The sequence below is a fragment of the Dendrobates tinctorius genome, unplaced genomic scaffold (assembly GCF_039654945.1).
Source record: "Dendrobates tinctorius isolate UK_male_01 unplaced genomic scaffold, ASM3965494v1 ptg000156l, whole genome shotgun sequence".
Lineage (NCBI taxonomy): Eukaryota > Metazoa > Chordata > Amphibia > Anura > Dendrobatidae > Dendrobates > Dendrobates tinctorius.
This window is the reverse complement of record NW_027361823.1, coordinates 5,788,175-5,860,263: the sequence shown is the minus strand read 5'-3', so window position 1 is coordinate 5,860,263 and position 72,089 is coordinate 5,788,175. Positions and strand designations below refer to the sequence as shown.

The 72,089-nt window shown below is 46.5% G+C and overlaps 1 protein-coding gene across 2 annotated transcripts; it reads left to right on the top strand.

The window, feature by feature from the left end:
• The first annotated feature begins 30,639 nt into the window (after positions 1-30,639).
• LOC141051293 (interferon-induced protein with tetratricopeptide repeats 5-like) lies at positions 30,640-64,642 on the top strand. Of its 2 annotated transcripts, XM_073548186.1 has the most exons (3): positions 30,648-30,746; positions 35,161-35,265; positions 62,301-64,642. In XM_073548186.1, exon 3 carries the CDS (start codon positions 62,449-62,451, stop codon positions 63,757-63,759), a length of 1,311 nt encoding a protein of 436 aa, XP_073404287.1. In that variant the 5' UTR covers positions 30,648-30,746; positions 35,161-35,265; positions 62,301-62,448; the 3' UTR covers positions 63,760-64,642. The 2 variants fall into 2 exon arrangements, with proteins under 2 accessions (XP_073404286.1, XP_073404287.1); XM_073548185.1 differs by lacking the exon at positions 35,161-35,265 and having other exon boundaries at positions 30,640-30,746.
• Positions 64,643-72,089: the final 7,447 nt, after the last annotated feature.

Sequence of the window (72,089 nt, the reverse complement as noted above, 5' to 3'; positions counted from 1 at the left end):
GACCAACTCCACCCACCTGTCTGGGTACATCCACCTGTAAAAGCAAGTCCCGCTCCCCAGCAGCGACTCTAGGGACTTCATTGCCAGCCGCTATTTGATTTCCTGGATGAGCCAAACGGGAGGCCCCAGATCCTGAAAATTGCTGCTAAACTGCTTCACACCATGAAGCTCCTCACTCTCCTCAGTGAGGCCCAGCAGCCAATACTCACAGGTCTGAACATGGCCTGAGGCTAACCAGAAAAAAAAATAAGGTTGGTGATTATGTCATGTGCCCTGTTATGAGCTCATTTTCTCGTTCACCTTTGATGTCCGATGAACTCCCTCTGCTGGTGAAAGGATGTGGTGAAACTGATTTGGATGGGAGAAACCTGTCACCTGAACAGGTGGATTGCGATTGGACATCCGGAATCTCTGAGTGGATATAAGGCAGCCGATGCCCTGTAAGGTTGCTGGTGATTTCTCTGCTCTGAGCTCTGGCCTCCAGTTCAGTTCCTGTCTTCTAAAGCTAAGTTTTTGCTCTGTTATTGTTCCATGAGATTTTGTCTGATTTGCTTAGCTTTGTGTTCAGCCAGCCCCGGCTGGGGCTTTGCTGAATTTCCATTTTTGTCCCTGATCGGTTAATTCTCTTTTGCTCTGTCTTGAGAATATATCGGAGTGCTGATATAGGGATTTTGAAGTCTAGTGACTTCAGGACCGTTTTTCAGACGTGTTGGGACATTTTTGGTAGGGTTTTTGCGGATTGCAGCCAGTATCTTTTCTGTCCTTTCCTATCTAGTTAGTTGGGCCCCATCGTTTGCTCTGCCTGTCTTTCTGTCTGTGTTTGTGTTTTCATCTGTTTTCACCGTCAATACATGTTGGGGGCTGTCTATTGCTTTGGGGTCTGCTCTGGGGCGGTTTAGTTTTCCCCTTTCTTTCCTTAGGCTTATTTAGTTCTCCGGCTGTGACGAGGCATCTAGGACCACCGTAGGAACGCTCCACGGCTACTGTTAGTTGTTGTGAATAGGATCAGGGGTCTTCAATCCGCTAGCTACCAACCTCTCCGGTTTTCTGGACTTAGCTTGTATTTTTGTTTTTTCCTCCTCCGGTGACTCATTCATAACATGCCCTGTCCTGACTGACACAGCCAGCAGGCTGGTAACTGATACAACAGGACGCGGCATGTGTAATTGTCCTATGTGACGCGGCCAGCAGGCCAGTAACTAATACAATAAGACAAGGGGAATAGGGAAAACCTGGGTAACAATAACAATGGAGGCCCTGCAATAGGGAAACGGGGAAGTGGAGACCTCCTGCACTCCCCTAACTCAGTGTCTCTACACTCCTAGCGCTCCCTAGGCCGGTTCCGCACCGGGCGACGATCAGGAACCTCAAAACCCTGACTCGCCCTGCACCTAAACCCTCACTAGTGAATTGGTCGGTGCAGAAACTAATCCCACCACTGCACTAAACACACATAAGGAAAAGTGACAAAACAGGGGAACACCACTTAACTTTGCTCTGTTGCTTACACTCCCAGCAACAGAGCCCACCACCTGCATGCATCTTTTCCTCCACCATGTCCAACATCTGGGTGCGCTGTCCAGAAACGGACCTTTTCAGCATCATAGTGCAGCCTTGGAGCAAACAGAGTCCACACCTGCGTGCAGCTGTCCAGAAACAGAGTCCCGCAAATGAGTCCAGCTTTTCTGCCAAAAAGTCCAGCATGCTTAAGTCCAGCTCTCAGCAACCAAGTCCAGCATTTTATGTGCAGCTCTACACCACAGCTGCCACTCCACCAATCCATGCACGAACTCCTTGCTGACACCATAACTGCGACTACACCACGCCATGCCAGCACTCCTTGCAGACACCATGGCTGACACTCCAGGAATCTCACTGAGCTGCCCGTGACTCTCATTTAGGTCCATCCTTCACCCAGGCTTGCTTGCAAATGAATACCTTATCACCAACAGTGATTAACACACCTGATACTCTCTTATAGAGCACTCACACCTGTTACCTAATTACGTGCACAAACTAAGGTAACCAAAGTGCAATGACCCTAATGACCACGGGGGGGGGAAACTACAACTGAAATCACCACAGTGCAATGACCCTAATGGCCACCGGGGGCAAAACCACCTTTGGCACACAGCCAAGGGGAAAAAAAAAGGTTACTTTGTGCATTTGCTCTGTCAGATCCAACCATGACAGTATACTGAGAGTGCAGACATCAGAAGGCACAATACAGTTCTGACAGATGTATAATATGTTGCATACATAATTGAGCTCAGCGGCTCTGCTCAAGTTGATGGCATGAACGGCTTCGGGCTGCTGACCTTAGTGATTGGCTGCAATCCTATTGATGCGACGTCAGCACTGCAGACAATAACAGACACCAGGAGCATTGGGAGAGACTTATCGCTGGACCCCGAGACGGTGAGTAAATAACAGGCAGATTATTAAAACAAACTGCAGCCCAGGGGACATGAGTTTTCTGAAACTGGAAAACCCCCTTAAAAATGGAAGCCTAAAGAACACCAAGAGCTTTACTACACACCCAACTGTCTTCACGCAAGTCCCTCAAGACAGTGGACCCAATGACGGAAACCTCTAAGGATATGGCATCAGGGACAATTCTTTGCAGTAGCAATGTCAGCGAGCTAGCAGGTGGCTACACTGTATAACCTGCCACAGTTTGCATCAAATAATATACGGCAAACAGTAAGGCTATGTGCACACGGTGCGGATTATGATGCGTTTCTGCAGCCGTTTTGGCCCTGCGAAAACGCAGCAGTTCCGCAGACCAAGTACAGTACAATGAAACTCTATGGGTTTTCAAAACCGCTGTGCTGACGGTGCGTTTTTTTCCGCGCGGTTTTGCTGCGGTTTACAAACCTCAGCATGTTAATTGTTTGGGCGGTTTCCACAGCGGTTTCACACCTTTAACATAGTGGAGGTGTGAAACCGCAGGACAAAACCGCAGACCAAACCGCAGGAAAACCGCAGGTCACTTTACCTGCGGTTTTACCTGCGGTTCCGCGCGGAAAAAAACACAGGTGAATCTGCTATCTGCTAAGGCTATGTGCACACGCTGCAGATTCACCTGCGTTTTTTTCCGCGTGGAACCGCAGGTAAAGTGACCTGCGGTTTGGTCTGCGGTTTTGCCCTGCGGTTTCACACCTTTAGGCTAAGTGCACACGTACCGGAACTCTCGCGGAAATTACCGCGAGAATTCCGGAATTCCAGTCCGCGGGAAAATCGCATTTTAAATTCCCGCGATTTTCCCGCGGAAAAACTAGCATTTTGCAAGCGTAATTAGCTTGCAAAATGCTAGCGTTTTCCAAGCGATCTGTAGCATCGCTTGGGGAACTGATTGACAGGTTGGTCACACTCGTCAAACATAGTGTTTGACGAGTGTGACCAACTTTTTACTACTGAGGCCGCCTATGCAGCATCAGTGGTAGAAGATAGAATGTAAAAAAAAATAAAAAATGGTGTTATTCTTACCCTCCGACGTCCCGCGCATCCGTTCCCAGTAATCCTTTGTGAAAATGCCCGCGATGACGTCCGTTCTCGCGGGATCGCGATGTCTCGCGGTCATTCGCGCGACGTCATCGCGAATTACCGCGAGACTTCGCGATCCCGCAAGAACGGACGTCATCGCGGGCATTTTCGCAAAGGACTACTGGGAACGAGAGCGTGAAGAGAAGCGGGAATGCTGCGCGGGACGTCGGAGGGTGAGAATAACAATATTTTTTATTTTTAAATTCTATTTTTTACAGGGATATGGAACCCAAAGCCCGGAGGACAGTCTCCTCTCCTCCGGACCGTGGGTACCATCCGCAATTGTTCTGCTTACTTTCCGCATGGTGTGCACAGCCACGTACGGGAAGTAAGCGGAACAATGCATTCCTATGGGTGCGGGATCGCCGCGATTCCGCAAATTAATGAGCATGCTGCGGTTTTTACCGCAAAGCGATTCCGCGGCGGTAAAAACCGCAGCATTAGCACAGCATTGCGGAATCCCATAGGAATGCATGGGATGCTTATTTTTCGCGTTTTCGCGGCAAAATCGCGCGGTTAAAACCGCCGCGGAAACGCGAAAAAAACGCCACGTGTGAACTCAGCCTTACTATGTTAAAGGTGTGAAACCGCTGTGGAAACCGCCCAAACAATTGACATGCTGCGGTTTGTAAACCGCAGCAAAACCGCGTTTTTGAAAACCCATAGGGTTTCATTGTATTGTACTTGGTCTGCGGAACTGCTGCGTTTCCGCAGGGCCAAAACCGCTGCGGAATCGCAGCAGAATCTGCACCGTGTGCACATAGCATTAAACAACACAATATAACTCCGAGTCAATTACACTTCTGTGAAATCAACCTGTCCAGTTATGAAGCAACACCGATTGTGAATCAATGGAAGAGACAACAGGTAGAAATGATTGGCAATTAAAGGAGTGGTTCTGCAGGTGGGGACCACAGACCATTTCTCTTTTCTCATCCTTTTTGGCTGTTGCTTTGGTCACTTTTGCATTTTGTCATTGCTCTCATCCATAGAAGTACTGTACAGTAGCATGAGGCAGTGTCTACAACCCAAAGAAGTTGCTCAGGTAGAGTAGCTTATCCAGGATGGCACATTAATGCAAGCTGTGGCAAGAAGGGTAGCTGTGTCTGTCAGCGTAGTGTCCATAGGATGGAGGTGCTACCAGGAGACAGGCCAATACACCAGGAGATATGGAGGGGGCCGTAGGAGGGCAACAACCCAGCATCAGTAACGCTACCTCCGTCTTTGTGCAAGGAGGAACAGGGGGAGCACTGCCAGAGACCTGTAAAATGACCTCCAGCAGGCCATAAATGTGAATATGTCTGCACAAACGGTTAGAAACTGACTCCATGAGGATGGCCTGAGCGCCTGACGTCCATAGATGGGGGTTGTGCTCACAGCCCAAAACCGTGCAGGACGCTTGGCATTTGCCAGAGAACACCAGGATTGGCAAATTCACCCGCGCCCTGTGCTCTTCACAGATGAGAGCAGGTTCATACTCAGCATATGTGACAGACGTGACAGAGTCTGGAGACTCTGTGGAGAGCAATCTGCTGCCTGCAACATCCTTCAGCATGACCAGTTTGGCAGTGGGACAGTAATGGTGTGGGGCGGCATTACTTTGGAGGGCAACACAGCCCTCCATGTGCTAGCCAGAGGTAGTCTGACTGCCATTAGGTACCAAGATGAGCTCCTCAGACCCCTTGTGAGACCATATCCTGGTGCGGTTGGCCCTGGGTTCCTCCTAATGCAGGACAATGCCAGACCTCAAGTGTCTGGAGTGTGTCAACAGTTCCTGCAAGATGAAGGCATTGAAGCTATGAACTTGCCTGCCTGTTCCCCAGACCAGAATCCGTTTGAGCACATTTGGCACAGCATGTCCCGCTCCATCCATCAATGTCATGTTGCACCACAGACTGTCCAGGAGTTGATGGATGCTTTAGTCAAGGTCTGGGAGGAGATCCCTCAGGAGAACATCGCCACCTCATTAGGAGCATGCCCAGGCATTGTAGGGAGGTCTCACAGGCACATAAAGGCCACACACAATACTAAGCATCATTTTGACTAGTTTCCACTTTAATTTTGTCTTGTTTTGATTTTCATTTTGACTTGTTTCCACTTTCATTTTGTGGGTCTCTCCAAATCCAGGCCTACATTGGTTCAAAAATGTGATTTCCATTGATGATTTGTGTGTGATTAAGTTAACAGCACATTCAATTTTGTACAGAACAAAGTATTAAATGAGAATATTTCATTCATTTAGATCTAGGATGTGTTATTTGAGTGTTCCCTTTATTTTTTTGAGCAGTGTATATTGAAGAAGTGTAAGGGTACCGTTACACTTAGCGATGCACCAGCGATCCCAACAACGATATGGATCGCTGGTGCATCGCTAAGTGGTCGCTAGTGAGCTGCCAAACAGGCAGATCTCACCAGCGACATAGCAGCGGTCGGGGGTCGCTACTTACCTGTCAGACGCGGCGATCCGGACGTCCTCCCGCCCGCGTCCACGCATCACTCGTCGGCGCCACAGGAAGCCCAGCAGGAAGCACCCGACGAGAAATGGTCCAGGACGTTCTCGCACGATCAGCGATAATCAGCGGGGGAGCCGGTCGGAGGTAAGTATCACGTAGCGATATCGCTAGCAATATCACTGCTACGTCACAAAACCAGTGACGTTACAGCGATATTGCTAGCGATATCGCTATGTGTAACGGGCTCTTTAGAACAAGCCCCAAACTATCCAAGTTTACTCCGTTATGTTGCAAACTTTTACAGAAAGGCTGGGATGGAAGATGAGGCCTTGTGTGTCATTAAAACTGTACTAGATTTCATCTAAACATCTGCATTTCTATGTCGACAAATTAGATTATATTATGGAAAAAATTTAATTTACAAAAAGTAACTTAAAAATGGGAACAAATGCAGCAAACAATTGCACTCAACGGAATTAAATGAGCTCATCCAAAATGTTTCATTTGGAAAAGACAGTGGAGTGCAAGACAACATATGTAAACGTGAAGTGGGGTGAAGAGGGAGATGCGGCTGCAATGTCTACTTCAATGTTTCAGAAAATGGTATAGGGGAAGGGGTACAAAAAAAGGTGATCTGATTATTCATGATATACAGGACAAATATAGAAAATGTGCAGGTTCTGGCTGAACTATATTTCAATTAACTTTAACTACTACATGAGTGATGGATATCTATTTTTATTTTTAGTATTGTAGCTATAAATACTATTTAAAGATAATTTTGTTAGTAATTTTGTTCTACATATGCCAGCGACATCCACCTAATAATAGTTCAAGTGGATCTGTCACCTACTCAAAAAAATTGAGCTAAATATTTGTAAATATTTCTGAGCTCCTCAATTCTTTTTCTCCTTTCTGTTTTTGACCTGCATCACTCCTTTGCCGAGATATTTGCATTTGTTTTTTATGAAGTGCAATATGTGAAATCTCTGCTTGCAGACCGACTGGGAGCTTCTTCACAGTCTTGTCTGGGGGTGTGCACTTTCACCCCTCTTTCCCACACACTGCCAATCACAGCTCGGCAATGTCTGGGACTAGATCAACTGGTGAACGTGTTTGGCAGCTTCTGGGAGGAGGAGAGAAAGCGCATGAACCCAGACAAGACTATGATCAAGCACCCAGTCGGGCTGCACTGCAAAGATTTCACATAGTGATCTCCAGCAGGAACAAATGTGAGCATCTTTGCAATGGAGTGCTGCAAAATGGAAAAGAGCAGGAGAAAATCAGAGAGTTCTGCGATTTTTAAAAGGTATTTAACTTTTTTCAGCAAATGACAGGTCCTCTTTAAACTATAGAAAAACATGTATATGACATTTCACAAGATTTAGCAATTTTCCATAGATCTATTATTTTTATAACGAAATCTAAACATATATAGATAATTATAGAAGATAAAAATTAGATTGGAGGAGGGCTGACAGTCACATAGTGCCCCCTCCAAGCAGCTATAAAACACAGTGAAAGGGGCTGCACTGCACAGCTCCATTCAAGGTGCAGTGGGTGTTACTGAGTGCTGCAAAAAAGCTCCAAATCTTTCAATCATGAGGATAATCCATAATATAACGCTGTAAGCATCACTCTGTCCGAAGCCTTTATAGACTGCGCAAGCGCGAAGCGCCTGCGCAGTCTGGCTCCAGACAGAATAAGGCATCCAGCGGTGAGGAGTGTGTATGGCGTCCGGAGATGGCGGTATGCGTACATACCGTGATGTCGGGTGCCATACTTACCTGACCGGGAGGAGCATTGCCACGGCGCTTCTCTTCGGCCGGAGACCGGGGCAGGAGTGCAGCTGGAATCGCGCATGCGCATAGCGCGATCCGGCTCCATTTTACAAATTTGCAGTGTGTCTTCAGCAATATGGCACCGGACAGCGCTATGGGCATGCACGTACTCCGGTGCCAGACTCCTCCCCCGGCCTCCAGCAGAACGTGACAGCGCTGGAGCACAGGAAAGAAGGGTGAGTGTAAATGTTTTTTTTGTATGTGTGTAGTTTAATAGGGGTGAGGGGGACCATACATATCAGGAAAGGGGGGAGAGGGGACCATGTATACCAGTATTGAGGGGTGAGGGGACCATGCATACCAGAATAGGGGGGTGAGAGGACCATGCTTACCAGTATTGGGGAGTGAGGGGACCATGCATACCACGAAAGGGGGGTGAGGGCTAGTATGCATACCATGAAAGGGGAGTGAGGGGACCATGCATACCATGAAAGGGGGGTGAGGGGACCATGCATACCACAAAAGGGGGTGAGGGGACCATGCATACCACGAAAGGAGGATGAGGGGACCATGCATACCACGAAAGGGGAGTGAGGGGACCATGCATACCAAGAAAGGGGAGTGAGGGGACCATGCATACCATGAAAGGAGGGTGAGGGGACCATGCATACCACGAAAGGGGAGTGAGTGGACCAAGCATACCACAAAAGGGGGGTGAGGGGATCATGCATACCACGAAAGGGGGGTGAGGGGACCATGCATACTACGAAAAGGGGGGTGAGGGGACCATGTATACCAGGATTGGGGGGGGTGAGGGGACCATGCATACCAGGATTGGGAGTGAGAGGACCATGCATACCAGGATAGGAGGGGTGAGAGGACCATGAATACCAGAATGGGGGGTGAGAGCACCATGCATACCAGGATACGGAGGGTGAGAGGACTATGCATACCAGGATAGGGGGTGAGAGGACCATGCATACCAGGATGGGGGGGTGAGAGGACCATGCATACCACGAAAGGGGGGTGGGGGGAAAATGCATACCACGAAAGGGGAGTGAGGGGACCATGCATACGGCGAAAGGGGAGTGAGGGGACCATGCATTCCATGAAAGGAGGGTGAGGGGACCATACACTCCACGAAAGGGGGTGAGGGAACCATGCATACCACGAAAAGGGGCATGAGGGGACCATGTATACCAGGATTGGGGGGTGAGGGGACCATGCATACCAGGATTGGGGGTGAGGGGTAGCATGCATACCAGGATTGGGGGGTGAGGGGACCATGCATACCAGAATTGGGGGGTGAGAGGACCATGCATACCAGGATAGGGGGGAGAGGACCATGCATACCAGGATAGGGAGGGTGAGAGGACCATGCATACCAGGATAGGGGGGGGTGAGAGGACCATGCATACCAGGATAGGGGGGTGAGAGGACCATGCATACCAGGATAGGGGGGTGAGAGGACCATGCATACCAGGATATGGGAGTGAGAGGACCATGCATACCAGGATAGGGGGGGTGAGAGGACCATGCATACCAGGATAGGGGGGTGAGGGGACCATGCATACCAGGATTGGGGGGTTGAGAGGACCATGCATACCAGGATTGGGGGGGTGAGGGGGCCATGCATACCAGGATAGGGGGGTGAAGGGACCATATATACCAGGATAGAGATAAGGGGGTACCATGCATGCCAGGATGAGGAATAGGGTGCCATGCTTACCAGGATTGGGGGGAAGGTTACCATGCATACCAGGATAGGGATGAGGGGTGCCATGCACAACAGGATAGGAGGGGGGCAGCACATACCAGGATGGGAGACCATATACCAATAAAAATGCTCGCCACCCGGGCGTAGAACGGGTTCATAGCTAGTTATAATATATTCTGACTGTTAGGAATCTGGGTCATTCTATGCATATGCAGCAACCCAGATACTCACATTTGTCTCCAGAGGCTGTCCTTTTTTCCTGCTTCTGAGCATGCTCACGGGACTAGCTCTCATTGGAGTTCAGGAGTCAGGTGCTTAGGTCCTGCTCCTGATTTGATTGGTTATGCTCGGGGCTCTGGAGATTTCTGGCAGGTCCCATACGCTATAAAAAGTGCGCATGACCGCTATGCCATGCACTAGTATTTAACATACTTGCTGCTGTGTGTTTGGTGATGGATGCTTGGACTGGTGAATGACTTATTAAGAAACCCCTTCCCTCTGATAATACGAATGTGTGAGTGATTGGGATACAGCCAGTGTGCGCAGTAGTACCAGCGCGCTCAAGCTCTGCCAGTTGCAGCAGCCAGCGTCCTGCTTCACGCCTGCTATATCACGCTTGCAGCCCGCTTTTGGCGTTCGCAGTTGCGACGCCGTGCACACGGCTACTTACGGTAAGTCCATTCGGGTGTAGTGCTGTTCTTAACTACTCCAGCTTTGGCTACCGCACGTGTGCCGCTGAGTGTCTGTGAACTTGATACAGACCCAGCGTTTTTTGGTATTTGTGTTCATGTGTGCAGCTCTGTGAGTCTTTTAACAGAACTTGCTTTCGTGCACCAGGTTCAGTTCTTCATGTGCACATTACCGTCCTGGTGCTCTGTCTTTTCAGCAGTGGTTATTACTCCTGCCGCACGGTGGACCCCGGGCGGCGAACACGTTTATTTATATTTTTTTAAGCGTGTTCCGCCGCCGTAACACTGACTGAACAATCTATTTATGCTAATGATGTAATCCTTGTTTTTTTAGCATTAAAGTCCTTAAAATTATTATAATTTTTTTGTGAAAATAAAGTTGTGATATATTCTAATAATGTAATTCTTGTAATCTTCCTGGGTACTATTTTAAGCTTGTGAGCCACTGGGAGGTGCAAGATGTTGCAGAGTGGCCAGCTGGGAGATGCAGTTCCACTAGCAGCGGATTTTAAGCTTAAGGCTGGAGTCACACTAACCAGCGCAAAATACAGTCCGTAGTTTACATGCGTAATATGGATGAATGACCCCTAAATAGTGCTCCGTAGGTCATCCGTAAGCCAGGTGCGGTCGTGTATTTTGCGCATGTCTGCATCCGCATGTAATCCATATGGCATCCGTATGCAATCCGTATGGCGAGATTTTCTCGCAGCCTTGCAAAATGGACATTTAACGGTTTTGAGGCCTGCTAACTATTTAAATCATTAGCCTGCACCCTATTTATACACTCAAAAACAGGTGGCTGCCTCCATTCTGTCCATTTGTGAGCTTGCTTTCACGAGGTGTGTTGGTGTTCTTTGTGCAACATGGCAGAGGGTCTGAGAGTCAATACAACTGAGCAGGTTCTCTTTAACTGGCTTTTGTCAAGGCGCTTTGGGCAACCATACCCAGTGATAGTGGATCTGCGGAGGAGGAGACGCATGTGGGTCCATCCACTTTTGAGGCAACGACTCACAAGAGGTCATTTTCACCGCCTCTATTCTTCTCTGCGGGAGCATCCTGAGAAATGTTACCAGTACTGTCGCATGAGCAGTTCCACATTTGATCGACTCTTGGAGACAGTGCGCCCTGGGATAACCTTTCAGGACACAAGGATGCGCAAAGCGATATCTGCCGAGGAGCAACTTCTACTCACAATACGGTATGTACTACACAACCACATTCTCTGTGTTCATAATGTGTGTGCTGAAGTATGTTTTTTTGCCTTCTTGGACAAAGTTTAATGCCCTCATCTTACTCCAAATATGTTTCAACTTACACACCAGAATGTTAGCTCTAATATGTCCTGCATATCACTTAGTCATTGTGCAACCAAATATGTGTGTGTTATTCTATCTCAATTCCTACCAAGTTTGGTCGGCATGTAACTGATGTTTTTGGACTTTATGCATTCTAAACTTATCAATTTATGTTGTTCTACAGCTTCCTGTCCACTGGCCTGTCTTATGCCGCCCTCCACCATGAGTTTCTCATAGGAAGATCAACCATTTCAGGCATAGTGAGGTCTACATGTACAGAAATCTGGACAAGACTCCATCAAGTGGTCATGCCCGAGCCCAGGATGGAAGACTGGTTGAGGATATCAAGGGACTTTGACGAGGACTGCCAGTTTCCAAATTGTATTGGGGCCCTGGATGGCAAACATATCCGGGTGCGTAAGCCGCCGAACTCTGGCTCCCAATTCTTCAATTATAAACAATACTTTTCTGTTGTATTGTTGGCTCTGGTAGACCCTCAATACAAGTTTATAATTGTTGACATTGGGGCCTATGGAAGGACGGGAGACTCTAGAGTCTTCAATACTTCCATAATGGCTCGGCGGCTACGCACCAACCAGTTGGATCTACCACCACCACGCCAGCTACCAGGCTCCCCTGAAGAATCAGTCCCTTATGTCCTTGTGGCAGATGAGGCCTTTCAGTTATCGCGCAATGCCATGAGGCCATATCCCCGGCGCAACCTTGACCACAGGCGCAGAATTTTTAACTTGCGCCTATCACGTGCTAGGCGACTGGTGGAGTGTTCCTTTGGGATTCTTTGTGCCAAATGGTGGGTACTCCAGTCTGCCATTCAGTTGAGTGGACAAAATGTGAATTAAGTTGTGAAAGCCTGTGTTGTTCTGCATAACTTTACCAGGATACATGATTGTTCCTCCTATGATGGTGTTGTGCGTAGGCCGGACAATGTGCGCAGGGTGAGACCACCTATGAACACTCAACGTAGACCGCTCTCTGGGCTCAAAGTGCGTGATATTTTCACTAATTACTTTATCTCACCTGAGGGGGCAACTTCTTGGCAACAGCATGCTGTGTCTATGTTATAATTTGTTTCTTTAAGTGTGTCTAAATATATATTACTCAACCCCTTATGATTCTATGAGTGTTTCATTGCATTGGTTAATGTATGTTAGTATGTTGACAGGGTTTTTGAAAAATCACACAGAGACGTTAACTATAGTAGACAAATTTTTAGTTTTGCCTTTTTTTTTTTTGGTTGCTTAAAGGCAAACATAATATTGCCATAAGAACATTTTGGCAATGGGCAAAATGACCCTTTGTGCCTTCTTAAACTTTTTTGAAAAGTAACATTACATAACATAACCCAAAAAAACATTAGGCAATAACAACATTGCTGCATGAGAATATTAAACTAGAAAGGAAAAAAATAGGTGAGCTCCATCACCAAAATTAATGCTAAAAGATAACACTCACATTTCTTCAGAATGTTTTCCAATCATAGAAATATTCCACCATGACAGACAAGGCTACCTCACGGCTTTCAGACAGATATTACCTGTCTGTAGAACAGAGAATATTTAACCATGCTATACTGGAAAGGATGAAAAAACAAAACTCACTTGTTAAGACATAGAGAGAGCGTGATATTCTGAAGGCTGGTCGCCTTGATTCGTTTTACTATAGATTGCTAGCAAAAAAGGTGACTACTTCACTAAGGCCAGCACGCCTTTCCTAGGCATTAGCAATGAGTAGTGTATTTTCATCCTTTGACTTTACAGTATAGCGCGTTGAAATATTCTCTTTTGTACACACATGTAATATCTGTCTGAAAGGAGTGAGGTAGCCTAGCCTGTCATGATGGATTCTTTAATATGATTGGAAAACATTGTGAAAAAATTAGAATGTTAAATTAGCTAACAAAGTTTGGTGATGGAGAACACCTGTTTTTTCCTTTGTATTTGGAGCACCAGTGAAACCGCACTGGACATCTACGGCCATCAGACTTATAAATCCTCATAGGCTGGGGAAGGGGAACGTGGAAGAGCAGCCTGTGGGTGCTGCTGGACACTGTGGCCAACATCGCCCTGTGTGGGGCCATACTGTTGCCTGTTATGATTGAGTCACCGTAGGAGGCAAAAACAGAAATGCTAGCTAAGTCCAGAAAACCAGAGAAGTTGGCAGCTATCGGATAGCAGACCCCTGAACCTATCAACACAACTAGCAGTAGCCGTGGGGGGTTCCTACGATGCCCTCGACCCCTCGATCACAGCCGGAGAATTAAATAGCCTAAAGACAGAAAGGGAAATCTAAACTGCCCCAGAGCAGACCCCAAAGCAAAAGGCAGCCCCCCACATATAATGACGGTGAAGCAAGAAGAAAGAACACAACACAGACAGAAAGATAGACTGAGCAAAGACGGGGCCCAAGCTAACTAGATAGGAAAGGACAGGAAGGCTGCTGTCTGCAATCCGTGAAAAACCCTATGAAAATAAGAGCCAACAGACTGACAGTGAAAAAGGCCCTGAAGACGCTAGGCTTCAAAAAGACTATGTCAGTACTCAGGAATATTCTGAAGACAGAGCAACCGGCAAAAGGAGAATCAGCTCACCCCAGCAGGGAATGGCAGAATCCAGAAAAGGAAGGCAAACAAAAACAAAACACAAATGCTAAAAGGTAAAGCAGAAAACTTAGCTTTAGAGGAGCAGGAATGAGACTGGTCTCCTAGAAGTCCACAGAGAAATCACCCGCAGGGCAGAAGGGCGTCGGCAGCCTTATATCCAGTCCGTGACTCCACTCAGCCAGTCATTATCATTAGGCTCAGGTGCCTGATAATCAGGCTCATTACCTTCCTTTACCAGAATAGGGAGTTCACCAGACCTCAGTGACAAAGGGGAAAGTGAACTCACAACAGTTGCCCATGATGCTGGAATTGTCCTGCCTCCTGGGACTGTTGGGGATACTGGCCAGAGTAATGATGATGGTGAGGGGCATCTTGTTGGCTGTGGTAGGCACGTGGCTCATACCCACCAAGATAGCCAGATCGTCCCAAACCAGGTTGGGAACAGCCTCCAACACTGGGTGGGTACAAGTGGCCATATTGGTGGGGTTGGCTAGAGGCTGACATTTGTGGCTGCTGACTAGAAGGTTGGGTAGTGGGAGGAAGGGGTTGAGGTGTTGGCCCACGTATTAGGGGATGTTCGGACCCTGCTTGAGCAAGCATCTGTGTGGATGGTCTCATGCGCATTAGATTTCGGGGAGAGAGCTGCCACCTCTCCAGATATTCGAATAGCTCATATGGGGTATTGGGGGGGTGCTTGCATCAAGCAGGATCTGAAAACATCCCCTAATACGGAGCCTGACCTCACGGGTAAGGGCACGGAGATAAAGGGTGAGGCTACGTGAGTAGGCCTCCTCCCCATCATCTGTAGTTACTCTTGATAAATAATTGAGCACCCCTGTGTCCACATTGGTCCTGCTCTCTTGAATAGTGACCTGGCGCCTTCTTCGTGTTTGCCGTGATCTAAGAGCAGCCGGTGGGGATGCCCTGATCTGGCCAGTTGGGCTGCTGCTCAAGTTGCCCGGCTCTTCCAGGATGGGTGATGGGGCAGCAGCAGACCGTCCTGGTGGTGTTGTGTGTTGGGCAGCCATTGGGTTGTCCTGTGATGCCTCATCTTCTGCCATATTTCTTGTAGGGGGAGAAGATGGGCCAGCCACCTCATCCCATACAGGATCTATTATGGGCTCTGCCTCTGAGGCCGTTCATCGATCCGTAAGGTTGGATTGAGTTCTGTTATGAAATAGAACAGAGGCAAAAATACATCAATATTTTTGGCCCTGTAAAGTATTTGTGTAATGTGGTGTGAGGTATCTACTTACGGTCTCAGATCCAGAATTGGGGCGAGGAAGGACAGCCGGTCATAATAGATGTACTTCCTTTTAACATATCCAGCATCCCCACTCCTGGACCGCTGCTGGTGTTCCCGGCGGTACTGGTCCGGATGCTTCGCCAGCGTTTCATCACATCTTCCACTGCAATGTGACAGGAAATATTGTCAAATTCACATATTTGAGATGTCACATTTTCTACCAGTAGTCTAAGCATGGGGCCTTCTGGGGTGTGCTTTCTACCCATGGTGGCATATGTAATTGGGCAGATACACAGGGTCTCTTTAGCTACACTTAATAATTGTTTTGTCTAGGAGGATGAGGAGCTTGTGGCCTAACCCCAAATTATGGCTGTGTGAAGCCACGTGTCACATCCAAATCTAACGGCTTCATGAGGCAAAAAGTACATGCACAGGAAGGGGGGGTGCTGATTCTATATTCCTTTTTTGTTGCGCGTTAAGGTTACTCATGTTTTGCGTTGTACTTATGAATTTTATGCTGCTCCTCACGTGTTCGGTCACAAAAGTCATGGTACATCTGGCGACAGATGCGCCTCCATGACGCCTCCTTTCTTGCCCGGTTTGCATAATTTGCATCGCGTTGGTCCCAGATTTCGGGACGCTCCTGCACCAGGACAATGAGCATCTCCACATTTATGTACATGGACGCCATGCTGCTGCTGTACTCCGTGGAGGTGTACTTCCTGGATGTCTGCAGCGCTTTTTGAGCTAATTTGCATGTCTAGGCTTCCTGATGATGGACTGGCCCATTTCCTGTCACCAGCCAAAAGACCTGTGTATTGCTCGCAGGTCACACGTCTGGTCCGTGTGTAATCCGTATTTTTTGCGCGCCCATAGAATTGCATTGGCGTACTACGGGCGTAGTACGCTGACAATCGCAGCATGCTGCGATTGGCACGGAGCATAGGATACGGATGAGAAATATACGCCTGGTGCGAGTTACCCCATAGAGAATCATTTGTCCGTGTCTAATGCGGGCTTTTAGCGCCTCTCAATCGGCCGTATTCCTCGCCAGTGTGACCCCGGCCTAAGTGGGTTTCTGGACCCCTAAACACTTCCCTCGTGTCAACAACAATTGTCAATAGCTGGAGGTGGCACTTATGGAGATGGTAAAAACTTATGGAGGTGGTATCTGGGTGCATGTATTGTAGCGCACGTGATGTTTGTGCTATTATAGGTAGAGACAGACACATGGTGAACCTTGTAAATATAACACTTTACTGAAGCAAAAAACAGGGTACAGTCTCTCTCACTTAAAGTCAAAGTGGTGGTAGTTTGATAGGGAGAGGGTTAAATTAACCCTTCACGGTTGATCCAGTGATTTCCAAATTATTCCACAGAGTGTTGCTAGCAACTCAAATGACCAAACGGAGACAGGGGTCTCTGTAAGGGAGAATCAAGACAGATCACCAGTCCCCTTTATTTTAGTCACTTCTTTTATAATATTTTGCTTAATTATGCAAAGTTCTCAACTACCAATAGCATCTTTTCACTTTATAAGCCAATAATATTGCAAGAAAACCAGAAACTGCATATATGTCCTTATTTACATAGCATAGAAAGTAGTATAATGGCATATTCATCAGAGTAGTACACCCCCGGGTCCCTTATCTTGTACCATATGAGGAACAGTCTGGTTTCATGACAGCCTGAACTTTTCATCCCAATTACAAAAATGTATCTTACAGCAGCAAAAATGGAGAAACGAAACCTTCAGAGAATGGAGAAAGCAAAACTTCAGCTTTGATTTTAGTTTTAACCCTTCACAAGTTCACACTGCATATTGTGCATATGAAAGAAGGTGTCTTCTTATTAAACAACTTTAGGGCCTCTAGGGGCAGCTGCAGCACAATTCTTTTTACTTGCTATTGGTAGCAATATAATGCATAGTCGAAGTAATGCTACACTGATGAAGAGACCTTCATGGGTTAGCTCCCGTGGTGACACACTAATCGTGTGGAAGTACTCCCAGGTTAGGTCTTACTGTTCCCTAATGGACAAGGCTCATGGCATGGCAGACACGTAGATTTGGTTTCCGGCTGGAAGCACATAGGAGAACCAGTATGCAGGAAGGCACTTGTTCAGCCTTATCTCTCCTGGCTGTGACAGAGACTGAAGGTACCTGAAGCACATAGCGTTCTGACAGCATGAGGTCGTACTGAATTTTCAACGGACAATCCTACGGCCCGAACTAGGCACTGAGAAGTGGGCCTTATTACCTTCCATACAACGGAAACTGTGGGGAAGACAGGAGGATCAAGCATAGGGATAGCCCAAATGGAAAGTGCTGGATTGATGGAACTGGAGATTGCTGTGCCCAAAGCTACAGATTAGGGCTGTTGTATCTGAACTGTCCAGTAAAGTTGAACTTATTATAAGAAGCCAGGTGTTCCCTAATATATGTGCAGCTGATCTTGAATCAAAGGATGTGGATGCAGCAGACACATCTTGCCTAAAAATGAGTACACTGCATTGCACACAGCACAACATTGCTGGACTGGGACACTGTTTATTTCTGGGGAGCAGCTCCCCAACAGCTACATCCCTGGGCACCTCACAGCTGTATCAGGCTTCACTTCTTTGTGGAGGCAATTAGGTGGAGATTGATGTCCTCTCAGCATGGACTGTAGCAATGGAGTTTCCTTCCTCTGGGTTGACTAGACAGGAACCGACTTAAAACTGGTTTATACCAGCTCAAAAGGTGTACTGAGCTGAGAGCCTCCTCCCAGCTGTTTCTATTGCAGCTTGTTGTGAGGAAATTACCTAACTTTCAAATGCATACATTGACCAGTAGAGGGCAGCAAGGTTCAATTTATGAATCCGCAGCGCATGCACTTTAGAATACTCAATGTACATTGTTTTTCTTCATTGCCAAATGGTATAAAAAATGTGTGAAACACCTATGTTGCAATATGCTCAGCACAACTCTAAAGAAAAAGAAAAAAATCTGGCACACCAATCTGTATAAAAATGCAAAACTTTGTTTGGCTATTAAGCCATGTTTAAAATGTAAAAAAAACTGACGCATTTCTGGTGCGCTAAAAGCACCCTTAGGCTATGTGCCCACATATGCAGAAAATTTCTGCATGAAAACTGGACTCCTTCCCAGAATACGCGCGGCTTTTTTCCGCGCGTTTTTTGCACAAAAAACGAGCATTTTTTATGCGTTTTTTTCCGCGTGTCCCCAGACACACAGAAAATAGCTAAAAACGCGGACTTTTCTGCAAAATTATTGAGCATGCTGCGTTTTTTACCGCAAAGCGTTTTTTTTTTTTGCGGAAAAAACGCATCAATATGCACAAAAAGCGAAAAACGCATTAAAATGAATGGGATTCTTCTTTTGAGTGATTTTTAAGAGTTTTTGCCGGTAAAAACGCTTAAAAAACATGAAAAAAACGCTTACGTGGGCACACAGCCTTAGTCATAGGTATGTTAAAACCAAATACACAGGAGTAACATAGAACATAACAACCAATCAGAATAAGGCCTGTTTCACATTTCCGTTTTTTGACGTTAGTGTAAATCCGCCAGAATGTGAAAAAACGGATCCGTTTCCGTTGTGGCACAAGCGGAGGCCACCGGATCTGTTTTTTTGACGGATCCGCATTATCAGCTAGTGGTTGAAATTTAAAGGAACACGAGCCTGGCAAAAAAAGGAGAGAGAGAGAGAGGGATAGAGGGAGAGAGAGAGGGAGAGGGAAAGAGAGAGAGAGAGGGAAAGAGAGAGGGAGAGGGAGAGAGAATTTTCGCCGATCTCGGAATGGCATTTCAGGCTTAAAATGTTCCCAGAGCAAAGCTTCCGGGCATGCGCACTTCAAAATAGCAGACCGTCAAGGAAAAAATACGTTGCAGAGTCCGTCTCATCCGCCCGGGAGACGCTAAAATTTTGACGGATCCGTCAAAAAAAGGATGGGACGAACGACTGTCAGTCAAGATCCGCCGTTAATGTAAGTCTATGGGGGAAAAAATGGATCCGCCCCTTTTTTGGCGGATCCGTTTTTTTCAAAAATTGGCGGATTTTGACTAACGTCAAAAAACGGAAGTTTGAAACAGACCTAAGCAAACAATTAATTACAAAAGTGGCAGGTGAAACAGAGTAACTCGCTATAAGGTTTACAAACATGGTAATTCAATAAATATAATATAAATCGTTCCTGGAATTCATCCCTCTAGGAAATTTTGTATCTAATTTCAGCATCCAAAATGCTTCACGCATGGTCAATAATTTACATCTATTTCCACCCCGAATAGGGACGTGAACTTTCTCAATACCATAATACAGATTTAGTCAAGCTTGTGAACAAGATTTCAGATAAATATGCTTATTGTCTACATCTAAAAAGTCATAGATCTTTGAGTTCAGATAAAAAAATAAATTATATATGTGAACAACGGCAAAGCAAAGTCCAGCAATAATGTGAGCAATCCAGGATGCTGTTAAAAAAAATTTTTCTTTCTTTTTATTCATAAATCCATTAAAATACAATGGTCCAAGCAGTTCAGAACAATAACGCAGGAAAGTAGTGCAGATAGGACTACGCGTTTCAGCGGTAAAACCCGCCTTCTTCACGGTCCAGAATCTGCTTGGACCATTGTATTTTAATGGATTTATGAATAAAAAGAAAGAAAAAATTTTTTCAACAGCATCCTGGATTGCTCATGTTATTGCTGGACTTTGCTTTGCCGTTGTTCACATTTGTATGGATGGACTCCTACATCCAGATCCGGGCACAACGGAGTTAACCAGGTCAGCTGAGGTTCCAGGTGGTTCACAGGAGTGAGCTGGTCTACATTGTTGGATATATATATTGTGGTGTGACAGGTGATCGCGTGGTTAATGGGAGATATGTCACATGGAGGGATGCTCCCTGCGATGCAACCCGGAGTATTTTGCCTATAGTGTACATGAGCACTAAAGATGTCATTTAGTGCACTGGGTGCGGAATGTACTCCGTTTTGCCTGAAGATATGTGTATGTTCAGGACCTGTGGTGAAGTCCTGACCATGTGACCAGCTCATGTTATCCATACCTCACCTATGGGTGTGGTTACAGGGCTATGTAATTAAGGTGTTTGGCACATGTGAGGGAGACTGTGAGGAAGTCTGTCAGAGTGTGGACAGACTTCCATGTGTCCAGGTGGGACACTACAGAGAGTGGTCTGTGTTCCAAGGAAGGAGAAGCCTTCCTGTGTCTGCGGCTGCAGATAGAGCGCTGCTCTGGACATTGCCCTGACCTGTGTGCACAGGACCTGAGGGAACACAGCCCAGCTAAGGACTGTTTATGTGCTGTCTCTGGTTTATGGAGTAATAAACCCTGTGAAATTTTAAAGGAACGTGCCTCATGTTTGTCTCCCGCTGCACCTAAGCGAGTCTGAATCCTTACAATATATACACACAGAGAAAGAGAGAGTTGAAAAAACAGCACAGTTAAAAGTAGGGTGCAAACGCCTCACGGGCACATACCAATCCTTATGGATATATTCAGAAAAAGTTGAGGCAGCACACTGTGTTGAAAGTTACAAAGTGCTCTTTAATAGCCCGTGTGGCGACGTTTCGGTCCTGGGTACATACTGCTTGAGAAAGGTCTGTACCAGGACCGAAACGTCGTCACATGGGCTATTAAAGAAGCAATTTGTAACTTTCAACACAGTGTGCTGCCTCAACTTTTTCTGAATATATATATATATATATATATATATATATATATATATAGCAAAACAACACATAGACCAGCTAACCTCCGAACTCTGGATGGTAAATACCTGTTTCCTCTGTGTTGCACGGACCAAGACTGGGAACAAGTCCAACAATGTGGAAATCAAGGCAGAAAAGTCCAGCAAGCGGAAACTTCAGGTGGTATAATAAAATCCAAGAATTTTTATTGCAGATAATTTAAAAAATCCAGAGTTCAGTAACAAGATGCAGACATAATGCTGAACAGACTACGCGTTTCAGCGGTAACCGTGAAGAAGGCGGCAGTTGTTACTGCTGAAACGCGTAGTCTGTTCAGCATTATGTCTGCATCTTGTTACTGAACTCTGGATTTTTTAAATTATCTGCAATAAAAATTCTTGGATTTTATTATACCACCTGAAGTTTCCACTTGCTGGACTTTTCTGCCTTGATTTATATATATATATACAGTACATATATATTTATAACTACTAACACTAACCAACTCCCTCATTTATATTTACTAGACTTGAGCGAAACGGGTCGAAAAATTTTAAAAGTCGCCGACTTTTGGTAAAGTCGGGTTTCATGAAACGAAACCCGACCCTAGGGTGAGGTCGGCCACGAGCTCGGCAACTTTAATGCCAAAGTCGTGTTTCAAAAGTTTGTTTTCCGCCCTTTTTCAGCCAATCAGGATCCACGGACACTGTGGGCAACGTGATGACATAGGCAGGGGTCACCGCCATCTTTGAGAAGGGCATGCAAGTGATTAGCTTGCTTTGGGGGGCATCACAGGGGGTATAAAAGGGCGTGCACGCCGACCGCCATATTACTCATGCTGATCTCAAAATAGGGAGAGCTGCTGCTGCTGCTGCTGATTCTGTAGGGAGAGCGTTAGGCAGGGAAGAAGACACCAAAAACTGCTTCTGCTGCTAGCGATTTTGCCTGTACAACACACCAGTCACTGTGTGCGCAGTGCAAGTGGAGGCTATATTTTGCTGGATCAGCTGTGTTGGTTGTTAGGCTGCCTTATAAGGCTTCCTGATAGCTGCATTGCTGTTTTCCCACTGCTCTGCAAACTGCTTTTTTAAAAGCAATCCAAATTTTTTTTTTGTCCTGGTGGGGTACTAAGCGTGCATTTTTTCACACCATACAGCGGTGTACGCTCCTCACACAGTACCGTGTAATGGCTGTTATCACGGCCACAGTGAAGCTATCTGTGTGTGACTCTGTAAGAATAAGTCAAGGACATGTTCCGTTCTTACAGACCTCCACCTTCTAGTTGTCTGCTTTTCAAACAGTTAAGTATATTTGCTATTTGATCACATTCAAAACTATAGAGAGACAGCGTGTGTCAGTCCGTACACTTAAAAAACACGGAGCTTGACAATTTTACGGACACCGGACAGCGGTGTACGTGCACGCTCCTCTCTCAGTACCGTGTAACGGCTGTTATCATGGCCACAGTGAAGGTATCTGTGTGTCACTCTGTAAGGATAAGTCGAGGACATGTTCCGTTCTTACAGACCTACACTTTAGGGAGATTCCTATTCTGCCCAATTCTATATACACCTTGTAGTTTGTCATACACTAGCCAATTTCTGCTTGTGACATAGCGGTGTGATATTCACTGGGCCTCACACAATCCAACAGTGTCCACAAGTGTGTTCAGAAATTCTATATCTCCCCTGTCCTATAGTGACATTTTTCACACCTGCGACATTGAGCCTGTGACATAGCGGTGTGATATTAACTGGGCCTCACACAACAGTGTCCACAAGTGTGTTCAGAAATTCTACATCTCCCCTGTCCTATAGTGACATTTTTCACACCTGCGACATTGAGCCTGTGACATAGCGGTGTGATATTAACTGGGCCTCACACAATCCAACAGTGTCCACAAGTGTGTTCAGAAATTCTACATCTCCCCTGTCCTATAGTGACATTTTTCACAGCTGCGACATTGAGCCTGTAACATAGCGGTGTGATATTAACTGGGCCTCACACAATCCAACAGTGTCCACAAGTGTGTTCAGAAATTCTACATCTCCCCTGTCCTATAGTGACATTTTTCACACCTGCGACATTGAGCCTGTGACATAGCGGTGTGATATTAACTGGGCCTCACACAACAGTGTCCACAAGTGTGTTCAGAAATTCTACATCTCCCCTGTCCTATCGTGACATTTTTCACAGCTGCGACATTGAGACATAGCTGTGTGATATTAACTGGGCCTCACACAATCCAACAGTGTCCACAAGTGTGTTCAGAAATTCTACATCTCCCCTGTCCTATAGTGACATTTTTCACACCTGCGACATTGAGCCTGTGACATAGCGGTGTGATAATAACTGGGCCTCACACAATCCAACAGTGTCCACAAGTGTGTTCAGAAATTCTACGTCTCCCCTGTTCTATATACACCTTGTACCTTGTTTTACATTACTATATAGTTTGTGGGATTTTGTGTACATTTTTACCAAAAATGAGGAAGGCTGGTGGAAGAGGCCATGGAATAGGGGGGGGGTTGCCAGCTGGTAATGATGGTGTTGGTGGTGGATCTGATGGTAGTGGCAAAAGCAAAATAGGACCGAATGCAGGAGGTGTTGAGCCTGCGTCATCGTCTGACTCCACAAGGCCTCGAAGGCTTAGTTTTCTAGGAGTTGGCAAACCGCTTTTAAAGCCAGAGCTTCAGGAAAAAGTTTTGTCTTACATTGCTGACTCAGCCTCCAGCTCTATCGCCTCCTCTTCTGAAGTTGTAGAAAATAAAAGCACTGAGTCGTCATTGGAGGGTCATGTTCATGAACCACACCTTTCCTTGTGTCCTTCACCCCAACCAAGATTGAAGGATGATGCAGGCCATACAACTGATTACTCCATGGAGCTGATTTCACATACCATGCCTGGGTTATCAAGTGAAATGGTGAATTACCCAGGCCAAGATGAATCTGACATGGAGTGCACTGATGCACAGCCACTGATAGATGATTCTGCTGGTACATTCAGTCAGAGCACTACATTGTCCTCGCAGTGTAATGAGCCAGATTCTGACCCTGATGAGACTCAGGTGCCCCTTCCCGCATACTATACCACCATACACGGTGACACAGAGGAAGGTGCACATGACATTGAAGAGGAGGTGATGGATGACCCAGTTGTTGACCCAGATTGGCATCCATTGGGGGAAGAGGGTGCTGCTTCCAATAGCTCAGATGAGGAGGAGGAGCATCCACAGCAGACATCGACATCGCAACAGCTGTTATCTGGCAGGCCCGGAGCACTCCAAAGACAGGTTCCAAAAATCAAAAGAGTTGCTGGACAGCTTGTCCAGACGGTCAAAATAGCACAGCGTGCTAGGCCGCAAAATGTCTTCCAAAGTAGGAAGAGTGCAGTGTGGCACTTTTTTGAACAAAATCCTCATGATCAGGCCAAGGTTATCTGTAAGAAGTGCGCAAAACCTTTAGCCGAGGGAAAAATCTGAAAAATTTGAATACCAGTTGCATGCTTAGACATTTAACCAGCATGCACTTGCAAGCGTGGACACAACACCAAACCTCAAGTACCACATGTGCAACTGATCACAAAGAAGGTAGTCAGCAACGCTACATTGTTTCCCCCACTGTAAGCCCACCGGTTAGCACAGCAGCAAATGTTGAGGTGTCGTTGCAAGGCCAAAGCAGTCAGGGAATCCCACTGTTATATCAACGAAAGACTGAATCTAGGCCATCTGAAAGAACACCAACTCCATCACCATCATCAACCCTCTCTCAGTCCGCCCTGTCCACCGCTAGTTCCACCATATACAGCTCTCAAGTCCAGCTCACCCTCCCAGAGACTATGAGTAGGTCAAGAAAGTACTCAGTCTCTCATCCGCGTACACTGGGTTTGAACGCCCACATTGCCAAACTAATCTCGTTAGAGATGATGCCCTATCGGTTGGTGGAAAGCGCAGCTTTCCGCGAACTCATGGCCTATGCAGTACCATGCTATGACCTACCCAGTCGCCACTTCTCTCGCAAAGCCATCCCAGCCCTCCACCATCATGTGAAAGACCGCATTGTCCATGCACTCAAGCAGTCAGTGAGTGGAAAGGTGCACCTCACAACAGATGCATGGTCCAGTCGGCATGGCCAGGGCCGTTACGTGTCCATCACTGCGCACTGGGTTAATGTGGTGGATGCAGGGTCCACAGGGGACAGCGGTGGTGGGACAGTGCTGCCTAGCCCACGGTATAGGAAACAGTTGGCTGTAGGCATTCCACCCTCCTCCTCCTCCAGAAGCGAAAGCTCGTCCACAGAGCGCAGTCGTACGAGCACTCCATCTGCAGCTGCCACTGTTGCACACGAGGTGTCCCCCTATCGAGCAGCTAGTGGAAAGCGTCAGCAGGCTGTGTTGCAGATGATGTGTTTGGGCGACAGACACACCGCGGAGGTGCTGGCCGAGTACTTTCAGCGACAAACTGAGTCATGGCTGGGCAGTATACATCTTGAGGCAGGCAAGGTAGTTAGTGATAACGGCCGTAATTTTGTGGCAGCCATAGCCCTTTCAAAACTCAGCCACATACCTTGCTTGGCTCACACCTTGAACCTGGTGGTGCAGTGCTTCCTCAACAATTATCCGGAGTTAACAGCCCTGCTCCAGAAGGTGCGAAGACTGTGCGCGCACATCCGCCGGTCGCCTGTACACTCCATTCGTATGCAGAAGCTGCAGCGATTGCTCCACCTTCCCAACCACTGCCTCATTATCGACATTGCAACAAGGTGGAACTCCACCCTGCACATGGTTGAGCGGCTGTGCGAACAGAGGCAGGCCATAATGCACTTGTGGGAGGATACACGGCCAGGCACTTTGAGAGCAGACATGGAGTTGACAGGTGTGCAGTGGTCGAAGCTGAAAGACCTCTGTAAAGTCCTTCAGTGTTTTGAGGAATGCACACGGCTGGTAAGCGCAGACGACGCCATCCTAAGCATGAGCATCCCACTTATGCGTCTGCTCATGCAAAATTTGACGCACCTTAAGGAGCAGGCGGCTGCAGCCAATGTTGACGAGGAGGAAGAGGAGGAGGGAATCCTTGATGACATTCAGCCATTGTCTGCTCAGGGACCTCTCCTGGACGAGGTGGAGGAAGAAGAGGAGGAGGAGGAGAAGGATGATGATGGGGATGATTACTTAGGGGAGGAGGATGCATCTTGTGGGGCAAGTGAAAATGTTGGCGTGGCAAGGTCTTGTACAGGGTTTGTGCATGACTGGAGGGATGTGGATTTGCCAGAAAGTGCTCCTCCAACCAGCACTCGCAGTGCATCATTGACACCGGGAACATTGGCCCACATGTCAGATTATGCCTTACAGATCCTAAAAAGGGACCCCCGCATTGCCAAAATGATGAACGATGATGACTACTGGTTGGCCAGCATCCTGGATCCACGCTATAAAGGCAAATTACAAAACATCATGCCACACGAGAACCTTGACCTAATATTGGCTAATAAACAAGCAACTCTGGTAAACCGGTTGCTTGAGGCATTCCCAGCACACAGCAGCGGTGATGGTTCTCACACGAGCCGTACGGGCCGGGGGCCGCTTGGCAGAGGTGTTCGTGGTGCACACAGCAGAAGTGGCGTTGGAGACAGGGGTTTCATGACAATGTTGTGGACTGATTTTTCAAGTACCGCTCACACAACTGGTAATACTGCATCGATGGAAAGTGACAGGAGACAGCAGTTGTCAACTATGGTTACAAACTACTTTTCCTCCCATATCGATGTTCTCCCGCACAGGTCATTCCCCTTTGACTATTGGGCAGCTAAACTGGACACCTGGCCTGAATTGGCACAATATGCCTTACAGGAGCTCGCTTGCCCAGCTGCAAGTGTGCTATCGGAAAGAGTCTTCAGTGCAGCTGGATCAATCCTGACAGAAAAAAGGACCCGTCTGTCAACCCAAAATGTGGATGATCTAACCTTCATTAAAATGAACCATGCATGGGTTTCCAAGGATTTTGTCCCACCTTCCCCTGATGACACATAGGGTGACAGAAAAATGGCTTGCTTTGGTCCTCCTCTTCCTGGGACTTGAACAATTTCGCCTTTTGCATCAGCTGAATGTCCAACATCAACATATGCCACATTCTAAAACTCCCTACCTGTGCTGCCTCCCCCCCCATGGCCGGGGTCACTATCTAGCGCACGAAACCGTGCGAGTGCCGTTGCCCTGGACAGGTGGGTAGGCCGACTCTTGGGCGCGGGCACTGGCACAGGGTCCCTCATAGTGCAATCAAGTGTCTCTGACGGTGGTGGTGCACACCCGCCGTCAGACACATCGCCATACTATGAGGGGCCCAGTGCCAGTACCGACGCCCACGAGTGGGCCCCCCTTGCTTGGGCAGGGCCCCAGCATTTGCAATCTTTACCTCTCCCTGCTCCTCCGCTGTGTAGTCTGGGCCGTCAAATCCATACTGGGCCTGACACCGTCTGAGCCTGCCTCCTGATCTATAGACATATATTTTGAATGTGTACACTATGCTATCCATACATGTTATCCGGGGATACGGTACCCTTTCTCACCTTTGTGCAATCACGTGTAATCCATACTGGGCCTGACACCGTCTGAGCCTGCCTCCTGATCTATAGACATATATTTTGAATGTGTACACTATGCTATCCATACATGTTATCCGGGGATACGGTACCCTTTCTCACCTTTGTGCAATCACGTGTAATCCATACTGGGCCTGACACCGTTTGAGCCTGCTTCCTGATCTATAGACATATATTTTGAATGTGTACACTATGCTATCCATACTTTGCCTTCATGAACGCTGTTTGGAGGGTCGTGACTCTTGGGAATAACGCCTCCCAATCAGTTAACCTGCTAGAGAGATCCTTCGTTGCTCCCAAGCATGACATCACACTCCCTAGGAGGAAGGTAATGCCACTGTGGCGACCGTACTCCTGGGGGCGACACAAGTGCACTGATGCCCAGCCACTGCTCGATGAATCTGCTGGTACATTGACCCAGACCACTACATTCCCCTCGCACGCTACACGGCCTGAATTTGACCCTGATGAAACTCAGGTTACCCTTCCCATATACAGTTCCATCTTACACGGTGACAAAGAGGAACCTGCAGATGAAAGTGCAGGTTCGGCCCACCCGCCGTCAGACACACCACCGTACTATCAGGGGCCCTGTGCCAGTGCCGTCGCCAACGAGTGGGCCCCCCTGCTTGCTCAGGATCACAGCACTTGCAAGGTTGAAATACTGTGCAGTGAGATGGAAGATGGGGACGACGAGGAGTCCAGACTAGTACAGGGATTCCCTAGCGAGGAGACTTATTTCATTGTTTTCAATGTTGGGACAGCAATTTTTGGGGAGCACTATACTCTGGAGAATGATATATGGGGCCCACCATACACTGGAGCCTTCCAAAGGTGGACATCAGACACTGGAGCAGCATTTACAGGGCACGTTATACACTAGAGCATTAGAAATGGGGCCCATTATGTATGGAGCATTATTTGGGCCCATAAAACAGTGGAACTTCATCCATGGGGACCAACATATACTGTAGCATTATGTGGAGCTCATCATATACTGTTTCAAACATTATATGGGACCAATGATTCTGTATGGAGAAATAGATGGGCCTTGTCATGAGCTGTAAAAAGTGAAGTATTTTTCATTGTACTATACCGCTATTTCTCTGCCGTATCGGAGCATCATGAGTTGTGGTATGTGTTAAAGGGGCGCTCTTTCGCCCAGGGCACATGAAAACATGGAGCCAGCCCTACCCCCCCACAACTTTAGCAAAATAACCCCCATTTTTCAGTGCGTAACTAGTATTATGAAGTTAATTAAGGTTGACAAGCTTAAGTAAGAAGAATTGATGCTTTTGGCATTCAAATGGGCACTGTAGGTGTGTTTCCTGTCCTCCTCTCACTGCCGACTTTAATTCCCCATTGACTTACATTGGGTTTCGTGTTTCGGTCGGACCCCCGACTTTTCCCTATAGTCGGCCGATTTTGCTCGACCCGACTTTTGGAAAAGTCTGGTTTCATGAAACAAAACTCGACCCTAAAAAAGCAAAAGTCACTCAACTCTAATATTTACAGTTTGTCATCAGGGGAGGCATTGAAACCTCGTTTACTACAACTTAACTGTCACTTCACTTGGGATTTTTTTTGAAAAGGACGCAGACCTGGATGAACTAAAAGCCAGACTGAATGGCCAACTGGAATTTCTTGTCACCAAGAACAAACACATGGTGTACAATTTCCTGGCCTATGTGATGCATCGGAAAGGGGATTACACAAAAGCTATTACCAATTTGGAGAAAGCAGAAGAAATGATCAATAAAAGCAATCCGGATGGGGCTGGTCAAAAATGTTTGACATATGGAAATTACGCCTGGGTGTACGACTACATGAAGCAGTATGAAAATTCTCAGAAATATGTAGCTAAAGTAGAGCAGATTTATAAAGAACTGGAAGGTAAACAAGAAAGAGCAGAAATCTATGGGGAAAAAGGCTGGTCACTGGTAAAATTTGGTGGAAAATATTATGAAAAAGCAAAGCAATGTTTTCAGAAGGCTTTAGGCTGAGTGCAGACGTACTTTTTGGCCCTGCGGATTTCTTCCATTTTTCATGCGGTTTTCTTGCGTTTTTTGTGCGGTTTTCCACTACGGTTTTCCCCCTGCGGATTTGGTGACAGGGGAGATGGAAAACCGCACAAAAGAAGTGACATGCTGCGGATTTTGTACTGCAGGAAAACCGCGTGGAAAAATCTGCAGCGTCTGCACAGCGTTTTTTTTTTTATCATTGATTTCAAGGCTACTGTACATCACAATGTGGATATGCAACATTTCTGCGCGGTAAAATGCGCTGCAAATCCGCATCGTGTGCACACAGCCTTAGAACTAGAGCCAGAAGATCCTGAGTGGATCACGGGATATGCAACAGTGGTCTACAGACTGGAAGGTTTCAATGGTATTAGATGTAATGAATCACTAGAGTTATTGGAAAATGCAGTAGAGAAGAATCCAAATGATGCCGTGGTGAAGGCGCTTCTTGCATTAAACATGAAATCACTGCAAGGGTATGTGCACACTTTGCGGTTTCTGCTGCGTTTCCGCAGCGTTTTTGGCTCTGCAGAAACGCTGCAGATTTTGCTGCGTTGTACAGTACCTTTATTTCCTATGGAAATAAAAAAAAGCTGTGCACATGCTGCGTTTTTTTCCGCGCGGTTTTGCTGCGGTTTACAATCCGCAGCATGTCAATTGTTTGGTGCAGAAACGCTGCGGTTTTACACCTCATCCATTATGAGGTGTAAAACCGCAAGGCAAAACCGCAGAAAAAACGCAGATAATCCGCAGAAAAACCGCAGCACTTTGTCCTGCGGATTTCCTGTGGTTTTCTCTACAAAATCCACAGAGACTAAAAACTACGTGGGAACATACCCCAAGAATGAGCACCCTCACCACTGTCAGTTTAGGTTTGGTTTCCAGTCTTTGCGGAATAACCTCAGTTTCTATTTCTGACACAGAGCAGTTTCGTTTCTCCCTTCTCTCCTCCTCCTACCAGTCACATTGATCTCCTATCCACGAACCATCAGGCTTTCAGAGAGCAGAATCCCTTCATTGCAAAAGGAAAGCTTCCTCTTCAGTTCACAGAGACAATAAACAGAATGAGGTAAATACTTTCACACTTCCCTAAATGTTTTGTTTATTAACCCCTAAGATGCCGTAGGTTAATGAAATGCTAATAGAATTGTGCTTTATATTTTACTTAATTTGATTCAATGTTAATTATTAGTGATCATATTTGGACGATTTCTGTGTTCAGCCTCATGGAATGATTATAGAGCTTGTGTCTAGGTTAGCGGAGAATAGGTTTTCTGTTTAAAAAAAACTACATTATGCAAGAAATTGCAGATCAGTGACAGTGGACTGTTAGGAATCACCTGCCCTTTATATTTATGGAATGTGGAAAGCAGAAGTTAGGCGCTAGTCTGATTACATTTAATCCCTCCGAGCTGCGTCCATCTTTTTTTGTTTCTTTTTTTTCTTTTTTTATCACTACTGTCCAAAAGCCATAACCTTGTTTATATATTTGTGTCGTCATAGCCATAAGAGGGCATATTTATTATTTATTTATATATTAAACCATTTTATTTAAGATATATTATACTGAAAAATTGAAAAAAACAACAACAAATAATTGTGAGGTGAAATGGATAAGGCCTGTTTCACACTTCCATTTTTGACCATCAGTCAAAATCCGCCATTTTTTAAAAAAAAATCCGCCATTTTTTTTTTTTTGCGGATCCGTTTTTTTCCCAATTGAGTTGCATTACCGGCGGATCTTGACGGATGGCCATCCGTTGGATCCGTTTTTTTGCGGATCCGCCAAATTTTTTGCATCCGCCGACATGCCTGGACGGACCCTGCAACTTTTGCTGCAGGATCCGCATTTTACATTGCGCATGCCCGGAGGAAGGAAGTCAGCCGGAAATTTAACCCTGAAATCCTTTCTGGCGGGCGGTAAAAATTCTCTCTCCCCCTCTCTCTCTCTCTCCCCCCTCCTGGGCTGCGGTTCCTTTAAAATTCTTCATTCAACGGATCCGTCAAATAAACAGTCCGGTGGCATCCGTTCACATCAGTTAGCAACGGATCCATTTTGGCGGATTTTAACTGACACAAAAAAACTGAAGTGTGAAACATGCCTAAAACAGAAACATCACCCCTTTTTTGTATTGAGTTTTATATACCATTGATTATGTGGTAAAAATCAAATGTTAACTTTATTCTATGGGTCTGTGGCGCCCCTGAGGCTTCAGTCGCAAAGAGGTGTTGCACCTTCTCCTAAGGTGTAGGGCCCCACCATCCAGGTAAGGTGGGAACTCCTGACCACGCTCCACACCTGCATTCCACACACAGGATAGTTCAGTGGGGCCACCTTACAGCTTCAGGCTGGGGGTTAGCTGAGCACCCCTCGTGGAACCCTGCTTCGTAACACGAGATGTGCTGGGAGGCGGGTGGAGTGTGATGATACAAAAGTAGAGGGAAAGTGTAGGATTTCAGGTCAGTCTGGGGGGAGACCCAGAGGAGGTCAGTCAGGCGAGGGTCTGAGAGAAGAGAGCAGGCTGACAGCAGGTCAGCCTGAGAGGAGCTCAAGGCGGAGGAAAGCAGTCAGTCAGGAGAGGCTGAGGACTGGTCTTAGTGGAACGAGCTCCTCAGGGAAGGAAGAGAAGGAGAAAGAGACGTAGACTGAAGACTACAGATTCCATAAGAGAGAGATAGAACAGATCGGAACGAAGGAGAAGAGAAGGACGGTGGGAAGAAGGTTGAGAAAGAGAGAGAACCCTTCCAGTCCAGAAAGCGCAAAGGCCGGGGCCCGGTCCCGAGGTTGATTGGATCTTTAAATCCGGCAACAGACACCGGAGGAGTAGTGAGCCGCTAACGCCTTGCTCCCACCATAGACTTTGGACACAACAGCGAAACGGATAGAGAGCCGGGACTCAGGAGAGGAGTCTCCGAAGTAGGCTACAGCTGTCTGTCATACAAGTAGAGACTAGGAACACCTAGAGAGAGGCATTCCAGGGTAACTAAGTACTGGAGTGCGTCGCACCTAAAGGCGCATTTGAGGAGTCGTTCAGTGAAGGTACATATTGACAGAGTGTGGAAGGGAGAATCCTATCCTGCATGGAGGTTGGCTGGAGCCCTGACCTGGAGAACACAGTACGGAGGCAGGCAGTTGTGTGAACTGCAAACAGTGAGTAAAGCTTTGGAACCGCATACTCTGGTGTCCTCCAGTTATTCCTGCACTGCTATACCTGGGTAACAACATCTACACCATCCTGCGCCTCTCCACATCCATTGCACCTACACTGCCCTGGTACTACAGCTCCACCTGTGGGGAGCTATACCATCTCTGCTGCACCACACCATCAGTCCCAGTGGCTCTGTATGCAGCGTTGGCCTAACACCATACTTGCCAAATACCACGGGTGGCGTCACAAACTATTCTAATAAACTCTAAACACCTTTAACATCACCGCCATTGATATTGGGTGCCCAGGGCCACGGACCGGGTCACCGCTGCTGTGACACACCATCCCCCGTGCACCGGCCCGGTACTGAGTACCCCACTGCCCTGGGCGAGCCGCGGGGCGACCCAATTTTTGGCGTCACGAACAGGATGACGAAGCCCGATGCCATCGGGTTCTGTGTGCCTTGGATTTACAATTTTTGAAAATGTGCAGAAGACTAAATTTAATAGACTGTAAAATGGACATTAGAAATGGCCGCTGGCGCGGAGAAGAAGGGCGTGAAGAGATGGGAGGTCCTAAGAAAAGACCGTGAAGAGTCTTGTGCCGTCCCTGTCTGAATTACTATGTGACAGATGCATGGCCCACCCCCCCGAGGGGTTTGTATACTGGCTTGGTATGGAGACGCGGGAAGAAGACGCCGCCCATGGAAGGAGAGGCAGAGAAAGCCAGTGGCGAGCAGAAGGGTGGAGCAAGGAGAAGAACGCCAGAATGCCATTTTGGAGAGTAAGGGAAGGAGGCCTGAGGAGCGCGGGGAAGTGCAAACCCCCGGCGCCATGGCTGACGGCTCCAACCCGAACTCCGACATGGACTGACAACTACTAGAAGCCGAAGTAGCCGAATTGGCAACCCGTCTGCAGCTGAGGCGGGAGGCCTTGGAAACACTGAGCTGGCAGCGCGCCCCGTCGGGGCCTACACCAGCGGTACCTTCTCCACCGGTACCTGCCGCTGCTGCACCAGACCTTCTCTGGGCAGACCTAAAGGGACATACTGCTGCTGCTAGATCACCGACAGCGTGCCTTGCTCCCTCCCTGCCGGCACCACCGGAGGAGTTCCACACAGCCCAGGAAGCTGAAGCGGAGGAAGAGGAACTCCCACTTGGACCCGGCGCGGCTGCGTAGGTTCCTACAGCGACCCCCGCGGATCCAGAGCCGCCGGTAGATCTACCACCCTCCCCGGTGTCGTGCCGGCCTGCACCCGCTGCCACTACGCCTGCACCAGAGCCAAGATTGCACCGCCAGGAGGCACCAGGTATCTATCCCGACCCTCCTAATGGGTTACCCTTTGAGCTCACGTCGTCTGAGGCGGACTTGCTGCAGCTGGAAATGGGGCAGTTGGAAGAGTCCGCTGGGGGCCCTAGTCAGACGGAGATGGGGAAGTGGAGAAGGGCGTTACTAAGAAGGGTACGGCTGGAGCAGGCGCGCATGGTCCAGCACCTTTATAGCTTGGAGGAGTACCTGCGGATTGCCAATGACTACCTTGAGTCTGGTAGTCGCTGATTACAACAATCTACAAAATTTCTCATTACCCAGGAGGGTCTTGTTTGCACCAGTTGTGCCTTTCTATTTTGCTATCATGTTTTTCCGGTAGCACCCTTGTTGCCCTGTTTTTGCAGCATTTTCTATAATGGAACTGTGGAGATCATGAACGCTGTATGATCCAGAACTGTACTTGTAAATCGTTTGCACCTCTTTAGGTGCCCGTTTCTTGGATTTGCATATGTAGCCTCTTTGTGAAGATAATGGTTACACAAAGACTCTTTGCAAAGATAAAGAATGATGTCTACCTCAAGGGACACTTCAAGAAATCCCGGCTGGGAGCAGTGTTTAGCACCTTACAAGAATTTTGAATGTTTTATTGATAACGTATTTGATAATGTTATGCCTTATGAAAAGTAAATGTCTTTTATAGAATATTTTGATACAGAGACTTAGGAAATTTTGAGATAGAATGTGAGAATTGAATAAAGATTGAAGAATTGCAAGTAACAGGTGACAGGCCAAGAGTAGATGGTCAGTGTCTTGCGTCCAGTAGCAGTAGTAGTAGAGAGAAAGAAAAAGAGAATAATTGATAGAAAATGTAATAAAGAGAATGTGTGGAGTATAGCACTTTGAATTGAGAATTGCACTTAAGTAACTTTTTGATATTAAGATAGGAAGTTAGCCTGTTTGTAACGTTTAAGAAATGTGCCTCCTATACTAGGAAGATTAGATAAGTATTGTTAAACAGCATTTAAAACTTTGTGTGTTCCTGTATTGTACTTTTGTTGTCTTGCAGCCCGTGGATGTGCTGTGTTTAACGGGGGGTATGTGGCGCCCCTGAGGCTTCAGTCGCCACAGAGGTACTGCACCTTTTCCTGAGGTGTAGTGCCCCACCATCCAGGTAAGGTGGAAACTCCTGACCATGCTCCACACCTGCATTCCACACACAGGATAGTTCAGTGGGGCCACCTAACAGCTTCAGGCTGGGGGTTAGCAGAGCACCCCTCATGGAACCCTGCTTCATAACACGAGATGTGCTGGGAGGCGGGTGGAGTGTGATGATACAAAAGGAGAGGGAAAGTGTAGGATTTCAGGTCAGTCTGGGGGGAGACCCAGAGGAGGTCAGTCAGACGAGGGTCTGAGAGAAGAGAGCAGGCTGATAGCAGGTCAGCCTTAAGGGGAGCTCAAGGAGGAGGAAGGCAGTCAGTCAGGAGAGGCTGAGGACTGGTCTTAGTGGAACGAGCTCCTCAGGGAAGGAAGAGAAGGAGAAAGAGACGTAGACTGAAGACTACAGACTCCATAAGAGAGAGATAGAACAGATCGGAACGAAGGAGAAGAGGAGGACGGTGGGAAGAAGGTTGAGAAAGAGAGAGAACCCTTCCAGTCCAGAAAGCGCAAAGGCCGGGGCCCCGTCCCCAAGGTTGATTGGATCTTTATATCCGGCAACAGACACGGGAGGAGTAGTGAGCCGCTAACGCCTTGCTCCCACCATAGACTTTGGACACAACAGCGAAACGGATAGAGAGCCGGGACTCAGGCGAGGAGTCCCCAAAGTAGGCTACAGCTGTCTGTCATACAAGTAGAGACTGGGAACACCTAGAGAGAGGCATTCCAGGGTAACTAAGTACTGGAGTGCTTCGCACCTAAAGGCGCATTTGAGGAGTCGTTCAGCGAAGGTACATATTGACGGAGTGTGGAAGGGAGAATCCTATCCTGCCTGGAGGTTGGCTGGAGTCCTGACCTGGAGAACATAGTACGGAGGCAGGCAGTTGTGTGAACTGCAAACAGTGAGTAAAGCTTTGGAACCGCATACTCTGGTGTCCTCCGGTTATTCCCGCACCGCTATACCTGGGTAACAACATCTACACCATCCTGCACCTCTTCTCATCCATTACACCTACACTGCCCTGGGACTACAGCTCCACCTGTGGGGAGCTATACCATCTCTGCTGCACCACACCATCAGTCCCAGTGGATCTGTATGCAGCGTTGGCCTAACACCATACTTGCCAAATACCACGGGTGGCGTCACAAACTATTCTAATAAACTCTAACCACCTTTAACATCACCGCCATTGATATTGGGCACCCAGGGCCACGGACCGGGTCACCGCTGCTGTTACACACCATCCCCCATGCACCGGCCCGGTACCGAGTACCCCACTGCCCTGGGCGAGCCGCGGGGTGACCCAGGTCAATACCAGGAGTGGACATATCATTAGTGCAACCAAGAGGCCCAAGAGGATAAGGTTACCTTCGCAGGTAAAGGCTCCGTTACACATAACGACGTCCCAGCGATCTCACCAACGATCCGACATGGATGGGAGCGCTGGGTCATGTAATTTGGCTGATCGCTGGTGAGCTGTCATAAAGAGAGCCCCTCCAGCGATCAGAACCAGCGAGCAAGCTGGTTTCCAATTTAAACATCGGGTATCTAAGCCACGCGGCTCTTAGATACCTGATGTTTACATTGGAAACCAGCGTCACTGATCATTGGTCTCCTGCTGCCACACGCAGCGATGCGCGCTGGCCAGCGGGAGACCAGCGATCAAAAAATGGCCCAGGACTATCGAGCATGATCAGCGATACCCGGCAGGGGGGCCAGTCGCTGATCCCCATCACACACAGCGATCTCGCTGGCGAGATCGCTGTGGCATCACAAAATCAGCGATCTCGCCTGCAATTGTAACTAGCTAATGCAGTGGCTGAAATGAAATGATCTGGGATTGGTAACATGGTCATGGCACTTCTGATGGTAGGATCTGTAGCTTACCTGTGATTGCAAAGTAAACGTATATGATGGCGTACTCAAAAGAAAAGATGTGTTCTGGAGAGGTCGGCGACTTATAGTAAGAGCCTTTGGCGGTCTGTTGGTGGACCCCTTCTCTGAGTCAGTATGCCAGCTAACAATTGTTGAGTTCACAGAGAGAAGAAAGTAGAAACTTCTGAAAGATGGCCTGATGTTTTCAGTATTGGAGATGGGGTTTTCCGAAGGCAGATGCACGTAGGGATGAGGTTCAGGTTCCAGTACTTCCAAGGATGAAGCAGTGTGGGAAGACAGAGTTTGTACAAATAGCATTACATATGATAGCTAAATTAGCGTAGAGTAGAGATGAAGCCTCACAAGTAGAGTTGAGCGACTTTTGGTTTTTTAGGGTCGCGTTTCGTTTCGTGAAACCCGACTATTCCAAAAGTCGGGTCGAGCAAGATCGTCCGATTATAGGGAAAAGTCGGGGTCGTCACGAAACCCAATGTAAGTCAATGGGGAATAAAAGTCGGCAGTGAGAGGAGGACAGGAAACACACCAACAGTGCCCATTTGAATGCCAAAAGCATCAATTCTTCTTACTTAAGCTTGTCAACCTTAATTAACTTCATAATACATGTAACGCACTGAAAAGTGGGGGTTATTTGGCTACAGTTGTGGGGGGGAGGGCTGGCTCCAGGTTTTCATGTGCCCTGGGCGAAAGAGCGCCCCTTTAACACATACCACAACTCATCATGCTCCGATACGGCAGAGAAATAGCGGTATAGTACAATGAAAAATACTTCACTTTTTACAGCTCATGACAAGGCCCATCTATTTCTCCATACAGAATCATTGGTCCCATATAATGTTTGAAACAGTATATGATGAGCTCCACATAATGCTACAGTATATGTTGGTCCCCATGGATGAAGCTCCACTGTCTTATGGGCCCAAATAATGCTCCAAACATAATGGGCCCCATTTCTAATGCTCTAGTGTATAATGGGCCCTGTAAATGCTGCTCCAGTGTCTGATGTTCACCTTTGGAATGTTCCAGTGTATGGTGGGCCCCATCTATCATTCTCCAGAGTATAGTGCTCCCCAAAAATTGCTGTCCCAACATTGAAAACAATGAAATAAGTCTCCTCGCTAGGGAATCCCTGTACTAGTCTGGACTCCTCGTCGTTCCCATCTTCCATCTCACTGCACAGTATTTCAACCTTGCAAGTGCTGTGATCCTGAGCAAGCAGGGGGGGCCCACTCGTTGGCGACGGCACTGGCACAGGGCCCCTGATAGTACGGTGGTGTGTCTGATGGCGGGTGGGCCAAACCTGCACTTTCATCTGCAGCTTCCTCTTTGTCACCGTGTAAGATGGAACTGTATATGGGAAGGGTAACCTGAGTTTCATCAGGGTCAGATTCAGGCCGTGTAGCGTGCGAGGGGAATGTAGTGGTCTGGGTCAATGTACCAGCAGATTCATCGAGCAGTGGCTGGGCATCAGTGCACTTGTGTCGCCCCCAGGAGTACGGTTGCCACAGTGGCATTACCTTCCTCCTAGGGAGTGTGATGTCATGCTTGGGAGCAACGAAGGATCTCTCTAGCAGGTTAACTGATTGGGCGGCGTTATTCCCATGAGTCATGACCCTCCAAACAGCGTTCATGAAGGCAAAGTGTTTGTTTTACGTGGGCAGTATGGTTGCAAAGCTGAACCTTAAAGGAATGTCCAGAAGGGCACCACCAGGAGTGGAGCCTACGGTTTAATTCGACTCCACCTGGGAAACCTCAACCATGCAAGCTACAGAACAGATGCACACATTGCAAGCTTAATTCCGTTAACGAACGAGACTCCGTCATGCCCCGCGGTCCGAGTCCGGCTTACTAGAGGGACACGTGAGGCTCTAGCACATGAGATTGGCCAATAACTGGTGTGTCATGCCCTTACATGTCCGTGGCTGCATGTGCGCTACACTGAAAAGGCCAGCGTTTGTCGCTTACAGGTGCAGATAACCCGCTGAACAACGTTAGTGATGGGGATCTGTGATTACAATTATTACCCGCGAATGATGATTTCCCAGTAAGTGCAGGTCAACCGCAGTTCCGGAATTAGGCCTAACCGTCATTCCTGAAAAAATGAAAAACTTACGTGTGCAAACCACAGGTGCTGTAGCTTGCTTAACAGCTCGCCAGCCGTTCTCAGGCCCAGTATGGATTACACGTGATTGCACAAAGGTGAGAAAGGGTACCGTATCCTCGGATAACGTGTATGGATAGCATAGTGTACACATTCAAAATATATGTCTATACATCAGGAGGCAGGCTAAGACGGTGTTAGGCCCAGTATGGATTGCACGTGATTGCACAAAGGTGAGAAAGGGTTCCGTATCCCCAGATAACATGTATGGATAGCGTACACATTCAAAATATATGTCTATACATCAGGAGGCAGGCTCAGACGGTGTTAGGCCCAGTATGGATTGCACGTGATTGCACAAAGGTGAGAAAGGGTACCGTATCCCCGGATAACATGTATGGATAGCATAGTGTACACATTCAAAATATATGTCTATACATCAGGAGGCAGGCTCAGACGGTGTCAGGCCCAGTATGGATTGCACGTGATTGCACAAAGGTGAGAAAGGGTTCCGTATCCCCAGATAACATGTATGGATAGCGTACACATTCAAAATATATGTCTATACATCAGGAGGCAGGCTCAGACGGTGTCAGGCCCAGTATGGATTGCACGTGATTGCACAAAGGTGAGAAAGGGTTCCGTATCCCCAGATAACATGTATGGATAGCGTACACATTCAAAATATATGTCTATACATCAGGAGGCAGGCTCAGACGGTGACAGGCCCAGTATGGATTGCACGTGATTGCACAAAGGTGAGAAAGGGTTCCGTATCCCCAGATAACATGTATGGATAGCGTACACATTCAAAATATATGTCTATACATCAGGAGGCAGGCTCAGACGGTGTCAGGCCCAGTATGGATTGCACGTGATTGCACAAAGGTGAGAAAGGGTACCGTATCCCCGGATAACATGTATGGATAGCATAGTGTACACATTCAAAATATATGTCTATACATCAGGAGGCAGGCTCAGACGGTGTTAGGCCCAGTATGGATTGCACGTGATTGCACAAAGGTGAGAAAGGGTTCCGTATCCCCAGATAACATGTATGGATAGCGTACACATTCAAAATATATGTCTATACATCAGGAGGCAGGGTCAGACGGTGTTAGGCCCAGTATGGATTGCACGTGATTGCACAAAGGTGAGAAAGGGTACTGTATCCCCAGATAACATGTATGGATAGCGTACACATTCAAAATATATGTCTATACATCAGGAGGCAGGCTCAGATGGTGTCAGGCCCAGTATGGATTTGACGGCCCAGACTACACAGCGGAGGAGCAGGGAGAGGTAAAGATTGCAAATGCTGGGGCCCTGCCCAAGCAAGGGGGGCCCACTCGTGGGCGTCGGTACTGGCACTGGGCCCCTCATAGTACAGCGGTGTGTCTGACGGCGGGTGTGCACCACCACCGTCAGAGACACTTGATTGCACTATGAGGGACCCTGTGCCAGTGCCTGCGCCCAAGAGTCGGCCTACCCACCTGTCCAGGGCAACGGCACTCGCATGGTGTCGTGCGCTAGGTGGTGACCCCGGCCATGGAGGGGGGAGGCAGCACAGTTAGGGAGTTTTAGAAAGTGGCATATGTTGATGTTGGACATTCAGCTGATGCAAAAGGTAAAATAGGTCAAGTCCCAGGAAGAGGTGGACCAAAGCAAGCCATTTTTCTGTCACCCTATGTGTCATCAGGGGAAGGTGGGACAAAATCCTTGGAAACCCATGCGTGGTTCATTTTAATGAAGGTTAGATCATCCACATTTTGGGTTGACAGACGGGTCCTTTATTCTGTCAGGATTGATCCAGCTGCACTGAAGACTCTTTCCGATAGCACACTTGCAGCTGGGCAAGCGAGCTCCTGTAAGGCATATTGTGCCAATTCAGGCCAGGTGTCCAGTTTAGCGGCCCAATAGTCAAAGGGGAATGACCTGTGTGGGAGAACATCGATATGGGAGGAAAAGTAGTTTGTAACCATAGTTGATAACTGCTGTCTCCTGTCACTTTCCATCGATGCAGTATTACCAGTTGTGTGAGCGGTACTTGAAAAATCAGTCCACAACATTGTCATGAAACCCCTGTCTCCAACGCCACTTCTGCTGTGTGCACCACGAACACCTCTGCCAAGCTGCCCCCGGCCCGTACGGCTCGTGTGAGAACCATCACCGCTGCTGTGTGCTGGGAATGCCTCAAGCAACCGATTTACCAGAGTTGCTTGTTTATTAGCCAATATTAGGTCAAGGTTCTCCTGTGGCATGATGTTTTGTAATTTGCCTTTATAGCGAGGATCCAGGACGCTGGCCAACCAGTAGTCGTCATCGTTCATCATTTTGGCAATGCGGGGGTCCCTTTTTAGGATCTGCAAGGCATAATCTGACATGTGGGCCAATGATCCCGGTGTCAATGATGCACTGCGAGTGCTGGTTGGAGGAGCACTTTCTGGCAAATCCACATCCCTCCAGTCACGCACAAACCCTGTACCAGACCTTGCCACGCCAACATTTTCACTTGCCCCATGAGATGCATCCTCCTCCCCTAAGTAAACATCCTCCTCCTCCTCCTCCTCTTCTTCCTCCACCTCGTCCAGGAGAGGTCCCTGAGCAGACAATGGCTGAATGTCATCAAGGATTCCCTCCTCCTCTTCCTCATCAACATTGGCTGCAGAAGCCTGCTCCTTAAGGTGCGTCAAAGTTTGCATGAGCAGAAGCATAAGTGGGATGCTCATGCTTAGGATGGCGTCGTCTGAACTTACCAGCCGTGTGCATTCCTCAAAACACTGAAGGACTTTACAGAGGTCTTTCAGCTTCGACCACTGCACACCGGTCAACTCCATGTCTGCTCTCAAAGTGCCTGGCCGTGTATCCTCCCTCAAATGCATTATGGCCTGCCTCTGCTCGCACAGCCGCTCCACCATGTGCAGGGTGGAGTTCCACCTTGTTGCAATGTCGATAATGAGGCGGTGGTTGGGAAGGTGGAGCAATCGCTGCAGCTTCTGCATACGAACGGAGTGTACAGGCGACCGGCGGATGTGCGCGCACAGTCTTCGCACCTTCTGGAGCAGGGCTGTTAACTCCGGATAATTTTTGAGGAAGCACTGCACCACCAGGTTCAAGGTGTGAGCCAAGCAAGTTATGTGGCTGAGTTTTGAAAGGGCTATGGCTGCCACAAAATTACGGCCGTTATCACTAACTACCTTGCCTGCCTCAAGATGTACACTGCCCAGCCATGACTCAGTTTGTCGCTTCAAGTACTCGGCCAGCACCTCGGCGGTGTGTCTGTCGCCCAAACACATCATCTGCAACACAGCCTGCTGACGCTTTCCACTAGCTGCTCGATAGGGGGACACCTCGTGTGCAACAGTGGCAGCTGCAGATGGAGTGCTCGTACGACTGCGCTCTGTGGACGAGCTTTCACTTCTGGAGGAGGAGGAGGAGGAGGGTCGAACGCCTACAGCCAACTGTTTCCTATACCGTGGGCTAGGCAGCACTGTCCCACCACCGCTGTCCCCTGTGGACCCTGCATCCACCACATTAACCCAGTGCACAGTGATGGACACGTAACGGCCCTGGCCATGCCGACTGGACCATGCATCAGTTGTGAGGTGCACCTTTCCGCTCACTGACTGCTTGAGTGCATGGACAATGCGGTCTTTCACATTATGGTGGAGGGCTGGGATGGTTTTGCGAGAGAAGAAGTGGCGACTGGGTAGGTCATAGCGTGGTACTGCATAGGCCATGAGTTCGCGGAAAGCTGCGCTTTCCACCAACCGAAAGGGCATCATCTCAAACGAGATTAGTTTGGCAATGTGGGCGTTCAAATCCAGTGAACGCGGATGAGAGACTGAGTACTTCATTCGGTCCTATTTTGCTCTTGCCACTACCATCAGATCCACCACCAACACCATCATTACCAGCTGCCAACCCCCACCCAATTCCACGGCCTCTTCCACCAGCCTTCCTCATTTTTGGTAAAAATGTAGACAAAATCCAACAAACTATATAGTAATGTAAAACAAGGTACAAGGTGTCTATAGGACAGGGGACATTTTGAATTTCTGCTCACACTAGTGGACACTGGACACTTTTGGATTGTGTGAGGCCCAATGAATCTCTGAGCGCTATGTGACAGGCTCGATGGCACAGCTGTGACCAAAGTGACTAGAGGATAAGTGAGATTTTGAATTTCAGCAGACACTTGTGGACACTGGACACTTTTGGATTGTGTGAGGCCCAATGAATATCTGAGCGCTATGTGACAGGCTCGATGGCACAGCTGTGACCAAAGTGACTATAGGATAAGTGAGATTTTGAATTTCAGCAGACACTTGTGGACACTGGACACTTTTGGATTGTGTGAGGCCCAATGAATATCTGAGCGCTATGTGACAGGCTCGATGGCAAAGCTGTGACCAAAGTGACTAGAGGATAAGTGAGATTTTGAATTTCAGCAGACACTTGTGGACACTGGACACTTTTGGATTGTGTGAGGCCCAATGAATATCTGAGCGCTATGTGACAGGCTCGATGGCACAGCTGTGACCAAAGTGACTAGAGGATAAGTGAGATTTTGAATTTCAGCAGACACTTGTGGACACTGGACACTTTTGGATTGTGTGAGGCCCAATGAATATCTGAGCGCTATGTGACAGGCTCGATGGCACAGCTGTGACCAAAGTGACTAGAGGATAAGTGAGATTTTGAATTTCAGCAGACACTTGTGGACACTGGACACTTTTGGATTGTGTGAGGCCCAATGAATATCTGAGCGCTATGTGACAGGCTCGATGGCACAGCTGTGACCAAAGTGACTAGAGGATAAGTGAGATTTTGAATTTCAGCAGACACTTGTGGACACTGGACACTTTTGGATTGTGTGAGGCCCAATGAATCTCTGAGCGCTATGTGACAGGCTCGATGGCACAGCTGTGACCAAAGTGACTAGAGGATAAGTGAGATTTTGAATTTCAGCAGACACTTGTGGACAGTGGACACTTTTGGATTGTGTGAGGCCCAATGAATATCTGAGCGCTATGTGACAGGCTCGATGGCACAGCTGTGACCAAAGTGACTAGAGGATAAGTGAGATTTTGAATTTCAGCAGACACTTGTGGACACTGGACACTTTTGGATTGTGTGAGGCCCAATGAATATCTGAGCGCTATGTGACAGGCTCGATGGCACAGCTGTGACCAAAGAGACTAGAGGATAAGTGAGATTTTGAATTTCAGCAGACACTTGTGGACACTGGACACTTTTGGATTGTGTGAGGCCCAATGAATCTCTGAGCGCTATGTGACAGGCTCGATGGCACAGCTGTGACCAAAGTGACTAGAGGATAAGTGAGATTTTGAATTTCAGCAGACACTTGTGGACACTGGACACTTTTGGATTGTGTGAGGCCCAATGAATATCTGAGCGCTATGTGACAGGCTCGATGGCACAGCTGTGACCAAAGTGACTAGAGGATAAGTGAGATTTTGAATTTCAGCAGACACTTGTGGACACTGGACACTTTTGGATTGTGTGAGGCCCAATGAATATCTGAGCGCTATGTGACAGGCTCGATGGCACAGCTGTGACCAAAGTGACTAGAGGATAAGTGAGATTTTGAATTTCAGCAGACACTTGTGGACACTGGACACTTTTGGATTGTGTGAGGCCCAATGAATATCTGAGCGCTATGTGACAGGCTCGATGGCACAGCTGTGACCAAAGTGACTAGAGGATAAGTGAGATTTTGAATTTCAGCAGACACTTGTGGACACTGGACACTTTTGGATTGTGTGAGGCCCAATGAATATCTGAGCGCTATGTGACAGGCTCGATGGCACAGCTGTGACCAAAGTGACTAGAGGATAAGTGAGATTTTGAATTTCAGCAGACACTTGTGGACACTGGACACTTTTGGATTGTGTGAGGCCCAATGAATCTCTGAGCGCTATGTGACAGGCTCGATGGCACAGCTGTGACGAAAGTGACTAGAGGATAAGTGAGATTTTGAATTTCAGCAGACACTTGTGGACACTGGACACTTTTGGATTGTGTGAGGCCCAATGAATATCTGAGCGCTATGTGACAGGCTCGATGGCACAGCTGTGACCAAAGTGACTAGAGGATAAGTGAGATTTTGAATTTCAGCAGACACTTGTGGACACTGGACACTTTTGGATTGTGTGAGGCCCAATGAATATCTGAGCGCTATGTGACAGGCTCGATGGCACAGCTGTGACCAAAGAGACTAGAGGATAAGTGAGATTTTGAATTTCAGCAGACACTTGTGGACACTGGACACTTTTGGATTGTGTGAGGCCCAATGAATATCTGAGCGCTATGTGACAGGCTCGATGGCACAGCTGTGACCAAAGTGACTAGAGGATAAGTGAGATTTTGAATTTCAGCAGACACTTGTGGACACTGGACACTTTTGGATTGTGTGAGGCCCAATGAATATCTGAGCGCTATGTGACAGGCTCGATGGCACAGCTGTGACCAAAGTGACTAGAGGATAAGGGAGATTGGATTGCTTTTAAAAAAGCAGTTTGCAGAGCAGTGGGTAAACAGCAATGCCAGCCTGTCAGGAAGCCTTAAAAGGCAGCCCAACAACAAACACCACTGATACACCACAATATAGCCTCCCCTTGCACTGCACACACAGTGACTGGTGTGTTGTGCAGGCCAAATCGCTAGCAGCAGAAGCAGTTTTTTTGTCTTCTTCCCTGCCTAACGCTCTCCCTACAGAATCAGCAGCAACCTCTCCCTATACTGAGATCGGCAGAAGTAAGATGGCGGTCGGCGTGCACGCCCTTTTATACCCCCTGTGACGCCCACCAAAGCAAGCCAATCACTTGCATGCCCTTCTGAAAGATGGTGGTGACCCGTGCCTATGTCATCACGTTGCCCACAGTGTCCGTGGATCCTGATTGGCTGAAAAAGAGCGCAAAACAAACTTTTGAAACGCGACTTTGGCGCGTAAGTCGCCGACCTCGTGGCCGACCTCATCCTAGGGTCGGGTTTCGTTTCATGAAACCCGACTTTGCCAAAAGTCGGCGACTTTTGAAATTTTTCTACCCGTTTCACTCATCCCTACTCACAAGTGTCCGATCAGATTAATCCATGAGTTTATTAATAAGGTAAAAAAACAAAGTAAACTCAGAAAAAGGCCGGGGTCATACTTGCGAGAAACTCGCACGAGTCTCGCATATCAATACCCGGCACTGCAGACGGCACTAGGGACTGGAGTGCTCAGCTGCATAGAAATACATGCAGCTGAGCGCTTCGGTCCCGAGCGCCAGTGGCAGTGCCAGCTATTGAGATACGAGACTCGTGCGAGGTTCTCGCAAGTGTGACCCCAGCCAATCTCAAACATGACACTGAAAAGCATCAAACTAAGGCCACGTTCACACTATCTGTATTTGGTGAGTTTTTTACCTCAGTATTTGTAAGCCAAAACCAGGAGTGGGTTATAAATACAGAAGTGGTAACTTGTTTCTATTATACTTTGCCTCTGATTGTTCCAGTGTAAGGTTTGGCCAAGACCGTAGTCGTGGCCGAGGACTCCAGGGCAACAGTACCCTAGCCTCCCCTCACATAGACATGACAGTTTTCTGTCAGCATACCTATAGCTCCATTCTTCTCATCCTCAGAGCCTTCTCCAGGTGGCAGCACACCTTTATCTACTTTTTTGGCAGAAACAGAGACACAGTCCAATTCCAACTTTAAATAAGGAACTTTACTTATTTGTGTTCCCAGTCCGTCCAGTACAATTACAGCGTACACATCAGGTAACACACAATTTGCTTTCTTCTCACTCCCTATTTTCTCACTGTCATCTTCCAGACAGGAAAGATGTATATCTTTGTACGGTGTTAGCCAGTAGATAGAAAAATATTCAGGATTAAGAGTCCTCAGTAGTTGATAACTTTTAATGGCTAACTGAAAAGATGGTAACACATTGCAAGCTTTCCAGACTACTCAGGTCTCTTCATCAATACTAGACTAATACAAAATCTGAAGTCACATATTTATGCACAATACAGCCTAGAAAAAATGCAATAGATAAGACAAGTGACGTGAAGCAGAACTATCAATATGGGAGAGGGAGAAACATAAATATAAACATTGGACCAGTTCATAGATAAGGAGTCCGGATGTTTTATGGTCCTCTGATTGGGGTCTAGTTCTGTGTTGTGATGCCCCCACAAGGTTTTAAAAGGAAATTCCATAGTTGATGTAAAAAGACATAAATCCATGCGACACATTCATTCCAGCACTGAGAGTGTCAAAGTTCGTCATAAATTTGTACTCCCAAACTCGTCTCTCTCTCTGAGAATTGAAGTTACCTTTCAATACCAGTAATTTCATATCCACGTTGCTGTGATCAGGGATACAGAAATGTTTTGCCACAGGTAGATCCATTCTTTTTTCTCTTATTGTGTGACGATGAGCATTCATCCTTGTTCTAAGCTTTTGCCCTGTCTCCCCCACATACAGACCCCCAGTTGGACATTTAGTACAAATAATTAAGTACACCACATTAGATGTAATGCAGGTGAAAGTACCTGGGATCTTGTAGTCCTGATGTGAGTTGGGGATCTTTATCTTGTCCGTGGTCATTATAAATGGACAGGCTTTACATTTTTTCTGGTTGCAAGGAAAGGTTCCTGTAGCTGTTGGAGAGGACAGGGAGCTTCTGACAATGATGCTTCTTAAATTTGGGGGCTGCCTAAAACACAGCAGTGGGGGGTCTGGAAAAATGGATTTTAATCGGGCATCTTTTTGTAGTAAAGATTGTAATTTCTGTGCAGCTCCCCTTAGCACCTCCAGATTTGGGTTGTAGGTGGCTACTAGAGGCACTCGGTTATTTTCTTCTTTAGCTTTGTAATGTAGCAGGTGATTCCTTGACAATCTGGTGGCTCTTGTAATTTGGTTTTCAATTGTTCTTGGATGGTAACCCTGATTCAAAAAGGTCTTTTTGAGGCCTCCAAGGTGTTTGTCTCTATCCATGGGGTTGGAACATATACGATTGTATCTGATGGCTTGGCTATAGATAATAGAGTTCTTTATGTGTTTTGGATGGAAACTGTCCCATTTAAGGTATGTTGGACGGTCGATTGGCTTCTGATACAGGGATGTCTCTATTTCATTGTTTTTTAGCTTAATGATGGTGTCCAAAAAATTAATCTCAGTACTGGAGTAGTTGAGTGTTAAATTGATGGTGGGATGAAATTGATTAAACTGTTCGTGGAATGTCTTTAGCTGTTGCTCAGACTCCGTCCAGATGATTAAAATAGATCCTGTTGTCAAATTCAAAGTAATTGTGGGTGAGGATGAATTTTATAAGTTTCACCACAGCATCAGCATCAGTCCCTGTGTTTTCCATGAAGAATTTGCAGGCATTTAAACCATCTTGGTGTGGGATATTAGAGTACAAAGATTCCACATCCATGGTGGCCAGGATGGTTCCTTCTGGTAGAGGACCTATTGAATTTGACAACAGGATCTATCTACAGGAGACTGGCACAGCTATAGGAAGTAAAATGGCTCCACAGTATGCAAATCTTTTCATGGCCAAGCTTGAAAGCGACTTTTTGTCCTCATGCCCCACCAGGCCCCTGGCCTACTACCGCTTCATTGATGATATTTTAATCATCTGGACGGAGTCTGAGCAACAGCTAAAGACGTTCCACGAACAATTTAATCAATTTCATCCCACCATCAATTTAACACTCAACTACTCCAGTACTGAGATTAATTTTTTGGACACCATCATTAAGCTAAAAAACAATGAAATAGAGACATCCCTGTATCAGAAGCCAATCGACCGTCCAACATACCTTAAATGGGACAGTTTCCATCCAAAACACATAAAGAACTCTATTATCTATAGCCAAGCCATCAGATACAATCGTATATGTTCCAACCCCATGGATAGAGACAAACAACTTGGACGCCTCAAAAAGACCTTTTTGAATCAGGGTTACCATCAAGAACAATTGAAAACCAAATTACAAGAGCCACCAGATTGTCAAGGAATCACCTGCTACATTACAAAGCTAAAGAAGAAAATAACCGAGTGCCTCTAGTAGTCACCTACAACCCAAATCTGGAGGTGCTAAGGGGAGCTGCACGGAAATTGCAATCTTTACTACAAAAAGATGCCCGATTAAAATCCATTTTTCCAGACCCCCCACTGCTGTGTTTTAGGCAGCCCCCAAATTTAAGAAGCATCATTGTCAGAAGCTCCCTGTCCTCTCCAACAGCTACAGGAACCTTTCCTTGCAACCAAAAAAAATGTAAAGCCTGTCCATTTATAATGACCACGGACAAGATAATGATCCCCAACTCACATCAGGACTACAAGATCCCAGGTACTTTCACCTGCATTACATCTAATGTGGTGTACTTAATTATTTGTATTAAATGTCCATCTGGGGGTCTGTATGTGGGGGAGACAGGGCAAAAGCTTAGAACAAGGATGAATGCTCATCGTCACACAATAAGAGAAAAAAGAATGGATCTACCTGTGGCAAAACATTTCTGTATCCCTGATCACAGCAACGTGGATATGAAATTACTGGTATTGAAAGGTAACTTCAATTCTCAGAGAGAGAGACGAGTTTGGGAGTACAAATTTATGACGAACTTTGACACTCTCAGTGCTGGAATGAATGTGTCGCATGGATTTATGTCTTTTTACATCAACTAAGGAATTTCCTTTTAAAACCTCGTGGGGGCATCACAACACAGAACTAGACCCCAATCAGAGGACCATAAAACATCCGGACTCCTTATCTATGAACTGGTCCAATGTTTATATTTATGTTTCTCCCTCTCCCATATTGATAGTTCTGCTTCACGTCACTTGTCTCATCTATTGCATTTTTTCTAGGCTGTATTGTGCATAAATATGTGACTTCAGATTTTGTATTAGAGCAGCCTGATGAAGAGACCTGAGTAGTCTCGAAAGCTTGCAATGTGTTACCATCTTTTCAGTTAGCCATTAAAAGGTATCAACTACTGAGGACTCTCAATCCTGAATATTTGTCATCTTCCAGAACATTCCCGGGATGTCTCATCCCGTTCAGCATCACAGCATCCTCTTTGTCCAGCTTCACCATTTTTAGGAGTTCCCCTATCTGTTTCGGCCCAGACAAAAGGGTGTCTGCCCACGGAGCAAGTTGCCTCATAATGAGCGACCTGTGCTGCCCTACTGCTGCCAACTGTCTCACTACCATCTGTAGTGTAGTCATCTGCACTGCTATGTTCTGCGCTGCTGTGATCTGTGCGGCTGTGATCTGCGCTGCTCTGTTCTGCAGTGTTGTCATTGGTGGCCCTCAGGCCCTGAACGGCTGGGCCCATGTCCTTAACGTTACGAAGCTGACAGCCCTGTCAGAGCGCTCCAGTCCAACTGATTCAAATCTCAGCTGTTCCCCAGCTTAACGGCTGTTAGCTCCTCCTACTTTAACTATTTATAGGCTGAGTAAGCTCTCCACCCCCATCTAGCGGCCTAACTGCTGGGGTACTACGCTTTCCCTACAGTTATAACAGTAGTTATACATAGCATTTACATCAATATACATTATACTTTTATCCCTTAAGGTAATACACAGAATAGTGTAGCAGTACCTATGTGACACATACCTAATGGTAATACACATGAACGAGTAGCAGTACCAGTAAAATACGAGAAAGATGTAAAAGATAAAATAACATTTTCCATTCCCTTACACCACTCCTGGTTTTGGCTTACACAAAGTGAGGTAAAATACCAAATACTGAATGTGTGAACATGGCCTAAGGTTGGAGTTACACTAAACCTATGAAAAATTGGTATGAGTCTCCCTGCAGAGAGTTGCATGAGTGTAATGCAACTGTCATGCGAGTACAATCTGATTTTTCAAACCTAGCATCCGATTTATATCTGAATGCAGTGCGATTGCTATCTGATTGCAATTAGATTTTAACATGAGCTATTACATAGAGCAATTCTCTACATAATTTACCCTTCGCTTTCAAACGAAATATTCTTCAAAACACACATAGATAGATAGATAGATAGATAGATAGATAGATACTAGATAGATAAGCAGTTTAGCAGCCCCCATTACTAATCCCATAGTCATATTGTATAAAAACACAGACACCCAGAAAAAAGTCCTTTAAGTGAAAGAATGATATAGACTCCTTTAATACATCTTAATTAAACCATACTTAAGACCTCGCCCATTCCACCAGTGCCATTGTTGTCTGCAAAAGTTAAAAACCAAACAATATTCCTCACCTTTCCACAGAGGTGATGATAATCCTTTTGTCCCATGACTGATCTAGCTCTTCTACATCTAGATGGCATGCTGCATGGTTGCATGATGTGACCATACAGCCTGCCATCCAGCAGAGACACTGAGCAGCATGTGCTCAGTGTCTCCCTGTGAACTTCTATTCCCTGTCTGAGGGCACCTCGAACGTGAGAAAGTTCTCCCGCTCGAAGTTCCTACTTGTTCACAGCCAGTGAACTCACTTCATCTTTCTGATGTCAGTGTGAGCGGTGTGGGACAAATGGATTATCATCATCTCTGCGGAAAGGTGAGGAATATTGTTGTTTGTTTTTTTAACTCTTTTGCTGACAACAATGGCATCGGTGGAATGGGCGAGGTCGTAAGTAGAGTTGAGCGACTTTTGGTTTTTTAGGGTCGCGTTTCGTTTCGTGAAACCCGACTTTTCCAAAAGTCGGGTCGAGCAAGATCGTCCGATTATAGGGAAAAGTCGGGGTCGTCCCGAAACACGAAACCCAATGTAAGTCAATGGGGAATAAAAGTCGGCAGTGAGAGGAGGACAGGAAACACACCTACAGTGCCCATTTGAATGCCAAAAGCATCAATTCTTCTTTCTTAAGCTTGTCAACCTTAATTAACTTCATAATACAAGTTATGCACTGAAAAATGGGGGTTATTTGGCTACAAACTGTGGGGGGGAGGGCTGGCTCCAGGTTTTCATGTGCCCTGGGCGAAAGAGCGCCCCTTTAACACATACCACAACTCATCATGCTCCGATACGGCAGAGAAATAGCGGTATAGTACAATGAAAAATACCTCACTTTTTACATCTCATGACGAGGCCCATCTATTTCTCCATACAGAATCATTGGTCCCATATAATGTTTGAAACAGTATATGATGAGCTCCACATAATGCTACAGTATATGTTGGTCCCCATGGATGAAGCTCCACTGTCTTATGGGCCCAAATAATGCTCCAAACATAATGGGCCCCATTTCTAATGCTCTAGTGTATAATGGGCCCTGTAAATGCTGCTCCACTGTCTGATGTCCACCTTTGGAATGTTCCAGTGTATGGTGGGCCCCATCTATCATTCTCCAGAGTATAGTGCTCCCCAAAAATTGCTGTCCCAACATTGAAAACAATCAAATAAGTCTCCTCGCTAGGTAATCCCTGTACTTGTCTGGACAGGTGCTGTAGCTTGCTTAACAGCTCGCCAGCCGTTCTCACGCCCAGTATGGATTACACGTGATTGCACAAAGGTGAGAAAGGGTACCGTATCTCCAGATAACATGTATGGATAGCGTACACATTCAAAATATATGTCTCAGGAGGCAGGCTCAGACGGTGTTAGGCCCAGTATGGATTGCACGTGATTGCACAAAGGTTAGAAAGGGTACCGTATCCCCGGATAACATGTATGGATAGTGTACACATTCAAAATATATGTCTATACAGCATGAGGCAGGCTCAGACGGTGTTAGGCCCAGTATGGATTGCACGTGATTTCACAAAGGTTAGAAAGGGTACCGTATCCCTGGATAACATGTATGGATAGCGTACACATTCAAAATATATGTCTATACAGCATGAGGCAGGCTCAGACGGTGTTAGGCCCAGTATGGATTGCACGTGATTGCACAAAGGTTAGAAAGGGTACCGTATCCCTGGATAACATGTATGGATAGCGTACACATTCAAAATATATGTCTATACAGCATGAGGCAGGCTCAGACGGTGTTAGGCCCAGTATGGATTGCACGTGATTGCACAAAGGTTAGAAAGGGTACCGTATCCCTGGATAACATGTATGGATAGCGTACACATTCAAAATATATGTCTCAGGAGGCAGGCTCAGACGGTGTTAGGCCCAGTATGGATTGCACGTGATTGCACAAAGGTTAGAAAGGGTACCGTATCCCTGGATAACATGTATGGATAGCGTACACATTCAAAATATATGTCTCAGGAGGCAGGCTCAGACGGTGTCAGGCACAGTATGGATTTGACGGCCCAGATTACACAGCGGAGGAGCAGGGAGAGGTAAAGATTGCAAATGCTGGGGCCCTGCCCAAGCAAGGGGGGCCCACTCGTGGGCGTCGGTACTGGCACTGGGCCCCTCATAGTACAACGGTGTGTCTGACGGCGGGTGTGCACCACCACCGTCAGAGACACTTGATTGCACTATGAGGGACCCTGTGCCAGTGCCCGCGTCCAAGAGTCGGCCTACCCACCTGTCCAGGGCAACGGCACTCGCACGGTGTCGTGCGGTAGGTGGTGACCCCGGCCATGGGGGGGAGGCAGCACAGTTAGGGAGTTTTAGAAAGTGGCATATGTTGATGTTGGACATTCAACTGATGCAAAAGGCGAAATAGGTGAAGTACCAGGAAGAGGTGGACCAAAGCAAGCCATTTTTCTGTCACCCTATGTGTCATCAGGGGAAGGTGGGACAAAATCCTTGGAAACCCATGCGTGGTTCATTTTAATGAAGGTTAGATCATCCACATTTTGGGTTGACAGACGGGTCCTTTTTTCTGTCAGGATTGATCCAGCTGCACTGAAGACTCTTTCCGATAGCACACTTGCAGCTGGGCAAGCGAGCTCCTGTAAGGCATATTGGGCCAATTCAGGCCAGGTGTCCAGTTTAGCGGCCCAATAGTCAAAGGGGAATGACCTGTGTGGGAGAACATCGATATGGGAGGAAAAGTAGTTAGTTACCATAGTTGACAACTGCTGTCTCCTGTCACTTTCCATCGATGCAGTATTACCAGTTGTGTGAGCGGTATTTGAAAAATCAGTCCACAACATTGTCATGAAACCCCTGTCTCCAACGCCACTTCTGCTGTGTGCACCACAAACACCTCTGCCAAGCTGCCCCCGGCCCGTACGGCTCGTGTGAGAACCATCACCGCTGCTGTGTGCTGGGAATGCCTCAAGCAACCGATTTACCAGAGTTGCTTGTTTATTAGCCAATATTAGGTCAAGGTTCTCCTGTGGCATGATGTTTTGTAATTTGCCTTTATAGCGTGGATCCAGGATGCTGGCCAACCAGTAGTCGTCATCGTTCATCATTTTGGCAATGCGGGGGTCCCTTTTTAGGATCCGCAAGGCATAATCTGACATGTGGGCCAATGTTCCCGGTGTCAATGATGCACTGCGAGTGCTGGGTGGAGGAGCACTTTCTGGCAAATCCACATCCCTCCAGTCACGCACAAACCCTGTACCAGACCTTGCCACGCCAACATTTTCACTTGCCCCACGAGATGCATCCTCCTCCCCTAAGTAATCATCCCCATCCTCCTCCTCCTCCTCTTCTTCCTCCACCTCGTCCAGGAGAGGTCCCTGAGCAGACAATGGCTGAATGTCATCAAGGATTCCCTCCTCCTCTTCCTCCTCATCAACATTGGCTGCAGACGCCTGCTCCTTAAGGTGCGTCAAAGTTTGCATGAGCAGACGCATAAGTGGGATGCTCATGCTTAGGATGGCGTCGTCTGCGCTTACCAGCCGTGTGCATTCCTCAAAACACTGAAGGACTTTACAAAGGTCTTTCAGCTTCGACCACTGCACACCTGTCAACTCCATGTCTGCTCTCAAAGTGCCTGGCCGTGTATCCTCCCACAAATGCATTATGGCCTGCCTCTGCTCGCACAGCCGCTCCACCATGTGCAGGGTGGAGTTCCACCTTGTTGCAATGTCGATAATGAGGCGGTGGTTGGGAAGGTGGAGCAATCGCTGCAGCTTCTGCATACGAACGGAGTGTACAGGCGACCGGCGGATGTGCGCGCACAGTCTTCGCACCTTCTGGAGCAGGGCTGTTAACTCCAGATAATTTTTGAGGAAGCACTGCACCACCAGGTTCAAGGTGTGAGCCAAGCAAGGTATGTGGCTGAGTTTTGAAAGGGCTATGGCTGCCACAAAATTACGGCCGTTATCACTAACTACCTTGCCTGCCTCAAGATGTACACTGCCCAGCCATGACTCAGTTTGTCGCTTCAAGTACTCGGCCAGCACCTCGGCGGTGTGTCTGTCGCCCAAACACATCATCTGCAACACAGCCTGCTGACGCTTTCCACTAGCTGCTCGATAGGGGGACACATCGTGTGCAACAGTGGCAGCTGCAGATGGAGTGCTCGTACGACTGCGCTCTGTGGACGAGCTTTCGCTTCTGGAGGAGGTGGAGGAGGAGGAGGGTCGAACGTCTACAGCCAACTGTTTCCTATACCGTGGGCTAGGCAGCACTGTGGCGACTGGGTAGGTCATAGCGTGGTACTGCATAGGCCATGAGTTCGCGGAAAGCTGTGCTTTCCACCAACCGAAAGGGCATCATCTCAAACGAGATTAGTTTGGCAATGTGGGCGTTCAAACCCAGTGTACGCGGATGAGAGACTGAGTACTTTCTTGACCTACTCATAGTGTCTGGGACTGTGAGCTGGACTTGAGAGCTGCATATGGTGGAAGTAGCGGTGGACAGGGCGGACTGAGAGAGGGTTGATGATGGTGATGGAGTTGGTGTTCTTTCTGATGGCCTAGAATCAGTATTTCGTTGATATAACAGTGGGATTCCCTGACTGCTGTGGTCTTGCAACGACACCTCAACATTTGCTGCTGTGCTAACCGGTGGGCTTACAGTGGGGGAAACAATGTAGCGTTGCTGACTACCTTCGTTGTGATCAGTTGCACATGTGGCACTTGAGGTTTGGTGTTGTGTCCACGCTTGCAAGTGCATGCTGGTTAAATGTCTAAGCATGCAACTGGTATTCAAATTTTTCAGATTTTTCCCTCGGCTAAAGGTCTTTGCGCACTTCTTACAGATAACCTTGGCCTGATCATGAGGATTTTGTTCAAAAAAGTGCCACACTGCACTCTTACTACTTTGGCAGACATTTTGCGGCCTAGCACGCTGTGATCTTTTGACCCTCTGGACAAGCTGTCCAGCAACTCTTTTGATGTTTGGAACCTGTCTTTGGAGTGCTCCGGGCCTGCCAGATAACAGCTGTTGCGATGTCGATGTCTGCTGTGGATGCTCCTCATCTGAGCTATTGGAAGCAGCACCCTCTTCCCCCAATGGATGCCAATCTGGGTCAACAACTGGGTCATCCATCACCTCCTCTTCTATGTCATGTGCACCTTCCTCTGTGTCACCGTGTATGGTGGTATAGTGTGCGGGAAGGGGCACCTGAGTCTCATCAGGGTCAGAATCTGGCTCTGTACACTGCGAGGACAATGTAGTGCTCTGAGTGAATGTACCAGCAGAATCATCCATCAGCGGCTGTGCATCAGTGCACTCCATGTCAGATTCATCTTGGCCTGGGTAATTCACCATTTGACTTGATAATCCAGGCATGGTATGTGAAAACAGCTCCATGGAGTAATCAGTAGTATGGCCTGCGTCATCCTTCAATCTTGGTTGGGGTGAAGGACACAAGGAAAGGTGTGGTTCATGAACATGAGCCTCCAATGACGACTCAGTGCTTTTACTTTTTACAACTGAAGAAGAGGAGGCGATAGAGCTGGAGGCTGAGTCAGCAATGTAAGACAAAACTTTTTCCTGATGCTCTGGCTTTAAAAGCGGTTTGCCAACTCCTAGAAAACTAAGCGTTCGAGGCCTTATGTAGCCAGACGATGACGCAGGGTCAGCACCTCCTGCATTCGGTCCTATTTTGCTCTTGCCACTACCATCAGATCACCACCAACACCATCATTACCAGCTGCCAACCCCCGCCCAATTCCACGGCCTCTTCCACCAGCCTTCCTCATTTTTGGTAGAAATGTAGACAAAATCCAACAAACTATATAGTAATGTAAAACAAGGTACAAGGTGTCTATAGGGCAGGGGAGATTTTGAATTTCTGCACACACTTGTGGACAGTGGACACTTTTGGATTGTGTGAGGCCCACTGATATCTGAGCGCTATGTGACAGGCTCGATGGCACAGCTGTGACAAAAGTGACTAGAGGATAAGGGAGATTTTGAATATCTGCACACACTTTTGGACACTGGACACTTTTGGATTGTGTGAGGCCCACTGATATCTGAGCGCTATGTGACAGGCTCGATGGCACAGCTGTGACAAAAGTGACTAGAGGATAAGGGAGATTTTGAATTTCTGCACACACTTGTGAACAGTGGACACTTTTGGATTGTGTGAGGCCCACTGATATCTGAGCGCTATGTGACAGGCTTGATGGCACAGCTGTGACAAAAGTGACTAGAGGATAAGGGAGATTTTGAATTTCTGCACACACTTTTGGACACTGGACACTTTTGGATTGTGTGAGGCCCACTGATATCTGAGCGCTATGTGACAGGCTTGATGGCACAGCTGTGACTAAAGTGACTAGAGGATAAGGGAGATTTTGAATTTCTGCACACACTTGTGGACAGTGGACACTTTTGGATTGTGTGAGGCCCACTGATATCTGAGTGCTATGTGACAGGCTCGATGGCACAGCTGTGACAAAAGTGACTAGAGGATAAGGGAGATTTTGAATTTCTGCACACACTTGTGGACAGTGGACACTTTTGGATTGTGTGAGGCCCACTGATATCTGAGTGCTATGTGACAGGCTCGATGGCACAGCTGTGACAAAAGTGACTAGAGGATAAGGGAGATTTTGAATATCTGCACACACTTTTGGACACTGGACACTTTTGGATTGTGTGAGGCCCACTGATATCTGAGCGCTATGTGACAGGCTCGATGGCACAGCTGTGACAAAAGTGACTAGAGGATAAGGGAGATTTTGAATTTCTGCACACACTTGTGGACAGTGGACAGTTTTGGATTGTGTGAGGCCCACTGATATCTGAGCGCTATGTGACAGGCTCGATGGCACAGCTGTGACAAAAGTGACTAGAGGATAAGGGAGATTTTGAATTTCTGCACACACTTGTGGACAGTGGACACTTTTGGATTGTGTGAGGCCCACTGATATCTGAGCGCTATGTGACAGGCTCGATGGCACAGCTGTGACAAAAGTGACTAGAGGATAAGGGAGATTTTGAATTTCTGCACACACTTGTGGACAGTGGACACTTTTGGATTGTGTGAGGCCCAATGAATATCTGAGCGCTATGTGACAGGCTCGATGGCACAGCTGTGACAAAAGTGACTAGAGGATAAGGGAGATTTTGAATATCTGCACACACTTTTGGACACTGGACACTTTTGGATTGTGTGAGGCCCACTGATATCTGAGCGCTATGTGACAGGCTCGATGGCACAGCTGTGACAAAAGTGACTAGAGGATAAGGGAGATTTTGAATTTCTGCACACACTTGTGGACAGTGGACACTTTTGGATTGTGTGAGGCCCACTGATATCTGAGCGCTATGTGACAGGCTCGATGGCACTGCTGTGACAAAAGTGACTAGATGATAAGGGAGATTTTTAATATCTGCACACACTTTTGGACACTGGACACTTTTGGATTGTGTGAGGCCCACTGATATCTGAGCGCTATGTGACAGGCTCGATGGCACAGCTATGACAAAAGTGACTAGAGGATAAGGGAGATTTTGAATTTCTGCACACACTTGTGGACAGTGGACACTTTTGGATTGTGTGAGGCCCACTGATATCTGAGCGCTATGTGACAGGCTCGATGGCACTGCTGTGACAAAAGTGACTAGAGGATAAGGGAGATTTTGAATCTCTGCACACACTTTTGGACACTGGACACTTTTGGATTGTGTGAGGCCCAATGAATATCTGAGCGCTATGTGACAGGCTCGATGGCACAGCTGTGACAAAAGTGACTAGAGGATAAGGGAGATTGGATTGCTTTTAAAAAAGCAGTTTGCGGAGCAGTGGGTAAACAGCAATGCCAGCCTGTCAGGAAGCCTTAGAAGGCAGCCCAACAACCAACACCACTGATACACCACTATATAGCCTCCCCTTGCACTGCACACACAGTGACTGGTGTGTTGTGCAGGCCAAATTGCTAGCAGCAGAAGCAGTTTTGTTTTCTTCTCAGCAGGACAAAAAAAAAAAATTGGGATTGCTTTTAAAAAAGCAGTTTGCGGAGCAGTGGGTAAACAGCAATGCCAGCCTGTCAGGAAGCCTTAAAAGGCAGCCCAACAACCAACACCACTGATACACCACTATATAGCCTCCCCTTGCACTGCACACACAGTGACTGGTGTGTTGTGCAGGCCAAATCGCTAGCAGCAGAAGCAGTATTTTTGTCTTCTTCCCTGCCTAACGCTCTCCCTACAGAATCAGCAGCAACCTCTCCCTATACTAAGATCGGCAGAAGTAAGATGGCGGTCGGCGTGCACGCCCTTTTATACCCCCTGTGACGCCCACCAAAGCAAGCCAATCACTTGCATGCCCTTCTGAAAGATGGTGGTGACCCGTGCCTATGTCATCACGTTGCCCAGAGTGTCCGTGGATCCTGATTGGCTGAAAAAGAGCGCAAAACAAACTTTTGAAACGCGACTTTGGCGCGTAAGTCGCCGACCTCGTGGCCGACCTCATCCTAGGTCGGGTTTCGTTTCATGAAACCCGACTTTGCCAAAAGTCGGGGACTTTTGAATTTTTTCGACCCGTTTCGCTCAACTCTAGTCGTAAGTATGGTTTAATTAAGATTTATTAAAGGAGTTTGTGTCATTCTTTCAATTAAAGGACTTTTTTCTGGGTATCTGTTTTTATACAATATGACTGTGATGTTTTCTCGCATAGCACTCGGACGTATTCTACTGTAATGTGACTCCGGCCCAAGACCAAAGACCCTGCACAATGGGAAGATGTTAGTGATGCATGAATGAAGAGATACGTGTGGTTAATAATTTGGACTGAAGCGGGTGTATATCTGATGGAAATGTACTGAAAACATAAAACATGCAGTGTACTGTATAGGAAACCATCAAAAAAGAAAATCCTCCACAATCCCCAAATATTATAAATTCAATTCAGAAATGTATTGGACAAGAAAAAACATGAATAAAGACAGGTGAACAGACACAGTGGTCAGCCCATGGCTGTTTCACATTCAGATGGTGTTTTCTCAAACATTACACTTTGTAATGAAGTTGTACAATTATTCTATGCCTGCTTCATTATATTAAAGAGGACCTGTCAAAAGTCCCCAGTTTTTGCACTAATTTTATTCCCACTGAGTATTCTCTCAGTTTTTTGTTGTTTGTTCATACCAAATGCAACATATAGTGTGAGAGATATGGGCCTTTTATTTAGTACTAAATTCTATGATCTTTATCTAAGGGGCAAGGTTCATGGAGTAATAATGTGACTAAAGACATGCCTCAGAGAATCCTGATAAACACCACCAAAATTAGCAGTAACTGAAAAACCTCATATCTCTGGCCCATATGGTGTATTAAAAAAAAAAGAAAAAAACACTATACTCCGGGGAGCAGCAGGAATAAAGGAAGAGCAAAAACTTACCCCTTTTAACCAAAATCTTTAAGATTTTGCACTACTTAATTAACTACTCTTATGCGATAGTATTTGGATTTTTTGTTTATAGCACTCTGTGCAACTCTACAACATGGAATATTTGTTCGTGTGTAGTGGAATGTCTTTTTACATTATCCAGTAATTAGGTCTGGAATTTTATATCTTTTTATGGGCTTTTTTTTAAAGGCATATCCCAAAATGTATTGTTTTTGGCTAATGCATATTTAGACCTGAAAAAAAGACAGCCACATGCCCCTATAATCTTAGTTTATGCTTCCCTCTATCTTTCTTATTTTTTTGTTTTCCTATGATGCAGTATTTTATTCACCAGAGCTATCCTGCTGCTCTGCTCTGAACCCATGATCACCCTGCATGTCCTTGATGTTGTAAGAACCTCTTTGTCCTCTTCTGAGTGTCGCCAGCAATGCCACTCCACTATTATATCTTCTGTGAACATCACTGATGATCGATGAGATAAATGACCATCAATTGTTATAGCCTTGACGTCAAGTATTAACTTCTGCACTTCTTAAATCATTTATACCTAAAGCACTGTTATCATTGATGGTCCTGGTGGTTTTCTTGCTTGGCTGCAGCTGTTATACAGCCAAGAGGCAAACCGTCAGTGTTGGGTAGTGGCTTGTATAGACATAGCCCACGTTCATACATCCACTATTTGGTCAGTAATTTACATCAGTATTTGTAAGCCAAAACCAGGAATGGGTGATAAATCCAGAAGTGATGACTAGGGATGGTCGAACCCAAACTGTAAAGTTCTGGGCCCGTACCGAACACATAGAGTTTGGACACAAGGTCCCGAACACGGGTTTCCATGGGAAACCCATGTTAGAGTTCGGGTCCAGGGCCTGTAAAAGCATAAAATTAATAATAAACATAACTATACTTACCTGTCCAGCCACGGGCACTCCCATCCCGCTGTCTCCCGGCCGCATCTGCTTCCGGGGCCACTCATTAACCTCTGGCGGTATTCACTGCACTCGGCAGTATTTGGCTTTTTCTGGCAGCGTTCGTGCGGTGACATCAGGGTTCAAGCCTCAGTCCGACATAGTCCACATGGATAGCAATGTCAGCCCTGCTACATCACTCTGTATAGACAAGCGTCTATGCAGAGCGAGAAGCAGGCTGATGCTGACAGTGACAGTCAGAGTTCACCCGAGTTCATGGCACTCCACTTAGTGTTACTGGTGCCCAACTCAAAATTGTTTGTTTCACGTATTTTATATGCTGGCACATGTTAGGGACTGATGTATATCATATATGACTGTACATTTCTGTGTATTTGTTATCACTGGTTAAATCAATTATAACAATCCACTCTCCAATTTTTTTTTTTCACAGTGGGTCATCGAAAGAAGCATTAAAGCCTCGTTTACTACAACTTAAATGTCAATTTACTTGGAATCTTCTTCTAAAGAACACGGATCCTGATGAACTAGAAGACAGATTGCATTACCAATTGGAATTTCTTGACACCAAGAACAAATACATGGTGCACAATTTCCTGGCCTATGCGATGCATCTGAAAAAGGACTACACAGAAGCTATACTCAATTTAGAGATGGCAGAAGAAATGATTAAAGATATGAATAAAGAAAACAATCCGGATGGGGCTGATCAAAAATATTTGGTGACTTATGGAAATTATGCCTGGGTGTACTACTACATGAAGCAGTATGAAGATTCGCAGAAATATGTAGATAAAGTAGAGCAGATTTATAAAGAACTGCAAGATAGACAAGACATAGCAGAAATCTATGGGGAAAAAGGCTGGTCACTGCTAAAATTCTGTAGAAAATATTATGAAGAAGCAAAACAATGTTTTCAGAAGGCTTTAGAGCTAGAGCCAGAAAATCCTGAGTGGATCACAGGATATGCAACAGTGGTCTATAGACTGGAAGGTTTCAATAACAGAACATGTGCTGCTTCAGAATGCAAATCACTAGAGTTATTGAAAAGTGCAGTAGAGAAGAATCCAAATGATGCCGTGGTGAAGGCGCTTCTTGCATTAAAGCTGCAAGACCTAAACAGAACTGGTGAGGGAAGAAGATATATTGAAGGAGCCTTAGAACAAGCCCCAAACTCTCCATATCTGCTCCGTTATGTTGCCAAGTTTTACAGAAGGGCTGGGATGGTAGATGAGGCCCTGCGCGTCCTAAAAACTGCAGTAGACCTCATCCCAACTTCTGGATTTCTTCATCACCAAATTGGACTATGTTACAGAAAAAAGTATTTTATTTGCAAAAAAGGGTTTGGAACCAGGAACCCTTATAACAGACAAAAGCAAAAGGCAGAATTAAATGGCCTTATCCAAAATGCCATCTTTCATTTTGAGAAAACGGTGGAGTACAAGAAAACATATGTATTCGCAAATGTAGACTTAGCAAATATGTATAGTGAAGCAAAGGAATATCAAAAAGCAGATGAAAGATTTAAAACTGTTTTGGCATTCACCAATCTTACAGATGAGGAGAAGCAGCAGATCTATGACAATTATGGACGGTTTAAAGAATACTGTATGGGGTCTGAATCTGAAGCCATCGACTACTATAAAAAGAGTCTGCAGATCACTGTACTTTCACAAGAGAGAGAGTCAAGTGAAAAGTCTCTAAGAAGAATTTCTTCAAAGAAGATTAGAAACAATATTCGTGATGCTAAAGGTTACGCTTTGCTCGGCTTTGTCTATAAGACTAAAGGAGAAAGAAATGATGCAATTGATAGCTATGAAAAAGCCTTAGAATATGATCCTTACAATGAGGAATATGTGACTGAGCTATGTGAGCTAAAGCTGATGATATAAAAAAAACAAGTGAAATAGTTTTTTTTTCCTTTCATAATTTTGTAAGCTCTGGTTGAATTATATCTAATTTACATCTTTATGTTAGGTGCACACGGTGTGGATTCTGCTGTGGAATTTTCCACGCAGATTTTGCAAAATCTGCAGGTAAAATGACCTGCGTTTTACCTGCAGTTTTAGTGCAGATTTATTGCATTTTTTGTGCAGATTTCCCCTGCAGTTTTCACCTGCAGATTTCTATAATGGAGCAGATGAAAAACTGCTTCAGAACTGCACAAAAGAAGTGACATGCTGCAGTTTTAAATGTGCACCAAATCTGGGTGGAAAAATCTGCAGCATGTGCACAGCATTTTTTGTTTTACATAGCCTTAAATGGTACTGTACATCACTTGCAGTTCTGCTGCAGTTCTGCAGGGCCAAATCTGCACACGCTGTGGTTTTTGCTGCAGTTTTGGCCGCAGCAGAACTGCAGCAGTTCTGCAGACAGTGTACAGTAGCATGTTATCCTATGGGATTTACAATCTGCTGTGCACATGCTGCGGATTTTTAACTGCGGAAAAGCTGCGGTTTTGAATCTGCAGAAAGAAATGACATGTCAATTCTTTTCTGCGGATTCTGCTGCGGTTTACCATCTCCTCCATTGTAGAGGTGATAAACCGCAGGGAAAACCGTAGTTCCACAGATAAAAAATCTGCAGACCAATCCGCAGTGTGTGCACTTAGCCTAACTGCCTTAGAATTGATATTTAGCTATTTTTATGTGTATAGGTTTGTAGCCATAAGTATTCGCTAAAGGGAACCTGTCAGCAGGATTGTGCACAGTAACCTACACACAGTGTCAGGTCGGCGTCGTTATACTGAATAAAATGATACCTTGGTTGAAGAAATCCGTCTTGGGCTGTTTCTTAATCTTTATTTTCTGTTTTTTGTTAATGATATGCTCGTGTCCTAAGGTGGGGTTTGTGTATGTGGTGCTCTGATTAGATATTCATAATGCAGACTGCACTGATCCCTAACTGACCTGCCCCCAAGTTTGCATAATGAATATACTAATGTGTGTTTGAAAAAAAGCATGTCACTTAATCAAAATGGTGGTGCTTGCGCACTTTCTCTTATCGGTTAGTCTTATTATCTTCCTGTGTTTCAAAGAAAAAAAAAATCTATCACGTTCCGATAATGCTACTGTGCAAGCGCTGCCGCTAGCTCCTTGTTGTATGTATGTACACTACAACAAAATGGTGCTGGTGGTGGCGCTTGCGCAGTAGCATCTTTCAGTATGCGATATATGCTACTGGGCATGCGCAGCCTCTGGTGCCATTTTGTGGTAGTGTAAAAATTTTTTTACTGCAGCAACAAGGAGCCGGTGGAGGCGCTTGCGCAGTAGCATCTATCTCATATCAAGAGGTGCTACTACGCAAGTGCCACCCCGGCGCCATTTTGTAGTGTATATTTTTTTGGCTGCAGCAGTAAGGAGCCGGTTGCGGCGCTTGCGGGATGATTTGCCATTTTTTATTGGTACCATTTTTGGGCACATGACATTTTTTGACCGCTTTCTATTCCGATTTTTGGGAGGCAGCATGAACAAAAATCAACAATTCAGGAATTGGTTTTTTTATGTCATTCCACGTGTGGTAAAATTGATAAGGCAGCTTTATTCTTCGGGTCAGTATGTTTAGAGCGATACCACATTTATATTTTTTTTTTATGTTTTGGTGCTTTTACACAATAAAAACTATTTTACAGAAAAAATAATTATTTTTGCATCACCTTATTCTGAGAACTATAACTTTATTATTATTTCCCTGATGGAGCTGTATGGCATCATGTTTTTTGCAGGACATGATTATGTTTTCAGCTATACCAATTTTATATACATTCATCTTTTTCATATTTTTTTTTTTTACTCTGTTCACTTGTTTAATGTTTTTTACTTTGTCCCACTATGGGACTTTCACTTTTTGCAGGAGTGTTGCTATGCTTTACAAACTGTCAGCGCTTCACTGACCAACAAACATGCTAGCTCTGGTGACCCGGATTTCGTCATGACGGCACCGGGTTACCATGGCAAAGATCGGCCCCTCGCGATGAAGGGGGGGTTGTGATCGTAGTGCAGAGAGGGCGACCTCCCTTTACTTGCCTACTATATATAGTACTGTGATCAATATCGATTGCAGTATTTAGGGGGATTTAAGTGCCAGCTGTCAGAGTCAGCTGAAACGTGGGGGTGATCTCACGTGCACAGCTTCTGTAAGTGCAAAATCGCTATGACGTACAGTACAGACCAAAAGTTTGGACACACCTTCTCATTCAAATAGTTTTTTTTATTTTCATGACTATGAAAATTGTAGATTCACTCTGAAGGCATCAAAACTATGAAATAACACATGTGGAATTATATAATTAACAAAAAAGTGTGAAACAACTGAAAATATGTCTTATATTCTAGGTTCTTAAAAGTAGCCACCTTTTGCTTTGATTACTGCTTTGCACACTCTTGGCATTCTCTTGATGAGCTTCAAGAGGTAGTCACCGGAAATGGTTTTCACTTCACAGGTGTGCCCTGTCAGGTTTAATAAGTGGGATTTCTTGCCTTATAAATGGGGTTGGGACCATCAGTTGTGTTGCGCAGAAGTCTGGTGGATACACAGCTGATAGTCCTACTGAATAGACTGTTAGAATTTGTATTATGGCTAGAAAAAAGCAGCTAAGCAAAGAAAAACAAGTGGCCATCATTACTTTAAGAAATGAAGGGCAGTCAGTCTGAAAAATTGGGAAAACTTTGAAAGTGTCCCCAAGTGCAGTGGCAAAAACCATCAAGCGCTACAAAGAAACTGGCTCACATGAGGACCGCCCCAGGAAAGGAAGACCAAGAGTCACCTCTGCTGCGGAGGATAAGTTCATCTGAGTCACCAGCCTCAGAAATCGCAGGTTAACAGCAGCTCAGATTAGAGACCAGGTCAATGCCACACAGAGTTCGAGCAGCAGACACATCTCTACAACAACTGCTAAGAGGAGACTTTGTGCAGCAGGCCTTCATGGTAAAATAGCTGCTAGGAAACCACTGCTAAGGACAGGCATCAAGCAGACTTGTTTGGGCTAAAGAACACAAGGAATGGACATTAGACCAGGGAAAATCTGTGCTTTGGTCTGATGAGTCCAAATTTGAGATCTTTGGTTCCAACGACAGTGTCTTTGTGCGACGCAGAAAAGGTGAACGGATGGACTCTACATGCCTGGTTCCCACCGTGAAGCATGGAGGAGGAAGTGTGATGGTGTGGGGGTCCTTTGCTGGTGACACTGTTGAGGATTTATTCAAAATTGAAGGCATACTGAACCAGCATGGTACCACAGCATCTTGCAGCGGCATGCTATTCCATCCGGTTTGCGTTTAATTGGACCATCTTTTATTATTCAACATGACAATGACCCCAAACACACCTCCAGGCTGTGTAAGGGCTATTTGACCAAGAAGGACCGTGATGGGGTGCTACGCCAGATGACCTGGCCTCCACAGTCACCAGACCTGAACCCTATCGAGATGGTTTGGGGTGAGCTGTACCACAGAGTGAAGGCAAAAGGGCCAACAAGTGCTAAGCATCTCTGGGAACTCCTTCAAGACTGTTGGAAGACCATTTCTGGTGACTACCTCTTGAAGCTCATCAAGAGAATGCCAAGAGTGTGCAAAGCAGTAATCAAAGCAAAAGGTGGCTACTTTGAAGAACCTAGAATATAAGACATATTTTCAGTTGTTTCACACTTTTTTGTTAATTATATAATTCCACATGTGTTAATTCATAGTTTTGATGCCTTCAGAGTGAATCTACAATTTTCATAGTCATGAAAATAAAGAAAACTCTTTGAATGAGAAGGTGTGTCCAAACTTTTGGTCTGTACAGTATCTGTAACAAGGTGGCACAGGGTAGTAGTCGTGGGCGAGTCCACTACAGCAGAATCATAAAATGTCAGTTCTAATCAGTCCTGCTGCTGTTCTCCACAATGGGACGACGTCCTCCGGATGAACCACGCTTCACACTGTATAGGGCCCAACAGTGGCAACTTGTATTTTAATAACAAGATGTAGAAATAAACAAGAGATGGATGATTCCTAATCTGTTCCTAGACACAGTAACGGCTGCAGCAGCAAAGTCCATGACTCTCAGTTAACTCTCCGGAACTAAAGTCTCTGGTGGGGCACATATCCAGTCCTTGTGCCCAACGGTCCTGGCAGCCTATGTCCTCTCCAGCCGGGGGTCAGTCCCATCCCAGATGGGGACACACACATCCCCCCAGATGGGACAAACATCCTGCCTCAGGCAGTCATGCCTGGGCTCTGAGCAGGAAGCAGCCACTTCCTGCTACTTGGGCTGCTAGCTTAGCCCACCAGGTTAACCCATGCTATCCCTAACTCTAACAACAGTACATACACAGGAACATTACACAGGACATTGACAACAAAGCATAACAGCAGCAGACATGACATTATTGAACATTATCAGAACATTAATAGAGTAACATACAGGTACACCATCTGGGCATAATAATAATAATAATAATACTTTATTTTTATATAGCGCTAACATATTCCGCAGCGCTTTACAGTTTTGCACATATTTTCATCACTGTCCCTGATGGGGCTCACAATCTAAATTCCCTATTAGTATGTTTTTTGGAGTGTGGGAGGAAACCGGAGTGCCCGGAGGAAACCCACGCAAACACGGGGAGAACATATAAACTCCTTGGGCATGGTATGAAGTGGACAGGACAAGGCCATAGGAGAGCGGGGAAGTGATGAGGTTCTACTCCACCTCCTTACATATCCATACATCCTAGGTCGGTAAGTACCAGGTGACTATGACATATAGAATCATAGAATAGTAGAGTTGGAAAGGACCTCCTGGGCCATCTGGTCCAACCCCCTGCTCAAAGCAGGATTCACTAAATCATCCCAGACAGATGTCTGTCCAGCCTCTGTTTGAAGACTTCCATTGAAGGAGAACTCACCACCTCTCGTGGTAGCCTGTTCCACTCATTGATCACCCTGTCAAAAAGTTTTTTCTAATATCTAATCCGTGTCTCCTCCCATTGAATTTCATCCCATTGCTTCTAGTCTTTCCTTGCGCAAATGAGAATAAAGATGATCCTTCTACAATGTGACAGCCCTTAAGATATTTGCAGACAGCTATTAAGTCTCTCTCTCAGTCTTCTTTTTTGCAAGCTAAACATTTCCAAATCCTGTAACCGTTCCTCACAGGACATGGTTTGCAGACCTGTCAACATTCAGGTCGCTCTTCTCTTATCTTGCTCCAGTTTGTTGATGTCTTTTTTAAAATATGGTGCCCAAAACTGGACAGTATGAGGTCTGACCAAAGAGGAGTAAAGGGCAATAATGACTTCACGTGATCTAGACTGTATACTTCTGTTAACACATTCCAGAAATATGGATACGTCAACGGTTGTAAAGGGGTTAGGTCCATATTCCATGCTGCAGGATCTGGAGGATGAGCAGCAGCAGGAAGATGTAGAGGGGAACAGGCAGTTGGCACAGGCAGATAACCAGCGACACATTGGAATGGCGACAGCACTGTTGGGTGTGAAGACCAACCCTCAAAGTGCTCATGAGCAAGGTAAGTGTGGCGCCCCTGAGGGTTCAGTTGCCACAGAGATACTGCACCTCCTCCTGAGGTGTGGTACCCCACCATTCAGGTAAGGTGGAGACCCCTGACCACGTTCCAACACCTGCATACCACACAACACAGTAGTGTAGCAAAGCACCCTTTGGTGGCTCCCTGCTTGGAACACGAAGCGTGCTGGGAGGCGGGTGGAGTTAGTTGTCACCAAACGAGCGGGAAGAGTTTAGGATTTAGTCAGTCTGACAGGGTCAGTGGAGGAGTGAAGATCCCCTGAGTGGGATGGATGAAGGAAGTGCTGCAGCCGACCTCAGTGACCTGGGTCCGTTGGCACAGGAAAGAGACATTGATGGAAAGCCTAACTCTCTCCATAAGAAAGAAGGATTAGTACGGAATGTAAGGAGAGGAGGACTAAGGATTAGGGTTAGAACAGAACCTTTCTCAAGTTCACAGCGCAAGGCCGGGGTCCGGTCCCCGAGGTTGTATGAATACTAATGGTCCTGCAGCAGACACCAGAGGAATAGAAGTTGTCACCACTTTATTCCCACATCAGACTTTGGGGCACAACAGCAACGAGAGTGAGCCGGGACTTAGTAGCAAAGAGTCCCCGAAGCAGGCTACAGCTGTCTGCCGTACAAGTAGAGTTCATAGGAACATCTGACAGGAGGAACTCCAGTGTAACTCAGTACTGAGAGTACTTCACTATAGGCGCAAAAGGGAGACGTTCAGAAAAGGCACATATGTTGGCGGAGTGTTGGAACGGAGTACTTCATCTTACCTGGAAGTTGGCTGAGCCCCGGACCTGGAAGATACGGTACCGAGGCGGGCACCTGTATGCTCAACAGACTGTGAGTAAAGCTTTGGAACTACATGCCCTGGTGTCCTCCGCTTATTACTGTGCCAACCCACTCAGCACTGCTACATCTCGGTGCCAGACACTACACTCTTTCCCTTAACACCTATCTTCTTCATCTACTCTGCCCTGGGACTACAGCCCTACCTGTGGAAAGCTACACCATCATTGCTGCACCACACCATCTGTCCCAGAGGATCTGTCTGCAGCTTCGGCTTAACATCTTCATTGCCGAACACCACAGGTGGCGTCACAAATCATTCACTCATAAACTTTATTCCATCACCCTTAACCCCCCTTTTACAATGGACGCCCAGGGCCACGGACCGGGTCACAGCTACCGTGACATCTCCCATTGAAATCCACAGGGCCCGGCTCCGAGTACCCCACGGCCCTGGCACGGGGCGATCCATAAGCTGTATGCTGGATTACTTGTGGGAGGATAGGTGTATTGTTACTGTTAAGCAAAGGGATAGCCACGCTTTTAAACCCTCACTATAGAAATAAAATAAAGGACATTTTTCTGGATTCCAAAAGGCAGTCCAAACTGACTTATTACCAAAATGCCATGGGCATCTGGGTCAGGAGAATGGACCAGTGGCAAAAACTGCCCCATTTTGCTAAGGACATGCTGTCATGTGCAGCTTCCAGTGTGATGTCAGAGAGGGTATTCAATGTGGCTGGTGGATTTCTCACAACCAAAAGGACCAGGTTACCTGCCATAATTGTGAAAATCCTAACATTAGTCAAAATAAATCGTGCATGGATCAGCACAGACTTTCATTCACCTATGGCTGATGCCTATGACGAAATCGGGGATACCACATGCCTGCCTGTTGTCTGCTATACAGTTTTGCTGCCGCCAAAGCCCATAGCCCACACTCAGCTGGGCATCTGCTCCCTTTCCATCATGTCTCCTATCCTGTAGGGCTAATGCTGGAGTCGCTGTTGCAGTCCATACACTGCCAGACATGTCCGAGCCTGATCCATCATATCCTTATACCATGTGGCTCTGATACTAGACGTCCACAGACATCTCCTGCACTTGTCTTGTGTGGTGAACAGCTATACAATACTGCTGTTTGGGAGTGTAATCTCCTGAGGGGGCTAAAAAATGAAACAGCTCCCAAAATAGGGATATATTTTCCCTGCTGATGGACAATTCATTGCTTCTTCACTTTCAAAACAACTAGCCTGTTCCTGCTCAATAATAAAGCCGAAAAAATGAACTGGAGTAGAAGTTGGTATGCATGTAAAGTAGGAACATGTTCACACTGGCCATCAAACAGACAAAACCCAAGACAGGAACAAAATAAACAATACCCTGCAGTAAATAAATAAGTGAAAGCAATAGTGCATATAAATAACATTGGGTACGTCATAAACACCATTTTTAATTTGCAAAATCATTCTTGAGGCCCACTATGTAGCTACATAGAAATAAATACAAAACCACCAGTTATGTGGTAAAACACGCTAATATCAGGGTATAATATAAGATACTACACTTCCTAATGTTATAGAAAGAGTTGGTGCCCACATTTTGGTGAAAATTCAGTTATAAATGTCCCTTGATGTGTATTAACCACTAAACCAATGTTTTATAGCATCAGTGCAATGGACGGGATTAATGACATCTCTTCCATACGCTGAGAAAATCCACGGCATGAGTTGACCGATGCAGACTTGACATGAACAATTTGTCAATTCATGCTGCGGATATTCACGACCGATTTTATCCTTTGCAATATGAAGGATCAGGTGAGTGGTAAAGGTACACCATTACATAGTAGTAAACGCAGCAATATCTGCACAATATCATTGTGGATATTTCTGCTGTTATTTTTCTGTGGG